This window comes from Triticum urartu, chromosome 6A (assembly GCF_056163025.1).
Source record: "Triticum urartu cultivar PI428250 chromosome 6A, HENAU_Tu73, whole genome shotgun sequence".
In the NCBI taxonomy this organism is placed as follows: domain Eukaryota; kingdom Viridiplantae; phylum Streptophyta; class Magnoliopsida; order Poales; family Poaceae; genus Triticum; species Triticum urartu.
This window is the reverse complement of record NC_141878.1, coordinates 297,488,924-297,561,012: the sequence shown is the minus strand read 5'-3', so window position 1 is coordinate 297,561,012 and position 72,089 is coordinate 297,488,924.

Below are 72,089 nucleotides of genomic sequence, written 5' to 3'. Positions count from 1 at the left end.
ATGTAGCAATCAATGGGACATGGCATAGTGAAGTGATGACATTTTTGCAACCAAACATATGGGAGGAGCAAGTAATCCAAGAATTGGATGCAACACACAAGGCATATATATCATGATGCATGGAATGGTGAAGATGACAAGTCAAAGCAAGATCTCTAACACGTGTGCAATCAAGTGTTCCAAGATGAATAATAAGTCTCATGGGGAAAGCAACACAAGTATTATGATCCATAATATCCATGCTCATGGTTTGGGGGTTCTCAAAAGAGAAGGATATCACCTTGAAATCATGTCCTTGTGCGTCCTTCACAATGCCAAAGTACAAGCAAGTGCGATGTAGAATCGCCGTGGTAGAAGGCGGTTCGCTCTCAAGAGCTCGGATTCTCAACCCACGTGACATGGAAGGTGACACAAGGTCCAAGTATCCTACACATGCACACAACAAAACCAAGATTGTATGCGCATGGTAGATAAACACATCATCCATGATGGTTCTCTTCTCTTGCACATAACCATTAGAAGAACAAGTGGATGAACAATATGATGCAACAATGGCAATATTCATGGCACGAGGTATATGGTGCAAAGAAGGAAGACAAGCATGCTTCACAAAAAATATATCAAAATCTCCAAATATAGGCGAGAATGCTATGGGGGCAATCTCATGAGCAAGATTAGAATCATTGTTGCACTCAATACATGGCAAATTGTCTAACATGAGAGAGGCAACACATGGAGATATATGACAAGAAGCAATAAAAATCATGTCGTGCAAAGCATGTAGATGGTTGTCATCAATCGCGTGAAATGACCAAGTATGAATCAACGGTGATGTAACAAGGGAAGCAATCATAGTAATCAAGCCGTGCACACTAGTGGAGCAAAGATGCAACACACTAGAGTAAATCATGGCAATCATGTCATGTGAACAAATAATAGGAATAGAAAATGCACATCACATATCGCAAGCATGAACACGAAGCAAGATCATAGTATCATCATAGGAATGAGACACAAAGCAAACATGGCAATAACTAGCAATATCTCCACCAAGTTTGCAAATACACATACAAGTATGAGAATCAATCATCATGTGTAATACAAAGCATGGGTCACAAATGCATGGCAAAGGTATAGGAATGAGCATATCATGCAAAGTGAACATGGCAAGATGGGAAAATGATATATAATGGACAATAACCCATAGCCAAGGGAGGGCCATGTAGAAGAAATGTGCGAAGTCTTTGCGCGAAGAGAGCGGTGGGAAAGACAATCCATGTGATCCCAAATCATCATTTCTCTATAGAGCTTGTTTTGTCAACTCGTGGGATTGCGAGGTTAACAAGTATTCATGGGTACCTACGGAAAAGAGACACAAACCAAAGAAATTGTGTGCGTGGTTAATGTACACATCATCCATCATGATGTGTATGTGCACGTGAGAGTTAGCACAAGATAAGCATCGCTCAAAGAAATTTGATGCATGGTATAAGAACAAGTCATCCATCAAATAGTTATTGTGTACAACACGATGGTGATGCAAATTGAGCATACAAGTATAAGGATCATGCAATGGATGGGAGTGATCAAAATCTCCTAAAATGCATGAGGAAACTATGGGGGTCTCCTCATGTGCAATATTTGGAACATCATACGGAGAAAATGGACAACATCCAAAACAATGCATATCCGAAGCTAGGTGGTCATGGCATGGCATATGAGATAAATGATGCAAAGGGAGCATATCAATATCATCACAAGAAAAACAAATGAGAATAACCATGGGCTTGTCATCTATGCCATATGTGCAAACTTGGTTTATTTTAAGGGCATATGCATAGTCACTATGAAGAGATTGCAAATATAACATATAGTTGATCTCATGCATAGCATATGACAAGTCAAGCGGATTATCAAACATGATGTGACCTAGAGAATTGTCACAAGAAATCCTATGTAACATGGCATCAGAATTAATAGACTCCACATGGCAATCATGATATTCATCGTAAATGGGCAAGAAATCATCACATGAGGAAGTCGCCCTAGCATGGAGCATCGAAATACCTGGATCAACATCATGCAAGCAATCAATGTCAAGAATGTCCACTAGTGGGACTAGATCATCACCATCACCTATGTTACCATTTTTATTCCACTCCAATGGTGTAGGTGAGGTGGGAAAGACCAAATGGTGGTCATCTTCATCTTGATGGAACCATGTGGGGGCTACATCATATTCCACCATGGCCATTGTCTTGTCCAAAGGGAGGACGAAGTCGTCGAGGATTAGCGCGTCATCATAAATGGGACCTAGCACCAAATGAGAAGACACAATAGAGGTAGAGGTTAAGTCGTTAGAAATCATAATGGTCTCACATGACCTATCAACTACCTCACTCTCTCTATGTGGTGGTTCACTCACTCCTTCAAAGTAGGTGCACTCAATCTCATGTATGGAGTAGTCACTCATCTCACTCAAGTGGTGGGGGTTGTGGCTCTCCTCACATGGGAATTGGGGTAAGTCGTCATATATGGGGCTAGTGGTGAAGTCACTCTGACTCGCAATATGGTGGCACAAGTCACATAAGTCATGAAACATCGCCGTGGTCGAGGTGAAATACTCAACCATCTCATCGTCGTCCCCATGGATGAAGGCCGAAGATGGCACATCATCACTCTCGCCTCGTAAGATGGAAGCATCATCCTTGGTCGCCACCTTGTCGCTCGCCTCCAAAGCATGGTCCTTGAGGGTCTCCGTAGTCGTACTCGTTGCTGCACCATCTTTAAAAATAGTCATGGTAGACTCGGCATCGTCAATGCCACAAAGAGGGATGGCGGTGGAGTCAAACTTGGGAGCATCGTCTTGGAGCTCGTCGGGATTGGACATCTTGGTGGTACTATCCTCATGCTCGTTGTCGTAGAGCTTGGTCACCGTGAAGTGTGCTTGGGGTGGTGAAGCCTTGGCCTTCATGAGTTCTTGTTCCGCCTTGAGAGCACCAATGTAGTTATCGTCGAGGGACTTGTAGTTCTCAAGGAAGATCGTCTTGGAGATGTCGTTGTGCAATCCTATCATGAAGTGGAACTTCATCGAAATGGGGTCGTCCATGCCGGCTCGTCGCAAGGCAATCTTCATATCCTTGAAGTACGCGTCGATGGACTTGGATCCTTGGGTGGTGTTCTCCAATTGGCATAGAAGTTGTTCCGTGTAGGTTGGAGGAACGAACTTTCATAGCATAGCTCTCTTCATCTTGGGCCAACTCATGTCGTAGGTCTATGAAGGTGCGTGAAGCCACCATGTGGATGCGTAGTCGTGGAAGTTCCTTGTGGAGCACTTCACTTGATATTCGGGAGGAACTTGATGTAGCTTGAGCAAGTCGTCCATCAAACGCTCCCATTCGAGATACTCCTTGGGTTCTAGAGTCCCATAGAAAGGAATCTCATGGTCGGTGTCGAGGTCGTAGTAGCTCGTGGAAGTCGCGGACTTGAGCTTGGGGAGCTTCTCTTGAAGTGCTTGTGGGCGAAGATGATGTATATCCATAGGCGAAGATGCCTTGAAGTCGCTTGGCGAAGATGCCAAGGGAGATGGTGAAGTTGTTGAGCGGTTGTTGGTGTTGAGCTCTTGACGTTCATGTTCTTTTTGGTGATGGTGTCGATGTCGATGTGATCTTGCCAGAGACGTTAGCTTGGAGGCATGTGCTCTTGAGCATCTTCTCGAAGATGTGGAAGACCGCTTGTAGGACTTGGTGAGGGCTTTGATCTGCTCCATTTGATCTTGCATCTTGGAGTTTTTGGATTTGTTAGTCGCATCAAACTCATCATTGTTGTTGTAAACCGAATATGAAATGCCTTGCCTATCCATCACAAGACTCAAGCAAATGTACCTTGGCCGATGTTGAAGATGGATCAATGATCACTCAGTAATGTAACAAGGAAATACCACAATTGGTGCTGATCTTGTCGATTTCTCACACCTACACAAATAAGGCTTATGGTGGAGCTCGGTGAGGATAGTGGCACAAAAATTTAATGCAAAATGTTAGCACAAGTCAATAATGTTGAAAGAGATTCACAATTTTGCAAGTGAAACAAGTAGACCAATAGCAATGAATATCACACGAAAACGCACACACAGATAGATAAATGGGGTCGTGCAACCAAGGATGAGCACAAAATGTGGAATCCATGGAAAATTCTCGTGTTGCACAACTCAAGAGAGACGCTAGCACGATTGCTCAATAGGAAGATACGACACTTGTGCACAACCTATAAGATGCAAAATGTATCAACTTTCTATCCCAAGTATGTTATGTATGATGTTCCGGTGGTATGATCCAAGATGATCAGATAATACAAGCTTATATGCAATGTGGTATGATTCTATGACACTTTCTTACAAGCTTCTTTGCTCTTTATTTTTTGCTTAAAAGCTTATTCTTTTTTTGTATCTGGCCACAATGTGAAATGCACAAACCAGGATAGAAATTAGGTATATACGGGAACAATCTCGTGACATAAGGGATGATATGATACCAATATGATATGGTATGTATGCAATGTATGGTGAAGATCAGTAATGTGCACAAGTAACGTTGCCGGCAATACTCAAGTGGCTAGTCTCGATAGGCAAGTGACGCAAAATGGGCTAGGGGTTATCAATGCACTTGCAAGAGAATTAACAATGGAGGGATACCACGATACCAAGATGATATGGAGGTTACCTTCCTTGGCGATGATGAGTGGCGGTGTTCTTGATGTAAATAGCAAGATGATGTAGACTCATCCCTAAGTATCCGAAACACCTTATGAAACAGAAAAACCGCAAACTCAAAATCTCAAATGTCAAATGGTGGTAGCGGGAATGCGGTGGTGGTTGCGAAAGCTCAATGGTATTGTGGAAATGCAATGATGGGTTTTGTGAGTAGGCAATGCAGAAATGGAGGGTAAGGTAGTCGACTATACACGGTGTTGGAGTTGGAAGCACGGTCCCTAAGTAGCCGAAACACCTTAGGAGACACAACTCACAACACAAGCAAAATTGGGTTACGTTGGGGTGGCGGAAGTGTATAATGGTCAAGTCTATGGGGAAGTTATAGTGGTGGTTGATGAATAAGCAATCGTCCCTAAGTAGACGAAACACCTTAGGAGACTCTAATCACTACTCAAACAACCACTAATGCTATGGGGATCACAAAGGGTTAGGTTGCAGAACTCGGTGGCGGTGTAGCGGATGATGTAGTGGAAGCCCTAGGCAAAGATGCCAAAGTTCACAAAATTTGATGGAGTCAAAAGATGTTGGTGGTATTTTTTTGTAAGGGGGATGTCAAGACCTTCAAAACGAGCTAAAGAACGTCAAAATTAGAGTTTGGATGAATTAGTTATGGTCGAAACAAGAATTAGCCGAAGTCATTTTTACAGGTAGCGGGCGTCCGGAAATGGACGGATGTCCGGTCCCCGGACGTCCGGTCGGGTCAGAAATCCGCTAATTTCAGCTTGGGTTAGGGGTTCCGGTCTTCCGGTAAGGTCGGACATCCGGTGGTTCCTAGGGCTCCGGACGTCCGGTATACTAACGGTCATCCGGTGTATCGGGGTCAACGCGAGATGCGAGTTTTGGGACGCGGTTTTGGGCGGAAATTAATGATTTTGGGGTCAAAATTGAGGAGATTTCATAGATGGGAAGTCGGGAAACTTGGGGAAATGCTAGATCCACACGAAACCAAGCAAATCCATGGATCAAATCCAACAAAACTTCATCACACCAACAAATCACAAAAAAATTTGGGGCTATTTTTGGTGGGGATTTTCGAAATTGGGGAAGAACACAACCAAATCAAGCTAGAAAACAAAGAGGGGTGGCTCCAAAATCATGATCAACGTGGCTCATGATACCAAGATGATATCATGAGACAAGCTGGCTCTTATCCAAGATGATGTAGGGTGGAACCCTAGATGGCCGATCTTTCACGAAAGGAACGGACCCCGCGAAGAACATGAAGAATGTGAGGGGAAACATGAGAGAATCAGTCAAAACAAGAACAATCACACATGTGCTAGATCCTCGAAACGCAAAGAGAGATACAGGATCCAAAGTCAACAAAGTACGATACAAGAGGTAACCGGTTCTTCTCCGTGAGGAGGTCTTGAATCCACGAGGGGATCTTCCCATGAGGGGTCTTGAATCCAAGGTGGATTTTCTCCGTAGAGGCCGCGGTCTGTCTCGTGCAGTAGATCCATATGGATGAGCGAGGCTCTATCTCTAATATGAGCTATACGCTAACCCTGACTAGGAGGAGCTGGAGGAGTATATATAGTGTAGGTCCATGAAGGGGTAAGTGGGAGAGGGATACATGGGCCTCGGGGGAGATAGGTACCAGACGTCCTCTGGGGACCAGTCATCTAGTGGCTCGTGGGCTTCTAGACGTCCGGTAGTCGCTAGACTTCCGCTTACTTTGGCTCGCTCGAGGTGGCACCGGACGTCCGGTAGGTGGCGGTCGTTCGGTTGCCGGTCATCTGGTCATCGGTCGTCTAGTGTCGTCGGTCTTCCGTTGATTTGGCTCGGGTGTAGATGTGCCAGTCGGCCGGTGGGGGCCATACGTCCGCTCGCTGGGAGGGGCCGGTCGTCCTGTGTCGTCCGAACGTCCGCTCACTGGAGCTTCTTCGGTAGCTCTTCTTCTTGTGTCTTCGTTTCCACGCTTCCCGCGCGGATTGTGTAGTTGTACACTTGCACTCGCACTCCTCATCATCGTCCGTAGCATTCCGAAAATACCTATGCATGCACACGAGCAGAGTGTCAAGTAGTATACCATCCTCGAAGGGGGCTAGTGAACACACGTAAAGGAGATGATTCACCTTTGTGTATGTGAAGTGGATGTCGAACGTGTCACCTGCCAAACGGACTCTTGAAATGGTGATGTCCGTAGGATGCTCCGCATCACATTCTCATGCGATGTCCTTCGGAGATTCACTCGGCACAGGCCACCTCACGCATTTCACGGGTCTCTTAGAAGCGCCCCCCCTCGCTAAAAATCTAGGCACAACCCACCTTGAGGTATGGCCTCGTGAGTCCCGCGCTGGCTCACGAGTGCCCATATACATGTCCTCCAGTTTTATCGTGCTACCCACGCATATAAACGGGGTTGTACATGTCTCAGAGTCTCCCCACGAGGGAACTCCCATCCATGCACAAGTGGAAGCCCCATGCTCTGCGCGGGCGGAGGACACGGTCGAGGAGCGACTATGCCCACGCACCAGTGGAAGCGCCATGCTCCGCGCTGGCGGACGACACGGTCGAGGAGCGGCTATGCCCATGCTAAACTGGAAGCACCATGCCCTCCGCAGGTGAATAAACAACTGAGGGCACCCTAGTGGCTGCAACAACCTCAGGATGGCCTGTAGCCTCGTTCTACGGTCCCACCATGTAGTTTTTCCCTATGGGAGGCCCGCGCGAGGGGGTTGGGCATGGGGGCTACGCTCAGGCTAGGCCTGGCGCACACCAGCTCACCAGGTCTCTCGCACATGGTCTTGTCGCGTCCCTCCCAGGCAAAAGCTGGCGAGGAAAGATTAACTCCCACGTTGCTCATGTTTCCTTCATGAAGGCTGTTCGTATGTCAAGGGGGACTCCTGAGCATCGCGACTCAGGGGCCTCACTAGTCATGTAGCCCGTCACCCTTTGGCCTCGTCCTAGTGATCCGGATGCCCCAATGGTGGTTGAGGTATGCGCGAGGCTAGGCCCTTCCAATGCTGAACAATAAGGCAAACATGAAGGAAATCGGCCACGGAAAGGAAATCACAGAGTTCCAGCAAGTTATCACAAAACATAATGTTCCAGAAATTTAAGTAGAAGTTCTCACGCCTCCTCAAGGCATGATAAATGTTGCAGGTTCAAACTAGGAAGAAGCACCACCCTCGCCTTGGCCGCTACCGCCGCTCGCCTTGGTCGCTACTAAATAATCCAATGTGGTGTTTCATCAATATGCAAATCGTTGCATATAGAGCTCCACTTAACTTGTAGTTTTGTTTGCGCACTTTGCCATGCCATGAATCATTAAACCGGACATGCATCATACTTGGTTGTGCATCATGCCATGGTTATGTGATGGTTGTTTACTATGTTGCTTGTTTCTTTCCGGATTGCTTCTCTCGTTAGCTTCGGTTTCGTTCCGGAGTTGTGACGATCCGTTCGACTACGTCTGTTTGTCTTCTTCATGGACTCATTCTTCTTCCTTGTGGGATCTCAGGCAAGATGACCATATCCTCGAAATCACTTCTCTCTTTGCTTGCTAGTTGTTCGTCCTATCGCTATGTCGCGCTATCTAAAATATGTTATATCATGCCTCCCATATTGCCATGTCAAGACTCTAACCCACCATCCTAGCAAACCATTGTTTGGCTATGTTACCACTTTTGCTCAGCCCCTCTTATAGCGTTGCTAGTTGCAGGTGAAGCTGAAGTTTGTTCCATGTTGGAATATCACAATACCTCTTATTTTAATTAATGCATCTATAAACTTGGTAAAGGGAGGAAGGCTCGGCCTTATGCCTGGTGTTTTGTTCCACTCTTGCCGCCCTAGTTTCTGTCATACCAGTGTTATGTTCCTTGATTTTGCATTCCTTACGAAGTTGGGTGTTATGGGAACCCCTTGACAGTTTGCTTTGAATAAAACTCCTCCAGCAAGGCCCAACCTTGGTTTTACATTTTCCTAACAACCTATTACCCTTCCCATGGGTCGGCCAACCCGAGGGTCATATTATTTAACCCCCTTGGGCCAGTGCTTCTATAAGTGTTAGTCCGAACCGAGTAGACTGCGGGGCCACCTTGGGGAAACTTGAGGTTTGGTTTTACTCGTAGGATGTCTGATCCGGTGTTGCCCTGAGAGCGAGATATGAGCAGCTCCTATCGGGATTGTTGGCACATGGGGCGGCTTTGCTGGTCTTGTTTTACCATTGTTAAAATGTCTTGTAACCGGGATTCTGAGACTGATCGGGTCTTCCCAGGAGAAGGAATATCCTTCGTTGACCGTGAGAGCTTGTGATGGGCTAAGTTGGAGCACCCCTGCAGGGTATAAACTTTCGAGAGCCGCGCCCGCGATTACGTGGCAGATGGGAATTTGTTAATATACGGTTGTAGAGAACTTGACACTTAACTTAATTAAAATGCATCAACCGCGTGTGTAACCGTGATGGTCTCTTCTCGGCGGAGTACGGGAAGTGAACACGGTTCTTGGGTTATGTTTGAACGTAAGTAGTTTCAGGATCACTTCTTGATCACTTCTAGATTACGACCGTTGCGTTGCTTCTCTACTCGCTCTTATTTGCGTATGTTAGCCACCATATTTGCTTAGTGCTTGCCGCAGCTCCACCTCACTACCGTATCCTACCCATAAGCTTAAATAGTATTGATCTCGCGGGTGTGAGATTGTTGAGTCCTCGTGACTCACAGATACTTCCAAACAGTTGCAGGTGTCGATGGTACCAGTGCAGGTGATGCAACCGAGCTCAAGTGGGAGCTAGATGAAGATCTTGATCGTTGTGTTGTTTCGTTTCCTATTGATCAGTAGTGGATCCCAGTTGGGATGATTGGGGATCTAGTATTTGGGGTTGTCTTCTCTTATTTTGGTTCCGTAGTTGGACCTTTGATTGTTATTTGTGTGAAGTACCGAATGTAAGCCAACTCTTTATCCCTTTCTTATTCAGTACATGAGATGTGTGAAGATTACCCCTCTTGCGACAAACCTACCATGCGGCTATGCCTCTAAGTCGTGCCTTGACACGTGGGAGATATAGCCGCATTGTGGGTGTTACAGGTGTTCTAGGAACTAGGGTACCCAGACTTGGCTACCCGCATCCCATGGCGTGGCTTCATCGACGGCCTTGTACGACCCATATACTAAACCGTCAAGACAAGACCCTCGCAAGGGTCCAATCCTCACAAGGCGGATGACACAGAGACCTCCGGAGGGAGCGCATATTTCTAAGCAGGTACCCGTCCTCATTAGGTTGTGATGATGCAAGCCATGATGGCTAAGGCCAGGTGGGCGCCAACGGGCATAGAAGAGGCAGTTTCCTCTGTAGTGCTAAGGAGGCAAGCGCAGGCGTGGGTTCCGGAGAAATCTGTTAAAGGTTTTTCGTTCCCGTGCAACAAGAGAAAGACCGCCAGGATGACAGGATGGATGTCGTCGCCGAGCCCACCGCAGTGTCACGACAAGAAGCTTTGCAGGCGAAGACCACCTTTCATCGAGATAAGATGTACTGCTTGTCCCCTTTCAAATTGGCCACTATGGGATCCCTTCTCGCCTACATTTTGGGGGAAGAGGACTGAGGCCATTATAGTATAGGTTAGCCACCAACATAGAGAGGGAGGGGATCCTTTCCACCCTCACTAGAGCAGACCTCACGAGGTGGTTCATCCCTTGAACTAGTTTATCCTTAGCCCCTCTTGAGGCCAATCCACCACAAAGCAGGAGTAGGGTTTTACACCGCAAGGTGGCCCGGACCTGGGTAAACTGTCATGTTCATCTTCTCCCTTGTTCATCAAGCTAGGTTGTGAAGCGACGGGCTGGTAGGCTAGATAGGTCGAGCTCTTCACACATGCCCTAGAGTTCGAACCTTTCTTCGGTCCACGGAGCCCTGAATATGACAAGTCCCTTTACCCCTTCTTCCTTCACAACGTCTTTGCCGGGCTGGTTCCGCCCTTCTCCGAGTACTTCTACGTCATCCTCGAGCACTACAAAATCCGCGCCCTTCACCTTCATCCCAACTCCATTCTCCTCTTGTCCATCTTCGCCATCTACTGCGAGGCATTCAAGGGCATGAGGCCCTTAGTGGCGCTCTTCCGCAAATTCTTCAGCTTGCGGTTCACGGCCCGGACCCAGCGCTCCGCGTGCGTCTCCTTTGTAGATGTGCTCAGCGAAAACACGCTCCTGAAGGCTGTGAAGAAGGTGGAAGGCTTCTGGTAGTGTTGTGTGTTCTTGGACGCTCGTAGCACAGACCCACACCTGGTGCTTCTGGTGGCGCTGCCCAAGCAGTTCCCTAATTGGAGCTCGACAAAGCTCACCGACCCCCGAGCGAAACCCGTCCTTCTGATGGCGCTGCCCAAGGAGTCCCCTGAATGGAGATCCATAAAGCTTACCGACCCCCAAGCGAAGCTGCTAACCGGGGCGATGATCATGAAGGCGTTCCTAGCGCAGCGCCTCGTGCCGCTCCAATCGGATTCGAAGCCCTTGTGGATGTACGAAGGCGCGGGGGACGCTATGAGGCTGCACATCGCCGGCCTAACAGGCGAGGAACTAGAGGTGATGGTGTGGAGAAGAAGAAGACGACTGCCCTTGCAAATGTGTGCTTCACCCTAAAGGCAGTTTCGATGCTTGGCAGTAGCTTTACTGAAAAAGGCTTTCGCCCCGCTTTATATATAAAGCAAACCGCCAAGAGCACACATACACGGACTAGTTCAGAACACACACACCCAAGTCACATAACGAGAAGTACAAAGGTTCTGCTGAGGGCACAGCTCAACAAGGCCAGCGCGTGCCGTCGCGAGCCGGAGGCAGAACCTCCGCAACGGGAGGATGAGCCAGCGGCCACGCTAGTCGGCGACGCACGAACAGGGGGGCGGGGGGACGGGAGGGCAAGGGCAGTCGGCCAGGGGGGTTCGTCTTCCTCGGCGAGGTCCGCCCAACGGATCTGCAGCAACAGCTCGAGGGAGGACGGGATCGGCCAGGAGGCAGGCGTCGCAGGAGGCGGGGAAGCCGGGTGGGGCTCCGCCGAGGAGCCGGCCGGGGAGGGAACGCCGGCCGCGGCGCCCTCCGGGGGCGGGGACGCGTCGCAAGGGTCGCGAGAGCCCGAGACTTCCATCTGGCAGCAGCTTTGGCGGGCGCAGGGGTGCGCTAGGCCGATCTGGCATCGTTTTCGGGTGCACGGGCACCACTGCACCTGGGCGTGTGGGAGCTCCATCCCCACACGGTGCTTCGCTAGCACCACCGGGAGGGCCGGCCAACAGGGACGTGGCGGCTAGTTACATGGAGCCCCCAATAATAGTCGTAGCAGCTTCGGCCATGGACCGGGGGGCAACGGCCCACTCCCCTCCAGGCGGACTCGACTCAGGGTGTGCCGCGGTGCAGCCTCAAGCGGTGCCGACCCCCGGGACTCATCTGGCCAATGCTGTAGTCACCCTAGCCGTGTTGCAGAGGCCAAGTGCGTGGAAGGACCCAGAGCCCCCGGCGCCTCAACTAGATCATGTCGGGATCTTGTCAGTCGCAGTCCCAGCCAACGCATCGACGCCGCTCCACATCAGGTCCTCGCGCTCACGAAGTGCGGCGCCCTGATCAGGCATGGGGCCCTATTCAGTGCTTACGGCGTGCTCCATTGGTTTAGGGAGGACCTCCGATATGCCGACAGATGCGTCATCGGGGAGTGTCTGGGGCTCGCCGCAGCACGGCTCCAGGTTGAGACGACAACCAAGGAGGCCTGGAGCCAGGCCGAGGCCGCCACCGCATAGAGCAGGGAAGAAGCTACCAACACAAGAGCGGCTCATGACTATGCATTTGCTGAAGCAGCGGTGGCCGCCAAACATTGTGGCAACGCGGAGGCCAACCTGAGGGTGCTTCAAGAGGAATAGGCCACGTGCACACAGCAACTCTAGCAGCTGGAGGATGACCTCAAGGCTCACGAGGCAAAGCTTGCAGACCATGACTCATCACTGAGGAAGGTGGGCGTCGAACAGGCCACGGACCACGAGTGCCTAGGCAAGCTACAGCAGGAGGTGGCCGAAGCCCAAGAGCCCTACGCCAAGCATGTCTCTGAGGTAAAAGCTCAGCTGGACACCAGGGAGAAGAAGATCCTTGCCGCCGCCAATACGCAGGCGGCAGTGGACCATGTCGCCTTCTCTTCCCTCGGGTTGAGGGCTCACCAATGGCTAAAGTCCATCTGCAGGGAAGGATTCAAAGCTCCACTCACGAAACCCGAAGACGGCTATGCAAAGATCTCCTCCATGCTCGTTGTGGAGCTCAAAGGCACCACTCAAAAGGTGGACGTCATCCTGGAGGAGGAATTTCGCGATGTCTTCTTAGTGGCAGTGCGCGCCTCTTCAGCCACATTTATCTCCGTGACCCTAGCTTTGACTTCGGCATGGTGATAGTCCCTGTCCCTCACAAGTCCCATAGCGTCACGATGGAAACCGTGGAGGGCTATGTGGCCATGGTGCTCGGGAAGTTCACCTGTGACATCGATGGCGGATCTACTAAGGCCGACGCGGGCAGTGGCAATGACGGCGATGGCCCTTCTTCCTAGAGTTTTATACTGCAACAACTGATCATGCCTCGTGGGGGCGTAACACTTTGTTTGAATTTGTGAGCACTTGATGCTTGTAATAACTGTTTGAACTCCATAGTTTCCATCTGGTGCTTGCTTTCATTTCTGCTTGCCTTTGCGCTCTACATCGGCAGGGCACAGAACTGCACATAGCTCGGCCACTATTGGAATGTCAGGTCGCGATACTTGGACAAAGCCAAGGGGCGAGGGGATACGGGACTTGTGATGCTCCCGAGTCGCGATGCTCAGCGGTCCCCCTTGACGCACAAGTGGCCTGCATGAAGGAAATCTGGGCGACGACAAGGTTAACCTAGGGCCCTTCCTACCTTTCTCTTGTCAACCTTCACCTGGGGGTTACGCGAGGAGACGGGACACCAAGGACCTTCATGGGATGACGTGCGCGGGAGCAGGCCCGCGAGCCTGAGCCCGGATCTTTGGGTTTCTCAAGGCTGCTGGGACTGACCCGAGCACATGCACCGTGTCCAGCTCCCGCTCACGTGAAGCCCAAGGAAAGGCTACGAGCAGTGTCGCTGGAGAGTCGAGCGGCCATCCTCGGGTTAACACTGCCCGTTGGGCGCCCTCTGTTGTTTATCCACTAGCGCGAAGCATGGGGCTTCCACTGGGCATGGGCATGGACAAATTGCGACCATAACCGCCAGCGCTGAGCATGGGGCTTCCACTGGTGTGGGTAGGAGCTCTGTACTAGAGTCTTTGGGGTGTGTACAGCCATGTTTCGTTCGTACGCGTGGCTAGCATGGAAGAACTTTGAGGAGGTGTTTTTAGATGCTTGTGAGCTAGCGCGGGGCTCATAAGGTCCTACCTTAGGCGGGTTGCGCCTAGCTTTGGCATAGTCGCGCTCTTGTGTCACCACTACAAAAAAGACACATCCGTGGCATTTTGGGCCCAACGAAATTTAATCTATCATCCTTATGACACTTCTATGATGATAATTGTGACAATACCCGGTATCATCATAGATGTGGTGGGATCCTACTTCTATGAAAAAATATCATGATAGAAAATGGGCTTTTCGTCCTGGGTGGGCCGGAGACGCACCTGCGTGACATTCTTTGGGTCGTCCTATCACACCCTAGCAAGTTCATGCATTAGAGTGTTTGCATCATGTTTTTTTCCCAGAAAGATGAAATGGGGATAACAGAAACCCCAGCACCCCCCTTAAACCAACTACGGTTTACTAAAATTGGTTTCAATGAACCCAAAATGCCCTTCACAAAATGTTCTTCATTTCTGGATTGGACTAAAACCCCTGGCAAAAATGGTGCACTCTTTTCTAGGACATTCTAGATTTTTTGAATCAAATCATAAGTATTTGAATTTGGACATTTAAATGCTATAAAATATTTTAAATGCTCAAATAATTCTGGAAATAAGTGTGGGCTGTTGGAAATAATCTAAACAGAGCCTATGATTATTTTCAAGATTTTTGTAAGTGCCTAACTATTTTTAATAAAGCCACAAACTTACAGAAAAAATAGAAAAAGAAAAACAAAGCAAGCAGAGGCTTACGTGGCGCCCACCTGGCAAGCCCACCTGCCGGCCCAGCCCAGCCACCGCTCCAGCGAGCTGCTTGGCTTGGCCAGGCAGGCAGGCAGGTGCTCGACGCCGGCACCTGTGCGCGCCACGCAGCTGCCCGCCGCCCTGCTTCCTCCCCTCGCAGTGCTGCTGCCCTGGTTCGGTCACACACCTCTCCCACGAGCATGCAGACACACCTCTCTCTCCCCAGCTCCTCTCCCTCGCTCGCTCGCACCATGGCCGACACTGCCGTGCCCGCGTCACCGTGCTAACCGCGTCCACCGATGTCCCCGTTGTCAGATTTCGGGTGCCGGCAGACCCTTAAGGTTCGAACTCTGGGGTGCGCGCGAAGAATATGTGTTCTACCTCTCTGTCTCGCAAGGACCTAAACTACTGAAAGAACTGCGCAAGAGACACAAGGTTTATACTGGTTCGGGCCACCGTTGTGGTGTAATACCCTACTCCAGTGTGTGGTGGGTGGATTGCCTCTTGGGGCTGATGATGATGAACAATACAAGGAATAACAGCCTCGCGAGGGTCTGCTCTTGGCTGGGCCAATGAACTGCTGGGAGGAGATCAGCCACCTTTCTCTCTCTCTCTCTATGCTTCCAACTTCTCTATCGAGCCTCCCCTTCCTTTTTTCCAACCCCGTTGCTCTGTGGGCGGCTGGTCCTATTTATAGAGGCCCTGGTCCTCTTCCCAAATATTGAGCGGGAAGGGAGCCAACAATGGCAGGCTAATTTGAAGGGGGACAGCAAGTATCAGCTATCCTGACAAAAGTAGTCTTCGCCTGCACAAAGCTCTGGTGATGACGCCGTCTTGGGCTCCACGGTGACCTCCGTCTCGTAGTCCTCCTGGTCTTGGTCTCATTGCACCGAAATGGAAACCTTTGCCTGATGCCTCGGTACTCCGCGGCTGCGCTTGCTCCCTTTGCACCAAAGAGGAAAGGAGGACGCTGCACGGGCTAGCACCCGCCTGGCGCCCTGAGTCGTCATGGCTTGCGTCACGGGCACCTCGCGAGGTACCCCGCCTTGATTTCTCCGCCTCCTCATGAGCCAGCCTGACGAGGCCGCGCCTGAGCAAGCTCCACGTCATGCGCCCCGCGAGGCTTGGCCCCTCGCGAGGGTCTTGAGTCTTGTGTTGGTGAAGATGGGCCGTGGCGGGCCTCCTTTGAGCCACGCCGCAGGCCGCAGGCAGGCAAGTCTGGGGACCCCCGTTCCCAGAACGCCGACAGTAGCCCCCGGGCCCAAGGCGCGCCCGGACTTGGCCGTGCAGGGAGGCGGAAGGGCAAGTGCGAAGCGCCACGGGCCCTAACAGCCTGTGGCCTTGGGCGCCGCGTGGCGGTTGATTGGACGTGGGCATCTCCACTTCCCCATGGCGCCTCGGTAACTGCACGGATTGGACAAGTACCTGCATGCAAAGCGGGTCATAATTACCTGTGATCGTGGGGGCCGTTGGTTGGCCATTGAGGGCTGGGAGGCCAAGCTCAAGAAGCGCCGCGACCGCCTGGGTGCGCTGGGGAAGGAGTTGGAGGTGACGAAGGTCGAGCTGGACAGCAGGGCCCAGGTTCTTGCCGAGGATCGCATGGCCTTCGCAGATATGGAGAAGAAGGCTCGTGCTTCGCTGAAGATGCTCTACGCCAGTGGCCTGGAGAGCCCGCTGGCCGGCGCCGAGGACGGCCCCGCCAAGCTGCTTCCCTTCCTGGTTCGTGCTCTTGAGGATGTCACCCTTGGCCTTGGCCCCACGGCCGAGGCCGAGGCGCGTGTCCTGTCTTCTGCTACGCTGACGCGAGTCTTCACCCACATCTACCTTCGCGACCCCAGCGCCGACCTCGACAGCCTGTTGGAGCCAGTAAGCGGTGAGGGTGCTGCCGCCGCTGCCGAGGCCATGAAGGGTCGCGCGGAGGCTCTGCTGGGGAAGTTCCGGGCCTTCAGTACCAAGTCGAAGCAGGCTGCTGCCGGTCCTGCTGCTCCATGAGGCGGGGCCAGCCGCGCTGCTCTACCACCGCCGAGTGACTCCGCTACTGCTCCTACCCTGCTTTTAATTCCTGCACATGCATCATGCCTCGGGGAGGCGTTTAAACTCGCGTTTGGTATTGAGACGACAGTATGGACTGTAATATTTGCTTTTAAATTCCTTGAATTTTATGCTTTTCTTCCCTACTTGCTTGTGTTCTACGCCGGCAGAGCCCGGCCCCGCGCGTGCCTCACCCAGCATTAGCCCCGACCGAAAACCAGGACGGGACCAAAGGAGTGAGGGGCTACGGAGACAGTTAGGCTCCTGAGTCGCGATGCTCAGGAGTCCCCCTTGCGCACGAACAACAAGTAGGGAGGTGTGATGTAGGTGGATCTTCTGTTTTACGTCTGCAGAGCCCGACTCTACGCGTACCTCACCCAGCATTAGCCCCGACCGGAAACCAGGACGGGACCAAAGGAGTGAGGGGCTACGGAGCCAGTTAGGCTCGTGAGTCGCGATGCTCAGGAGTCCCCCTTGACGTGCAAACAGCAAGTGATGAGGTGAGATGCAAGTGGGGCCACCGTTCTACGTCTGCAGAGCCCGACTCCGCGCGTACCTCACCCAGCATTAGCCCCGACCGGAAACCAGGACGGGACCAAAGGAGTCAGGGGCTACGGAGCTAGTTAGGCTCCTGAGTCGCGATGCTCAAGAGTCCCCCTTGACGCGCATACAACAAGTGATGAGGTGAGATGCAAGTGGGGCCACATCAATTGTTTATCACCAGCGCGGAGCATAGCGCTTCCGCATGTGTACGGGCATCGCCGCTCCTCGGCAGTGTCGTCAGCCAGCGCGGAGCATGGTGCTTCCACTGGTACGTGGGAGGGGGCTCCCCTCCGGGAGGAGCCCCCGGGGCATGTACAGCCCCGCCCTGACGCGTGGCCGGCACGGTAGGGCTAGGTGAGGTGTATCTAGGCACCCGTGAGCCAGCGCGGGACTCACGGGGCCCTACCTCTAGGCGGGTTGCACCTGGCACTGGGCCTTATCTTGTGTTGTGTTCCTGCAAATTTGGTTAGATGCCGACACTCTACGTCCTCGGGTCCCGGCCCTCGAGCATGTCTCAGCCGTCGCTGGTATGCCAGGTCGCGATGCCGTGGACATGCCCAGAGGGTGAGGGCTGGAGAGCCAGTAAGAGCCCTGAGTCGCGATGCTCAGGTACCCCCCCTTTAATGTGCAAGTGGTCGACATGGAGAAGAAGAGGTGCCGTGGACAGGCATCAGTAATCAAGCATGACGGGCGAATGCATAGCCGGAAATAAACGCAAGGGAGATACATGCCGCTGGGCCTGGCCCAAGCGACTTGGGGATGATGCAGCCCGAGGGGCGCCCCCAACAAAGCAAGCTAACGACATGAAATAAAAGGGATACATACCGCAGGGACGGACCCATGCGGCCTGGGAAGATGCAGCCCTGGGAGGGCACTCCCAGCTTGAAATGAAACTTGTAAGATATCACCTGAAGGTGTTGAGGGCAAAGGGGTGTTGGTGCAGCAGACTCGGCGGGCTGCGGAAGCCGATCCTCACGAGCCCCCAGGCCCAGGGGGCTCGGGTGGCTCCGGAGGCACTGGTAGCTCTTCGCGAATCATCTCTATCTCTGCCAAGGCTGCGGATCGCCTGTCTTCTTGAGCCTCCATGATGCCCCTCATGAGGCTCTGGCGCGTTGCAGCCGCGCTCGGCAAGCCGTAAGGCATGCGACCGTAGCTGTGGGGCGGACCCCCACAGCACCCCACTCGCGAGGGCCAGAGGCGCTCCATCGTACCGACTTGGTTGAGCCCTGGTACGTCGATGCAGATGTGCAGCCTACCATCCTCGCCTGGTTGGAGAGCCACAGCCGGTAGACGGCGGCAACCCCTCATGATTCTTGATTCCTGTAGTTCATGAATGGCCTTGTCAACGAACTCCTGCGGGTCTGACCTTCCTTGCCTTGCTCCTTCTTGAGGGAAATGTGCTTCGTAACAAGCCTCCATGTGGTGCCCAAGCGCCTCCCTCGTGACCTTGGCCAGGTCGGTGGCCCTCCCGGGGAGAGCCCCCGAGCCCTGCCTGAGGAGGGCGCCGGGCGCGCTTTCCTATGCGATGGAAGGAGGTTCCCCCTGGGCAGATGTGGGCCCTGAGAGGCCCGCCTCCCAAGGGGCTGGTCCGGACGATGTCTTCTTCTTCTTGGGGGTGGTCTCGGGAAGCCTCCTGCTTCGGCGATCTAGGTCTTCCAGTGATGCGGCCTGAAAGGCTCGCTCCAGGGAACACACTGCATCCTTCTCTTCACAGGACACCGTGATGACTCCGCCACTCCCTGGCATCTTGAGCCATGGTGAGTTACGGCCATGAACTTGGCCAGCGCTCCCAGTTCTGGCCTTGCCTGTCATGTATTTGCCTCCATGCATCATGTCTAAATTTTTATGAAACTTTGAAATGGGGGCTGATAAACCCTAGAAGCAAATGAAATTCAACTAGGGTCCAAATAAATTCATTTTCACTGAACCCAAAATGCCCTTCTAAAATGTTCATCATCTTTGCCTTGGTCCAGAACCCCTGACAAAAATGGTGCACATTTTACTAGGACAACAGAGGGTCACTGAATTAAATCATATAATACTTGCATTTGGGCATTTAAATGCTATAGAATATTTCAAATGCCCTAATATTCATGAACTAAAATGTTTGCTGTAGGATATATCCCCAACAGTGGTCATGAGCAGTTTCATGAATTTTGGGATTGTTTCAATATTTTAAATAAAGCCACAAAGTTGTAGAATAATAGAAAATAGGAAATAATAAAAAGAGAGGAACCTACCTGGCAAAGCCACCTGGCCTGGTACTATAGTGGCCCAGCTCCTCCAGTCGGCCCAGCCCACCTGGCTAGTGCCAGTCGTCTTCAACCTCTGCCAGTAGGCAGAGGCGAAGGCGGGCACGATGCGCGCTGAGGCTGCCACCTGCTCCCTGCCTGCCTCACGCCGCTGAGGCTCTCTCCCAGCGCCACGGAGACGGCCACAGACCCCCCCCCTCTTTCTCTGGGTCTCTCTCCCTCTCGTTCCTCCTCATGAACGAGCCGGCCATGAGCACACCGCCGCCGTTCGCCGTACCCAAGGCCACCGACCACCCCTCGCCCTGCCGCTGAGCCTAGGAGCTCCGCCGCGTCTGCCTTGCCCTCTCCACCGAGATACGCGACGCCCGGAGGCCCTGCTTCGTCGCCACCGTCGTCGTCTTCACCGACGGGCACCGATGATCGCCGGCTCCGATTCGGCGCGTCCAGAGCTTCCCCGACTTCCCATCTTCCTCGCTAGCCCCCCCCCCCCCGTGAGCTCTCCTACATTCCCCCCTCTCCGTTTTTCCCCTCGAGCGCTATAGCCATCGCCTCACCTGCAACCGAACACCGGCGCCGCCCCGAGCTCGTCTCCAGCGAGCTCTGGCCGTCCCTGCTGCCACTAGTTGCCGTGCTAGATGCGGGTGAGCTCCAGCTCCCCGTAGCTACCCTCGGCTGCTTGTTTGGGCGTCGGGTGAGTGAACCCGAGCCCCTCCGTCGCGGCCTATGGTCGCCGGCGTTTAGCCGTCGGTTAAATGCGTCGTTAGGCACAAATTACCCACCTTAATTACCCCCCTGACCCACTTACATACGGGCCCCACCCGTTAATTAACCACAGGGATATTCCCTGTTTAATTTAAGCTAATGGCCGTGGCCCCACCAGTCTATTTGACCTTGCCACCTCAGCGTTGACAGACCCCACTAGTCAGCCTCTGCTGCTGCCACTATTACACTGACATGCGGGACCCACTAGTCAAGGTTGACCTGGGTCAGCGCTGCTGACCTGCTGACGCAGGCATGACGCAGTGCTGATGCAGTAATAGACTTTTGGGTTTTAAATAAATCAGGAAATTCCAGAAATAGCCAAAACTTCTAAAAATCATAGAAAATCAACCGTAACTCCAAATGAAATAATTTATATATGAAAAATTATCAGAAAAATCCAATTTTTCCATCTGTACCAGTTTCATGCATGTTAGAACACTTTAACCTTGCTGTTTAGGTGAAACAAGTTATTGCACTAATATGACTTCATAAAATGGGTTTGCATTTGAATCTTTGGTTCAAATGGACTCATTTCAATATGTTCTAGCTTGCATTAGCCCAAAACACATTCATGTTGCCATGTCATAGCATGCATCATATTGTTGCATATCGTCATGTGTTAATTGTGTTCTTTCTCAGTTGTCGTTGTTTGTTCCCTCTTAGTAGACGATGTTTCCGATGACGTGATCGATGACACCGATGAAGAGTTATATTATCTTCAGAAGTGCCAGGCAAGCAAAACCCCCTTGTTCATTCCGATACAATCCCACTCTCTCGCTCCTGCTCTCTTTTACTGCATTAGGATAACAGCGATTCAACTGTTACATGCTGCGGTAGTTGAACCCCTTTCCTCTGCATGACCTGTCATTGCCACAGTAAATAGATGAAACCCACTAGCATGAGTAGGAGTTGTTTGAGCCTTGATGTGCCTACTCATTCATGCTTGTTGTCATGCCTGCTACTGCTTAGAGTTGAGTCAGGTCTGATTCATCGGGAATGAATTGGAACATGGTGAACATGTCCTACCGTTGAGAGCTAAGTGTGTGAACACGATTTGGTAAAGGTAGCGGTGAGAGGCCATGTAGGAGTACATGGTGGATTGTCTCATTGTAGCCATTCTCAGGAACTGAGTTCCGTGTTTGTGATCCATGAACAGTTACTACCACACATTGGGTTCCGGTAACTCGGCCCTTCTCAGCTTATTAATCAACTCGATCTCTTTCCAAGAGTTGCAACTAGTTTCTGGTGTTTGTAGGTAGTGTTAGTAGTCTACCAAGTGGCACCCGGTACTGGTGGGCTTGGGACAGGCTAGGCACAGTGGCACGGTGTACCAAGTGGCACCCGGATGGTGGGCTTGGGAACCCTGCACACATCGTTTGGGGCCGTGAGTGACACCCCAGCCGGATCTCCTTGCGGATGGAACCCGAATAGGCGATAAACCTGGACTAGAGACTTGTTGGTTAGTCAGGTCGTGGCCGACTCCCTCGCCCGGCTTCCGCTTGAAGGTTGCCGAGGTACATGACGTGTACAGGGCGATAAGTGGCGAGAGCGTGTGTGAAGAAGTACACCCCTGCAGGGTTATCATTATCTATTCGAATAGCCGGATTCCTCGGATATGGAAACTTGGACCCCTTGCATAGTTCATAGAAAAGTGAAAGTCGATACTCTAAAATGCGCAAGATAAGTGTGAGTGCTATGGTTGGCGTTCTCGCAGGGAGACGGGAGCGGATCCATAGTGGTGTATTGATATGGTGAATTTGTGGACTCGTGTGCGCCACCTCAAAAGAGTTACTCGCAGTCGTGGTATAGGATAGCCACTGAGTCAAAGCTGGCTTGCTGCAGTCAAACTCCACCACCCCTTTATTGATACCGATGCATATGTAGCTAGTTCTGATGTAAGTCTTGCTGGGTACATTTCTAATCACGTTTGCTTATTTTATGTTTTATAGAGAGACTTCAGTCTCGCTATTAGTTCCGCGTGGACTTCGACGTTTAGCTTGTTAACTCAGCTACGATCTTGTACCCTTGGGAGGGTCTTGTAGATAGTCAGGCTCCTCAGCCTACTTCATTTTTACTTGTCTGTATTCAGACAAGTTAAGCTTTCTCATGTGTTTTGGCTTGTATGCTCTGAATGTTGGGTCATGAGACCCATGTTTGTAATATCTCGCTCCTCGGAGCCTAATGAATAAGTACTTGAGTCGTAGAGTTATGTTGTGATGCCATGTTGTATTTACACATATCGAGCATATTGTGTGTATGAATGAAATGCTTGGTATGTGTGGGATCCGACAACCTAGTTGTCTATCCTTGGTAGCCTCTCTTATGAGGAAATGCAGTCTTGTGCTTCCATGAGCCATAGTAGTCCGCTACAGCCCGGTTCACCGGAGTCCTGCTAGCCGAGCACTACTGCTCCGGAGCACTTGACTGGCCGGCATGTGATTCACTTTGTTCCTGTGTCTGTCCATTCGGGTAAATGTCACGCGGTGAAATCCGGAGTCCTGCCTAGCCTGCTACAGCCCGGGTTCCCGGAGTCCTGTTAGCCCAGTGCTACAGCCCGGATTCACACGCTGCTGACCGACATGCTCGATGTTGATTCATGTATGCCTGTCCCCGTAAGTTAGTGCCACTTTGGGTTCATTACTAGTCATGTCGGCCCGGGTTCTCTGTCATATGGATGCTAGCGACACTATCATATACATGAGCCAAAAGATGCGAACGGTCCCGGGCCATGGTAAGGCGACACCTGTGGGAATACCGTGCGTGAGGCCGCAAAGTGATATGAGGTGTTACAGGCTAGATCGGTGTGACTTAGAATCGGGGTCTTGATAGCTTTGGTATCAGAGCCTGACTGCCTGTAGGTTTACCAAGCCAAACTGGTCAAATCGTGTCTAGAAATGCTTTAGTTATATAAGGGAATTGATTGTGGATTGGAACGTAAGGCTCTTTTTACTCCTTATCCTCATGACCTTCTGATCTGAGTCATCTTATCTTTCCTACGGGGTTAAGAACTAGGCTTTTCTTCTATCTCTCAGGATGACGTGTTACTAAACCGTAGTTGCCTAGGATTGTTGAGTTCAAGCCTCAGTTCAGTTCCTACTACTTCCATATGTTCATAGTTGGTCTCAGAACCTTGATTTTGTGATGTTGAGTGGTTATGCCACCATTTTGCAGGATGTCTCAAATCATTTTGAGCATTTACAGCCGTTATGCTGTCCGAGTCATCGCAGGTTTTTAGATAGTCTGATGCACTTGCAATCATTCCTCCATGTTCCTGATGTCCATTTGGGCCAGATTAATCACGCTAATCGGTCTGTTGAGGTACTCCGTTGCCTTGACATGTATGTTGGAGTTAGTATTATGAGCCTAGGTGTCCTCGAGAATTTAGCAATGCTTTCGTATCCCCAGTGTGATGATTCTGGCCATCATTCTTGAAAGCATCTTGTGATGTTATTTAGTTAGTAGGTATTATACTCCTGGGTTCTGAACCCGAGATTCCCCTACTTCATGTTGATAGTGTCTACTCGTTCCTTTAGGATATAAGTAACCTTTGCGATAGTCTTCGAGGTCCATGGTATTTCCTTCTTCCAAATACCATGAACCATTAAGGCAGAAGTTCTTTGAACCAAAAGATTACCATTAGAGTACTCCTGAGGAGTTCTCCATTCATAATTGTGATTCTGCCAGCTCTACCTTTCTGCATGGGTTATCCGGAAGAAATATGTTGAACTCGTTTGACATACTAATCTATGCATCCACAACTCAGAAAGTTATATGTTCCTTTGAGTTATCCCCCTTCAGTTATATTCCGACCTTTCATCTATCAATTGATAGTCAAGAGTATGTGAGCATTTGTTCATCGGTGCCTATTATTCTTGTGGTCCGTCGAGCCGTTCTATTTCAGAATGACTAGGAGAAACAAACTCCAGTACCTCATCCATATCCAGGATTGGGTCAAAGTAGTTGTATTTCAGAGATCAAAATGCCAATCCAGCTTTTGCTCTGTTCTACCTTGGAATGTTACCATCTTTATGTCAGAAATGTCATGAGAATTGCACCGCCTCCTATGAACTATTGACGTAGTGATACTTCTCTCCATCATTATTCATTTCTCGGTCCCATGTTGTTGTAACCGGAATGCCGACAAGTGAATCGTGATGTGTGAAATCAATACTCCGAGCAACTCGTTGCTTGGTAGTAAATGGACAATATTCTCATTTTTAGCGTGTTGGTTATTGAACAACCATTCTAAGATTGTGCTACCTAGACCATTTTCCTGGTGTACCCTTCGATCTTGAGCTAGGATTGAATCCCTTGCTTATTTGACCATATCATCTTGCCCTGAAAAGCAAGATTGTTCTCGAGCTTAGTAACATATCGGTGGTCCGTGATTTTCCGAATATCTTCTCGGAAGTGTTATCAGGTTGTCACCTGACCGCTATGTTGAGTTCGTGATCAAGTTGGTTTGTTGTAGCCACGCCTTTTCTCCAAGAACCTGTGATGGATACCCCTGAGGTAGTTGGTTAAGCTAAACAACAACTTGGAGAGTTAGAAGATAAGAGCTTGTCCGACCTAGTTCATGTTAAGGGATAGCTTTGTGTGTGTGTGTCGAAGAAGGATGATATCTTCATCAATTGGTCCTCGTGATCAGTTGTTGGATCTATTGTCTTGTCCAAACTTTGATTTGAGTGTGGGCTATCCTCAAATCAAATTAGAACCAACGATGTTCATAATGTTGTCTTACTCGTGTTTGATCCCTCGGGCATACACCATTACATCCTTTGGTCTGACCAATGCTATCACCGTGTTCACCTAATTACGGAACTCCATCTATATGGCAATCTGGATGAATTGTTGTTGAGCCCATCGACAACATCCTTATCTTCTCCATGATTATGTTGAACATCCAGCTAGTGTTGGAAATTTGTGAGCAATGCTTTTGTGATCCGTTCATGAAGCATATGTCCGGATGAAAGAAGTGACTTTCTCTAAGTTCACGTTCATTAGGTGTAAGTTGCCGCCATGAATTTGAGAAAGGATTGTTTTGTTTCCCTTGGAATCATCCCAAATCAGTCATGCATACGTGCGAAGTATTCAATGGTTTGGTAGATTACTTACCTCCACTCCATATGTGTTCCTAGCACACCAAGCCACTGATTGATTTGTTCAAGGAGAAGAAGTTCCTTTTTAAGAGCTAACCCGAGCTTAATTAAGGACTTCGTTATCCGCAATGATGGTTCCCCACCTGAACTCGGTAGTGTTTCATTGTAAGACTACTACGTGGTCATGCTTGTGTGGGACAGCGTGTTCACATGTTTGTAGCAGAACCAGCTCATGTTTTGGAGCTTACCACCGTAGTCCATTTCCCGAGAATCCTGCAACGTCATCTCGTCGACTTGTGTTGCAAACTTTCATTTTTCTCTCTAGACTTGATGAGTCTGGAATATCCTGACACCAACCAGATCTGAATCTCCGGCAGATGTGATGGTTGGAACGTTTTCCAAGAACTATAAAATTGGTCTCTCTATAACCGGTAAAGTGGATGTCATGGCCAACACACCCAGCCAAAAGACCTATTATTGTAGTATCTTGATTGGGGAAGTGGCCACCTCCCCATAAGGATTTCATAGGTTTTACTCGAGAAGTTGTTCTTTATGGATCCTTTGTATTCCGAAGTCCCACCACTACTTGATGGCTATGTTGATGCTTTAAGCATGACGGTAGTAACTAGTACATCAAGGAGAACATTAGAAGCGGAGTGCTAAATGTCTCTCGGTCGATCATCCAGATTTCGTTTCCTTGGCCTCGCTAAGGTGAAATCTGAGAAAGGGTTGTCTTTCTATGCATCTGCATTGTCCATCTCTATTCGTCAAGGTAGTAAGATGTGTTGCCGGGATCCTCGATACGGATGTTGGTAGAACCTTGATGAATATGGAAATGCGCAAGCAAAATCGTCCATTGCATTGTCTTCAACCAGGTAGTCCACATCATTCATTCTAGTTCGAGTATGCCATTTCTTCGAGCTCCTTCACACGATCGATTATGATTACCTCAGGCTGGAATAAAGAGTTTCAATGATCTATGGATCAAAAGTGATTCTTTTTGCCACTTAAGGTAATAATTCTACGAGTCACCTCCCCCAAGGTGTCCCGTTATGGAATCATGGCAATATTTTCATCGCTATCTTGAAGCCATGCAACATCTTCCTCAGCATAGAGTTTTGCGTACCCAATTGAACCTTGTCATCTACTTCTTCCATTGCTCCTGGTGTGTGTTTTATGTATCAACTCAAGAGGTGTTCTTACGTCTCACTCCATGAGTTGATTCTGAGCGCTCGACCTTTGAGGAGATCGATTCCTGTAGAGTTTCTTCTGTCGTCATCGTGTTGGATGAAGATCTCGAAAGCAAAGACGTTAAGATCAGTCTAGAGCAACGAATCAATATCTTCGATGAGGCCAGTTGGATCGTGAAGATTGTGCTAGTTTGCGCCCCCCCCTTTCATCTTACCCTACACTTGAATCTCGGGACGAGATTCTTGTTTAGTAGGGGTGAGCTGTCACAGCCCCAGTTCTGGCCTTGCCTGTCTTGCATTAGCCTCCATGCATCATGTCTAAATTTTTATGAAACCTTGAAATGGGGGCTGATAAACCCTAGCAGCAAATGAAATTCAACTAGGGTCCAAATAAATTCATTTTCACTGAACCCAAAATGCCCTTCTAAAATGTTCATCATCTCTGCCTTGGTCCAGAACCCCTGACAAAAATGGTGCACATTTTACTAGGACAACAGAGGGTCACTGAATTAAATCATATAATACTTGCATTTGGGCATTTAAATGCTATTGAATATTTCAAATGCCCAAATATTCATGAACTGAAATGTTTGCTGTAGGATATATCCCCAACAGTGGTCATGAGCAGTTTCATGAATTTTGGGATTGTTTCAATATTTTAAATAAAGCCACAAAGTTGCAGAATAATAGAAAATAGGAAATAATAAAAAGAGAGGAACCTACCTGGCAAAGCCACCTCGCCTGGTACTGTAGTGGCCCAGCTCCTCCAGCCGGCCCAGCCCACCTGGCTAGTGCCAGTCGTCTTCAACCTCTGCCAGTAGGCAGAGGCGAAGGCGGGCATGGCGCGCGCTGAGGCTGCCACCTCATCCTTGCCTGCCTCACACCCCTGAGGCTCTCTCCCAGCGCCACGGAGACGGCCACGGACCCCCCTCTTTCTCTGGGTCTCTCTCCCTCTCATTCCTCCTCATGACCGAGCCGGCCATGAGCACACCGCGGCCGTTCACCGTACCCAAGGCCACCGACCACCCCTCGCCCTGCCGCTGAGCCTAGGAGCTCCGCCGCGTCTGCCTTGCCCTCTCCACCGAGATACGCGATGCCCGGAGGACCTGCTTCGTCGCCACCGTTGTCGTCTTCACCGACGGGCACCGAAGATCGCCGGCTCCGATTCGGCGTGTCCAGAGCTTCCCCGACTTCGCCGTCTTCCCCGCTAGCCCCCCCGTGAGCTCTCCTACGTTCCCCCCTCTCTGTTTTTCCCCTCGAGCGCTGTAGCCATCGCCTCACCTGCAACCGAACGCCGGCGCCGCCCCGAGCTCGTCTCCGGCGAGCTCTGGCCGTCCCTGCTGCCACCAATGCCGTGCTAGATGCGGGTGAGCTCCAGCTCCCCGTAGCTGCCCTCGGCTGCTCGTTTGGGCGCCGGGGGAGCGAACCCGAGCCCCTCCGCCGCGGCCTGTGGTCGCCGGCGTTTAGCCATCGGTTAAACGCGTCGTTAGGCACTAATTACACACCTTAATTACCCCCCTCACCCACTTACAGACGGGCCCCACCCGTTAATTAACCACAGGGTTATTCCCTATTTAATTTAAGCTAATGGCCGTGGCCCCACCAGTCTGTTTGACCTTGCCACCTCAGCGTTGACCGACCCCACTAGTCAGCCTCTGCTGCCGCCACTATTACACTGACATGCGGGACCCACTAGTCAAGGTTGACCTGGGTCAGCGCTGCTGACCTGCTGACGCAGGCATGACGCAGTGCTGATGCAGTAATAGACTTTTGGGTTTTAAATAAATCAGGAAATTCCAGAAATAGCCAAAACTTCTAAAAATCATAGAAAATCAACCGTAACTCCAAATGAAATAATTTATATATGAAAAATTATCAGAAAAATCCAATTTTTCCATCTGTACCAGTTTCATGCATGTTAGAACACTTTAACCTTGCTGTTTAGGTGAAACAAGTTATTGCACTAATATGACTTCATAAAATGGGTTTGCATTTGAATCTTTGGTTCAAATGGACTCATTTCAATATGTTCTAGCTTGCATTAGCCCAAAACACATTCATGTTGCCATGTCATAGCATGCATCATATTGTTGCATATCGTCATGTGTTAATTGTGTTCTTTCTCAGTTGTCGTTGTTTGTTCCCTCTTAGTAGACGATGTTTCCGATGACGTGATCGATGACACCGATGAAGAGTTATATTATCTTCAGAAGTGCCAGGCAAGCAAAACCCCCTTGTTCATTCCGATACAATCCCACTCTCTCGCTCCTGCTCTCTTTTACTGCATTAGGACAACAGCGATTCAACTGTTACATGCTGCGGTAGTTGAACCCCTTTCCTCTGCATGACCTGTCATTGCCACAGTAAATAGATGAAACCCACTAGCATGAGTAGGAGTTGTTTGAGCCTTGATGTGCCTACTCATTCATGCTTGTTGTCATGCCTGCTACTGCTTAGAGTTGAGTCAGGTCTGATTCATCGGGAATGAATTGGAACATGGTGAACATGTCCTACCGTTGAGAGCTAAGTGTGTGAACACGATTTGGTAAAGGTAGCGGTGAGAGGCCATGTAGGAGTACATGGTGGATTGTCTCATTGTAGCCATTCTCAGGAACTGAGTTCCGTGTTTGTGATCCATGAACAGTTACTACCACACATTGGGTTCCGGTAACTCGGCCCTTCTCAGCTTATTAATCAACTCGATCTCTTTCCAAGAGTTGCAACTAGTTTCTGGTGTTTGTAGGTAGTGTTAGTAGTCTACCAAGTGGCACCCGGTACTGGTGGGCTTGGGACAGGCTAGGCACAGTGGCACGGTGTACCAAGTGGCACCCGGATGGTGGGCTTGGGAACCCTGCACACATCGTTTGGGGCCGTGAGTGACACCCCAGCCGGATCTCCTTGCGGATGGAACCCGAATAGGCGATAAACCTGGACTAGAGACTTGTTGGTTAGTCAGGTCGTGGCCGACTCCCTCGCCCGGCTTCCGCTTGAAGGTTGCCGAGGTACATGACGTGTACAGGGCGATAAGTGGCGAGAGCGTGTGTGAAGAAGTACACCCCTGCAGGGTTATCATTATCTATTCGAATAGCCGGATTCCTCGGATATGGAAACTTGGACCCCTTGCATAGTTCATAGAAAAGTGAAAGTCGATACTCTAAAATGCGCAAGATAAGTGTGAGTGCTATGGTTGGCGTTCTCGCAGGGAGACGGGAGCGGATCCATAGTGGTGTATTGATATGGTGAATTTGTGGACTCGTGTGCGCCACCTCAAAAGAGTTACTCGCAGTCGTGGTATAGGATAGCCACTGAGTCAAAGCTGGCTTGCTGCAGTCAAACTCCACCACCCCTTTATTGATACCGATGCATATGTAGCTAGTTCTGATGTAAGTCTTGCTGGGTACATTTCTAATCACGTTTGCTTATTTTATGTTTTATAGAGAGACTTCAGTCTCGCTATTAGTTCCGCGTGGACTTCGACGTTTAGCTTGTTAACTCAGCTACGATCTTGTACCCTTGGGAGGGTCTTGTAGATAGTCAGGCTCCTCAGCCTACTTCATTTTTACTTGTCTGTATTCAGACAAGTTAAGCTTCCTCATGTGTTTTGGCTTGTATGCTCTGAATGTTGGGTCATGAGACCCATGTTTGTAATATCTCGCTCCTCGGAGCCTAATGAATAAGTACTTGAGTCGTAGAGTTATGTTGTGATGCCATGTTGTATTTACACATATCGAGCATATTGTGTGTATGAATGAAATGCTTGGTATGTGTGGGATCCGACAACCTAGTTGTCTATCCTTGGTAGCCTCTCTTATGAGGAAATGCAGTCTTGTGCTTCCATGAGCCATAGTAGTCCGCTACAGCCCGGTTCACCGGAGTCCTGCTAGCCGAGCACTACTGCTCCGGAGCACTTGACTGGCCGGCATGTGATTCACTTTGTTCCTGTGTCTGTCCCTTCGGGTAAATGTCACACGGTGAAATCCGGAGTCCTGCCTAGCCTGCTACAGCCCGGGTTCCCGGAGTCCTGTTAGCCCAGTGCTACAGCCCGGATTCACACGCTGCTGACCGACATGCTCGATGTTGATTCATGTATGCCTGTCCCCGTAAGTTAGTGCCACTTTGGGTTCATTACTAGTCATGTCGGCCCGGGTTCTCTGTCATATGGATGCTAGCGACACTATCATATACATGAGCCAAAAGATGCGAACGGTCCCGGGCCATGGTAAGGCGACACCTGTGGGAATACCGTGCGTGAGGCCGCAAAGTGATATGAGGTGTTACAGGCTAGATCGGTGTGACTTAGAATCGGGGTCTTGATAGCTTTGGTATCAGAGCCTGACTGCCTGTAGGTTTACCAAGCCAAACTGGTCAAATCGTGTCTAGAAATGCTTTAGTTATATAAGGGAATTGATTGTGGATTGGAACGTAAGGCTCTTTTTACTCCTTATCCTCATGACCTTCTGATCTGAGTCATCTTATCTTTCCTACGGGGTTAAGAACTAGGCTTTTCTTCTATCTCTCAGGATGACGTGTTACTAAACCGTAGTTGCCTAGGATTGTTGAGTTCAAGCCTCAGTTCAGTTCCTACTACTTCCATATGCTCATAGTTGGTCTCAGAACCTTGATTTTGTGATGTTGAGTGGTTATGCCACCATTTTGCAGGATGTCTCAAATCATTTTGAGCATTTACAGCCGTTATGCTGTCCGAGTCATCGCAGGTTTTTAGATAGTCTGATGCACTTGCAATCATTCCTCCATGTTCCTGATGTCCATTTGGGCCAGATTAATCACGCTAATCGGTCTGTTGAGGTACTCCGTTGCCTTGACATGTATGTTGGAGTTAGTATTATGAGCCTAGGTGTCCTCGAGAATTTAGCAATGCTTTCGTATCCCCAGTGTGATGATTCTGGCCATCATTCTTGAAAGCATCTTGTGATGTTATTTAGTTAGTAGGTATTATACTCCTGGGTTCTGAACCCGAGATTCCCCTACTTCATGTTGATAGTGTCTACTCGTTCCTTTAGGATATAAGTAACCTTTGCGATAGTCTTCGAGGTCCATGGTATTTCCTTCTTCCAAATACCATGAACCATTAAGGCAGAAGTTCTTTGAACCAAAAGATTACCATTAGAGTACTCCTGAGGAGTTCTCCATTCATAATTGTGATTCTGCCAGCTCTACCTTTCTGCATGGGTTATCCGGAAGAAATATGTTGAACTCGTTTGACATACTAATCTATGCATCCACAACTCAGAAAGTTATATGTTCCTTTGAGTTATCCCCCTTCAGTTATATTCCGACCTTTCATCTATCAATTGATAGTCAAGAGTATGTGAGCATTTGTTCATCGGTGCCTATTATTCTTGTGGTCCGTCGAGCCGTTCTATTTCAGAATGACTAGGAGAAACAAACTCCAGTACCTCATCCATATCCAGGATTGGGTCAAAGTAGTTGTATTTCAGAGATCAAAATGCCAATCCAGCTTTTGCTCTGTTCTACCTTGGAATGTTACCATCTTTATGTCAGAAATGTCATGAGAATTGCACCGCCTCCTATGAACTATTGACGTAGTGATACTTCTCTCCATCATTATTCATTTCTCGGTCCCATGTTGTTGTAACCGGAATGCCGACAAGTGAATCGTGATGTGTGAAATCAATACTCCGAGCAACTCGTTGCTTGGTAGTAAATGGACAATATTCTCATTTTTAGCGTGTTGGTTATTGAACTACCATTCTAAGATTGTGCTACCTAGACCATTTTCCTGGTGTACCCTTCGATCTTGAGCTAGGATTGAATCCCTTGCTTATTTGACCATATCATCTTGCCGTGAAAAGCAAGATTGTTCTCGAGCTTAGTAACATATCGGTGGTCCGTGATTTTCCAAATATCTTCTCGGAAGTGTTACCAGGTTGTCACCTGACCGCTATGTTGAGTTCGTGATCAAGTTGGTTTCTTGTAGCCACGCCTTTTCTCCAAGAACCTGTGATGGATACCCCTGAGGTAGTTGGTTAAGCTAAACAACAACTTGGAGAGTTAGAAGATAAGAGCTTGTCCGACCTAGTTCATGTTAAGGGATAGCTTTGTGTGTGTGTGTCGAAGAAGGATGATATCTTCATCAATTGGTCCTCGTGATCAGTTGTTGGATCTATTGTCTTGTCCAAACTTTGATTTGAGTGTGGGCTATCCTCAAATCAAATCAGAACCAACGATGTTCATAATGTTGTCTTACTCGTGTTTGATCCCTCGAGCATACACCATTACATCCTTTGGTCTGACCAATGCTATCACCGTGTTCACCTAATTACGGAACTCCATCTATATGGCAATCTGGATGAATTGTTGTTGAGCCCATCGACAACATCCTTATCTTCTCCATGATTATGTTGAACATCCAGCTAGTGTTGGAAATTTGTGAGCAATGCTTTTGTGATCCGTTCATGAAGCATATGTCCGGATGAAAGAAGTGACTTTCTCTAAGTTCACGTTCATTAGGTGTAAGTTGCCGCCATGAATTTGAGAAAGGATTGTTTTGTTTCCCTTGGAATCATCCCAAATCAGTCATGCATACGTGCGAAGTATTCAATGGTTTGGTAGATTAATTACCTCCACTCCATATGTGTTCCTAGCACACCAAGCCACTGATTGATTTGTTCAAGGAGAAGAAGTTCCTTTTTAAGAGCTAACCCGGGCTTAATTAAGGACTTCGTTATCCGCAATGATGGTTCCCCACCTGAACTCGGTAGTGTTTCATTGTAAGACTACTACGTGGTCATGCTTGTCTGGGACAGCGTGTTCACATGTTTGTAGCAGAACCAGCTCATGTTTTGGAGCTTACCACCGTAGTCCATTTCCCGAGAATCCTGCAACGTCATCTCGTCGACTTGTGTTGCAAACTTTCATTTTTCTCTCTAGACTTGATGAGTCTGGAATATCCTGACACCAACCAGATCTGAATCTCAGGCAGATATGATGGTTGGAACATTTTCCAAGAACTATAAAATTGGTCTCTCTATAACCGGTAAAGTGGATGTCATGGCCAACACACCCAGCCGGAAGACCTATTATTGTAGTATCTTGATTGGGGAAGTTGGCCACCTCCCCATAAGGATTTCATAGGTTTTACTCCAGAAGTTGTTCTTTATGGATCCTTTGTATTCCGAAGTCCCACCACTACTTGATGGCTATGTTGATTCTTTAAGCATGACGGTAGTAACCAGTACATCAAGGAGAACATTAGAAGCGGAGTGCTAAATGTCTCTCGGTCGATCATCCAGATTTCGTTTCCTTGGCCTCACTAAGGTGAAATCTGAGAAAGGGTTGTCTTTCTATGCATCTGCATTGTCCATCTCTATTCGTCAAGGTAGTAAGATGTGTTGCCGGGATCCTCGATACGGATGTTGGTAGAACCTTGATGAATATGGAAATGCGCAAGCAAAATCGTCCATTGCATTGTCTTCAACCAGGTAGTCCACATCATTCATTCTAGTTCGAGTATGCCATTTCTTCGAGCTCCTTCACACGATCGATTATGATTACCTCAGGCTGGAATAAAGAGTTTCAATGATCTATGGATCAAAAGTGATTCTTTTTGCCGCTTAAGGTAATAATTCTACGAGTCACCTCCCCCAAGGTGTCCCGTTATGGAATCATGGCAATATTTTCATCGCTATCTTGAAGCCATGCAACATCTTCCTCAGCATAGAGTTTTGCGTACCCAATTGAACCTTGTCATCTACTTCTTCCATTGCTCCTGGTGTGTGTTTTATGTATCAACTCAAGAGGTGTTCTTACGTCTCACTCCATGAGTTGATTCTGAGCGCTCGACCTTCGAGGAGATCGATTCCTGTAGAGTTTCTTCTGTCGTCATCGTGTTGGATGAAGATCTCGAAAGCAAAGACGTCAAGATCAGTCTAGAGCAACGAATCAATATCTTCGATGAGGCCAGTTGGATCGTGAAGATTGTGCTAGTTTGCGCCCCCCCTTTCATCTTACCCTACACTTGAATCTTGGGACGAGATTCTTGTTTAGTAGGGGTGAGCTGTCACAGCCCCAGTTCTGGCCTTGCCTGTCTTGCATTAGCCTCCATGCATCATGTCTTAATTTTTATGAAACCTTGAAATGGGGGCTGATAAACCCTAGCAGCAAATGAAATTCAACTAGGGTCCAAATAAATTCATTTTCACTGAACCCAAAATGCCCTTCTAAAATGTTCATCATCTCTGCCTTGGTCTAGAACCCCTGACAAAAATGGTGCACATTTTACTAGGACAACAGAGGGTCACTGAATTAAATCATATAATACTTGCATTTGGGCATTTAAATGCTATAGAATATTTCAAATGCCCAAATATTCATGAACTGAAATGTTTGCTGTAGGATATATCCCCAACAGTGGTCATGAGCAATTTCATGAATTTTGGGATTGTTTCAATATTTTAAATAAAGCCACAAAGTTGCAGAATAATAGAAAATAGGAAATAATAAAAAGAGAGGAACCTACCTGGCAAAGCCACCTGGCCTGGTACTGTAGTTGCCCAGCTCCTCCAGTCGGCCCAGCCCACCTGGCTAGTGCCAGTTGTCTTCAACCTCTGCCAGTAGGCAGAGGCGAAGGCGGGCACGGCGCACGCTGAGGCTGCCACCTCATCCTTGCCTGCCTCACACCCCTGAGGCTCTCTCCCAGCGCCACGGAGACGGCCACGGACCCCCCTCTTTCTCTGGGTCTCTCTCCCTCTCATTCCTCCTCATGACCGAGCTGGCCATGAGCACACCGCGGCCGTTCACCGTACCCAAGGCCACCGACCACCCCTCGCCCTGCCGCTGAGCCTAGGAGCTCCGCCGCGTCTGCCTTGCCCTCTCCACCGAGATACGTGATGCCCGGAGGCCCTGCTTCGTCGCCACCGTTGTCGTCTTCACCGACGGGCACCGAAGATCGCCGGCTCCGATTCGGCGTGTCCAGAGCTTCCCCGACTTCGCCGTCTTCCCCGCTAGCCCCCCCGTGAGCTCTCCTACGTTTTCCCCTCTCTGTTTTTCGCCTCGAGCGCTGTAGCCATCGCCTCACCTGCAACCGAATGCCGGCGCCGCCCCGAGCTCGTCTCCGGCGAGCTCTGGCCGTCCCTGCTACCACCACTTGCCGTGCTAGATGCGGGTGAGCTCCAGCTCCCCGTAGCTGCCCTCGGCTGCTCGTTTGGGCGCCGGGGGAGCGAACCCGAGCCCCTCCGCCGTGGCCTGTGGTCGCCAGCGTTTAGCCGTCAGTTAAACGCGTCGTTAGGCACTAATTACCCACCTTAATTACCCCCCTGACCCACTTACAGACGGGCCCCACCCGTTAATTAACCACAGGGTTATTCCCTATTTAATTTAAGCTAATGGCCGTGGCCCCACCAGTCTGTTTGACCTTGCCACCTCAGCGTTGACCGACCCCACTAGTCAGCCTCTGCTGCTGCCACTGTTACACTGACATGCGGGACCCACTTGTCAAGGTTGACCTGGGTCAGCGCTGCTGACCTGCTGACGCAGGCATGTCACAGTGGTGATGCAGTAATTGACTTTTGGGTTTTAAATAAATCAGGAAATTCCAGAAATAGCCAAAACTTCTAAAAATCATAGAAAATCAACCGTAACTCCAAATGAAATAATTTATATATGAAAAATTATCAGAAAAATCCAATTTTTCCATCTGTACCAGTTTCATACATGGTTGAACACTTTAACCTTGCTGTTTAGGTGAAACAAGTTATTGCACTAATATGACTTCATAAAATGGGTTTGCATTTGAATCTTTGGTTCAAATGGACTCATTTCAATATGTTCTAGCTTGCATTAGCCCAAAACACATTCATGTTGCCATGTCATAGCATGCATCATATTATTGCATATCTTCATGTGTTAATTGTGTTCTTTCTCAGTTGTCGTTGTTTGTTCCCTCTTAGTAGACGATGTTTCCGATGACGTGTTCGATGACACCGATGAAGAGTTATATTATCTTCAGAAGTGCCAGGAAAGCAAAACCCCCTTGTTCATTCCGATACAATCCCACTCTCTCGCTCCTGCTCTCTTTTACTGCATTAGGACAACAGCGATTCAACTGTTACATGCTGCGGTAGTTGAACCCCTTTCCTCTGCATGACCTGTCATTGCCACAGTAAATAGATGAAACCCACTAGCATGAGTAGGAGTTGTTTGAGCCTTGATGTGCCTACTCATTCATGCTTGTTGTCATGCCTGCTACTGCTTAGAGTTGAGTCAGGTCTGATTCATCGGGAATGAATTGGAACATGGTGAACATGTCCTACCGTTAAGAGCTAAGTGTGTGAACACGATTTGGTAAAGGTAGCGGTGAGAGGACATGTAGGAGTACATGGTGGGTTGTCTCATTGCAGCCGTTCTTAGGAACTGAGTTCTGTGTTTGTGATCCATGAACAGTTACTACCACACATTTGGTTCCTGTAACTCGGCCCCTCTCAGCTTATAAATCAACTTGATCTTTGTCTAGGAGTTGCAACTAGTTTCTGGTGTTTGTAGGTAGTGTTAGTAGTCTACCAAGTGGCACCCGGTACAGGTGGGCTTGGGACAGACTAGGCACAGTGGCACGGTGTACCAAGTGGCACCCGGATGGTGGGCTTGGGAACCCTGCACACATCGTTTGGGGCCGTGAGTGACACCCCAGCCGGATCTCCTTGCGGATGGAACCCGAATAGGCGATAAACCTGGACTAGAGACTTGTTGGTTAGTCAGGTCGTGGCCGACTCCCTCGCCCGGCTTCCGCTTGAAGGTTGCCGAGGTACATGACGTGTACAGGGCGATAAGTGGCGAGAGCGTGTGTGAAGAAGTACACCCCTGCAGGGTTATCATTATCTATTCGAATAGCCGGATTCCTCGGATATGGAAACTTGGACCCCTTGCATAGTTCATAGAAAAGTGAAAGTGGATACTCTAAAATGCGCAAGATAAGTGTGAGTGCTATGGTTGGCGTTCTCGCAGGGAGACGGGAGCGGATCCATAGTGGTGTCTTGATATGGTGAATTTGTGGACTCGTGTGCGCCACCTCAAAAGAGTTACTCGCAGTCGTGGTATAGGATAGCCACTGAGTCAAAGCTCGCTTGCTGCAGTCAAACTCCACCACCCCTTTATTGATACCGATGCATATGTAGCTAGTTCTGATGTAAGTCTTGCTGGGTACATTTTCTAATCACGTTTGCTTATTTTATGTTTTTGCAGAGAGACTTCAGTCTCGCTATTAGTTCCGCGTGGACTTCGACGTTTAGCTTGTTACCTCAGCTACGATCTTGTACCCTTGGGAGGGTCTTGTAGATAGTCAGGCTCCTCAGCCTTCTTCATTTTTAGTTGTCTGTACTCAGAAAAGTTAAGCTTCCGCATGTGTTTTGGCTTGTATGCTCTGAATGTTGGGTCATGAGACCCATGTTTCTAATATCTCGCTCCTCAGAGCCTAATGAATAAATACTTGAGTCGTAGAGTTATGTTGTGATGCCATGTCGTATTCACACATATCGAGCATATTGTGTGTATGATTGAAATGCTTGGATTTGTGGGATCCGACAACCTAGTTGTTTATCCTTGGTAGCCTCTCTTATGGGGAAATGTAGTCTTCTGCTTCCATGAGCCATAGTAGTCCGCTACAGCCCGGTTCACCGGAGTCCTGCTAGCCGAGCACTACTTCTCCGGAGCACTTGACTGGCCGGCATGTGATTCCCTTCGTTCCTGTGTCTGTCCCTTCGGGGAAATGTCACGCGGTGACATCCGGAGTCCTGCCTAGCCTGCTACAGCCCGGGTTCCCGGAGTCCTGTTAGCCCAGTGCTACAGCCCGGATTCACACGCTACTGACCGACATGCTCGATGTTGATTCATGTATGCCTGTCCTCGTAAGTTAGTGCCGCTTTGGGTTCACAACTAGTCATGTCGGCCCGGGTGCTCTATCATATGGATGCTAGCGACACTATCATATACGTGAGCCAAAAGGCGCGAACGGTACCGGGCCATGGTAAGGCGACACCCGTGGGAATACCGTGCGTGAGGCCGCAAAGTGATATGAGGTGTTACCGGCTAGATCGACGTGACTTGGAATCGGGGTCCTGACAGCTTTGGTATCATAGCCTGACTGCCTGTAGGATTACCAAGCCATACTGGTCGAAGTTTAGTCTAGAAATGCTTTAGTTATATAAGGGAATTGATTGTGGAAGGGAACGTAAGGCTCTTTTTACTCCTTTACCTTATGCCCTTCTGATCTGAGTCATCCTCTTCTTTTCTACGGGGTTAAGAACTAGGATTCTCTTCTATCTCTCAGGATGACGAGTTACTATGATAGAGGCTTATAGGATTGATGGATTAAGCCTCAGTTCATTTCCTACTACTTCCGTGTGTTCATAGTTGGTCTCGAAACCTTGATTTTGTGCTTCTGAGTGGTTATGCCACCATTTTGCAGGATGCCTCAAATCTTTTGAGCATTTACAGTCGTTATGCTGTCTGAGTCATTCCACGTCTCTACATAGTCTGATGCAATTGCAAATCCTTTCTTTCCGTTCCCGATGTCCTTTTGGGCTAGATTAAGCACACTACACAGTCTGTGAGGTACTCCGTTGCCTCGGCGTATATGTTGGAGTTGTTATTATGACACTAGGGTATCTTAGAGTTCGTAAGCTAGCCATGTTTGGTGTTCCCAGTGTGATGATTCTGGCCACTTTTCTTGAAAGCATCCCGTGATGTTACTTAGTAGTAGGTATTTTACTCCTGGGTTTTGAACCCGAGATTCACCTACTTACCTCATGTCGATAGTGTTTGCTAGTTCCTTTAGGATATTAGTAACCTTTGCATTAGTCCTCGAGGTCCGTGGTAGTTCCTTCTTCCAAATACTACGAACTGCTTATGGCAGAAGTTCTTTGAACCAAAAGATCACAACCAGAGTGCTCTTGATGAGTTCTCCATTCTGCATTGTGAATCTTCCACTCCTACCCTTCTGCATGGGTTGTCCAGAAGAAATTTTGAGCTTTGCTCGACATACTAATCTATGCATCAACAACTCAGAAAATTATATGTTCCCTGAGTTGTTCCTCTTCAGTTGTATCCCGACCATCCTCTATCAGTTGATAGCAAAGAGTATGTGTGCATTTGTGTTCATCAATGCCCTTTTATTCTTGTGGTCCGTCAAGCCATTCTATTCCGGAATGACTAGGAGAAACAAACTCCAGTATCTCATCCATATCCAGGATTGGGTCAAAGTAGTTGTGTTCTGTTCTGCAGATCAAATGCCAATCCAGCTTTTGCTCTGTTCTATCCTGGAGTATTACCCCCTTTATGTCAGGATTGTCATGAGAATTGCACCATCTCTTATGCACTCTTGACGCAGTGATACTTCTCGCCATCATCATTCTCTCCTCGGTTCCGTGTTGTTGCAACTAGGATACCGACAAGTGAATTGTGATGTGTGAAATCCATACTCCTAGCTACCGTGTTGCTTGGTAGTTAATGGACGATAATCCCATTCTTAGTGTGTTGGTTATTGAATCACCATCCTAGGACTGATCGTGCTACCTAGTCCTTATTTCTGGTGCACTCCTCAATCAATGAGTGAGGATTATTCCATTCCTTGCTTATCTGATCATATTGTCTTGCTCTGAAAAGCAAGATTGTTCTCGAGCTTAGTAACATATCGGTGGTTCGTGATTTTCCGGATATCTTCTCGGAAGTTTTACCAGGTTGTCACCTGACCGCTATGTTGAGTTCGTGATCAAGTTGGTTTCTTGTAAACCACCCCTTCTCCAAGAATCTGTGTTGGATACCCCTGAGCTAGTTGGTTAAGCTAAACAACAACTTGGAGAGTTGGAAGATAAAAGGCTTTGCCGAATTTGGTTCTTTCTGAAGGGATATCTTTGTGTTTGTGCGTGTGTTGAAGAAAGATGATATCTTCACCAATTGGTCCTCGTGATCAGTTGTTGGATCTATTGTCTTGTCAAAACTTTGACTGGAGTATGGGCTATCGTCAAGTCAAATCAGAACCAATGATGTTCGTAATGTTGTCTTACTCATGTTTGATCCCTTGAGCATACACCATTACATCCTTGGTCTGACCAATGTTAGCACCATGTTCACATGATGGTGGAAGTCCAGTGATATGGAAATTCTGATGAGTTGCTGTTGAGCCCATCAGCAGCATCTTGTCTCCTCCATGATTCAAGTTGAACATTGAGCTAGTGTTGGAACTTTTGCAATCATTGCCTTCATGTTCCGCTCATGAGGTATATGTTTGGGTGAAAGAAGTGACTTTCTCTAAGTTCACGTGCATTAGGTGTAAGTTGCCGCCATGAATTTGATAAAGGATTGTTTTGTTTCCCTTGGAATCATCCCAAATCAGTCATGCATATGTGCGAAGTATTCTATGGTTTGGTAGATTAATTACCTCCACTCCATATGTGTTCCTAGCACACTAAGCCACTGATTGACCTGTTCCAGGAAAAGGAGTTGTTGTGCTATCCTAGGTCATTCACAAGATTTCGATATCCTCAATGATGGTTCCCCACCAGAACTCGGTAGTGTTTTATTATAAGACTACTATGTGGTCATACTTGTCTGGGAGCTTGTTGTAGCAGAACCAGCTCATGTTTTGGAGCTTGCTATCGCAGTTCATTCCCCGAGAATCTCGCAACGTCATCTCGTCGATTTGTGTTGCAAAATTCATTTTTCTTTCTAGACTTGATGAGTCTGGAATATCCTGACACCAACCAGATCTGAATCTCAGGCAGACATGATGGTTGGAACATTCCCAAAATTTGCATTTTGTTCCCAGCTTGCATCCCATCGTGCCAATTTTCCATGGGATGCCCTTCTCAGCAGTTACTGTCCAGGATCATCTTCAACAGTGGTCCTGTCATGGGTCCCATCCATTTCCGGTGATAAGAAAAAGTCATCCATTGCGTTGTCTTCAACAAGGTAGTCCACATCATCCATTCTGGCATGGGTATGCCATTCGTTCGAATTCGTTCACACGATCATTTGTGATTGCCTTAGGCTGGTATAAAGAATTTCAATGATCTTTGTATCAAAAGTAATTCTTTTTTCCACTTAAGGGAATACTTCTGCGAGTCACCTTCCATAAGATGTCTCGTTATGGTATCATGGCAACTCAACTCCTCGCTACATTGACAACTGTTCACCACCTTCTTAGGTGTGGAATTGTTGCCTATCTAGTGAACCTTTGTCATGTGTTTCACTCCATCCCTCTGGACGTATGCTTCGTGTCTCAGCTCGAGAGTTGTTTCAGCATCTCGCTCCATGAGTTGATCTTGAGTTGTTCAACCTTCGATAAGATCGATCCCTCTAGAGTTTTCTCTTTCCTCTCATTGTCATGTTAGTTGGAGTTCTCGGGGCAAGACATCGAGACAATGATGGTGATCGAATCAATGCTCTAAAAGCAGTGCAAGTTGGATCGAGAAGCTTGTGTTAGCTTTGTGTTCCCTCTGTCTTCTTACCCCACGTCTTGAACCGGGACCGTTTGCGCCTTTTGGCTCACGTATATGATAGTGTCGCTAGCATCCATATGATAGAGAACCCGGGCCGACATGACTAGTCGTGAACCCAAAGCGGCACTAACTTACGAGGACAGGCATACATGAATCAACATCGAGCATGTCGGTCAGCAGCGTGTGAATCCGGGCTGTAGCACTTGGCTAACAGGACTCCGGGAACCCGGGCTGTAGCAGGCTAGGCAGGACTCCGGATGTCACCGCGTGACATTTCCCCGAAGGGACAGACACAGGAACGAAGTGAATCACATGCCGGCCAGTCAAGTGCTCCGGAGCAGTAGTGCTCGGCTAGCAGGACTCCGGTGAACCGGGCTGTAGCGGACTACTATGGCTCATGGAAGCACAAGACTACATTTCCCCATAAGAGAGGCTACCAAGGATAAACAACTAGGTTGTCGGATCCCACACATACCAAGCATTTCAATCATACAGGCAATATGCTCGATATGTGTGAATACAACATGGCATCACAACATAACTCTACGACTCAAGTATTTATTCATTAGGCTCCGAGGAGCGAGATATTAGAAACATGGATCTCATGACCCAACATTCAGAGCATACAAGCCAAAACACATGCGGAAGCTTAACTTGTCTGAGTACAGACAACTAAAAATGAAGAAGGCTGAGGAGCCTGACTATCTACCAGACCCTCCCAAGGGTACAAGATTGTAGCTGAGGTATCAAGCTAAACGTCGAAGTCCACACGGATCTACTAGCGAGACTGACGTCTCTCTGCAAAACATAAAATAAGCAAACGTGAGTACAAATGTACCCAGCAAGACCTATATCAGGACTATCTACATATGCATTGGTAACAATAAAGGGGGGTGCTGGAGTTTAACTACAGCAGGCCGGCTTTGACTCAGTGGCTAACCTGAACTACGACTGCAAGCAACTCTTTGAGGTGGCGCACACGAGTCCACATATTCACCATATCAATACGCCACTATGGATCCGCTCCCGTCTCCCTACGAGAAGGCCATCCATAGCACTCACGCTTATCTTGCGAGTTTTAGAGTATCCACTTTCACTTGTCTATGAACTATGCAAGGGGTCCAAGTTTCCATATCCGAGGAATCCGGCTATTCGAATAGATAATGATAACCCTGCAGGGGTGTACTTCTTCACACACGCTCTCGCCACTAATTGCCCTGTACACATCATGTACCTCGGCAACCTTCAAGCGAAAGCCGGGCGAGGGAGTCGGCCATGACCTGACTAACCAACAAGTCTCTAGTCCAGGTTTATCGCCTATGCGGGTTCCATCCGCAAGGAGATCCGGCCGGGGTGTCGCTCACGGCCCCAAACGATGTGTGCAGGGTTCCCAAGCCCACCATCCGGGTGCCACTTGGTACACCGTGCCACTGTGCCTAGTCTGTCCCAAGCCCACCTGTACCGGGTGCCACTTGGTAGACTACTAACACTACCTACAAACACCAGAAACTAGTTGCAACTCCTGGACAGAGATCGAGTTGATTAATAAGCCGAGAGGGGCCGAGTTACCGGAACCCAATGTGTGGTAGTAACTGTTCATGGATCACAAACACAGGACTCAGTTCCTATGGACGGCTGCAATGAGACAACCCACCATGTACTCCTATATGGCCTCTCACCGCTACCTTTACCAAATCGTGTTCACACACTTAGCTCTCAACGTAGGACATGTTCACCACGTTCCAATTCATTCCCGATGAATTAGACTGGACTCAACTCTAAGCAGTAGCAGGAATGACAACAAGCATGAATGAGTAGGCACATTAGGGCTCAAACAATTCCTACTCATGCTAGTGGGTTTCATCTATTTAAAGTGGCAACGACAGGTCATGCAGAGGAAAGGGGTTCAGCTACCGCAGCATGTAAAAGTTGAATCGGTGTTGTCCTAATGCAGTAAAAGAGAGCAGGAGCGAGAGAGTGGGATTGTATTGGAATGAACAAGGGGGTTTTGCTTGCCTGGCACTTCTGAAGATAACATTGAGTCTTCATCAGTGTCAACGATCACATCGTTGGAGCAGCGTCTACCGAGAGGGGACAATTACCGGCAAACAAGGACGAGCACAATCAATGCAATGCACAATATGATGCATGATCATGGCATGACAATATGTTGTGATTTGAGCTAATGCAACTAGTAACAATTTAAATGAAGTTGGTTTGAACACTAGGTTCAAATTCAAATTCAAACTATGAATTCAAATGGTGCATTATCATGTTTTGGACTAAACAGTGAGGTTAAGTTGTTCAAACATGCATTAAAATGCCATATTCCGATTCCTTGGATTTTTCTGATAATTTTTCATATATAATTTATTTAATTTGGAGCCATAGATAATTTTCTATGATTTTTAGAAGTTTTGGCAATTTCTGGAATTTCCTAATTTATTTAAAACCCAAAAGTCAATTACTGCATCAGCACTGCGTCATGCCTGCATCAGCAGGTCAGCAGCGCTGACCCAGGTCAACCTTGACCAGTGGGTCCCGCATGTCAGTGTAACAGTGGCAGCAGCAGAGGCTGACTAGTGGGGTCGGTCAACGCTGAGGTGGCAAGGTCAAACAGACCGGTGGGGCCACGGCCATTAGCTTAAATTAAACAGGGAATAACCCTATGGTTAATTAACGGGTGGGGCCCGTCTGTAAGTGGGTCAGGGGTGTAATTAAGGTGGGTAATTAGTGCCTAACGACGCGTTTAACCGACGGCTAAACGCCGGCGACCACAGGCCGCGGCGGAGGGGCTCGGGTTCGCCCCCTAGCGCCCAAACAAGCAGCCGAGGGCAGCTACGGGGAGCTGGAGCTCACCCGCATCTAGCGCGACAAGTGGTGGTAGCAGGGACGGCCGGAGCTCGCTGGAGACGAGCTCGGGGCGGCGCCGACATTCGGTTGCAGGTGAGGCGATGGCTACAGCGCTCGAGGGGAAAACGGAGAGGGGGGAACGTAGGAGAGCTCACCGGGGGGGGCTAGCGAGGAAGACGGCGAAGTCGGGGAAGCTCTGGACGCGCCAAATCGGGGCCGGCAATCTTCGGTGCCCGTCGGTGAATAAGACGACGGTATCGACGAAGCAGGGCCTCCAGGCGTCGCGTATCTCGGTGGAGAGGGCAAGGCAGACGCGGCGGAGCGCCTAGGCTCAGCGGCAGGGCGAGGGTGGTCGGTGGCCTTGGGTACGGCGAACGGCGGCGGTGTGCTCATGGCCGGCTCGGTCATGAGGAGGAACGAGAGGGAGAGAGACCCAGAGAAAGAGGGGGGGTCCGTGGCCGTCTCCGTGGCGCTGGGAGAGAGCCTCAGGAGCGTGAGGCAGGCAGGGAGGAGGTGGCAGCCTCAGCGCGCGCCGTGCCCGCTTTCGCCTCTGCCTACTGGCAGAGGTTGAAGACGACTGGCACTAGCCAGGTGGGCTGGGCCGGCTGGAGGAGCTGGGCCACTACAATACCAGGCCAGGTGCCTTTGCCAGGTAGGTTCCTCTCTTTTAATTATTTCCTATTTTCTATTATTCTACAACTTTGTGGCTTTATTTAAAATATTGAAACAATCCCAAAATTCATGAAACTGCTCATGACCACTGTTGGGGATATATCCTACAGCAAACATTTCAATTCATGAATATTTGGGCATTTGAAATATTCTATATTATTTAAATGCCCAAATGCAAGTATTATATGATTTAATTTAGTGACCCTCTATTGTCCTAGTAAAATGTGCACCATTTTTGTCGGGGGTTCTGGACCAAGGCAAAGATGATGAACATTTTAGAAGGGCATTTTGGGTTCAGTGAAAATGAATTTATTTGGACCCTAGTTGAATTTCATTTGCTGCTAGGGTTTATCAGCCCCCATTTCAAAGTTTCATAAAAATTTAGACATGATGCATGGAGGCTAATGCAAGACAGGCAAGGCCAGAACTGGGGCTGTGACAGCTCACCCCCACTAAACCAGAATCTCGTCCCGAGATTCAAGACGTGGGGTAAGAAGACAGAGGGAACACAAAGCTAACACAAGCTTCTCGATCCAACTTGCACTGCTTTTAGAGCATTGATTCGATCACCATCATTGTCTCGATGTCTTGCCCCGAGAACTCCAACTAACATGACAATGAGAGGAAAGAGAAAACTCTAGAGGGATCGATCTTATCGAAGGTTGAACAACTCAAGATCAACTCATGGAGCGAGATGCTGAAACAACTCTCGAGCTGAGACACGAAGCATACGTCCAGAGGGATGGAGTGAAACACATGACAAAGGTTCACTAGATAGGCAACAATTCCACACCTAAGAAGGTGGTGAACAGTTGTCAATGTAGCGAGGAGTTGAGTTGCCATGATACCATAACGAGACATCTTATGGAAGGTGACTCGCAGAAGTATTCCCTTAAGTGGAAAAAAGAATTACTTTTGATACAAAGATCATTGAAATTCTTTATACCAGCCTAAGGCAATCACAAATGATCGTGTGAACGAATTCGAACGAATGGCATACCCATGCCAGAATGGATGATGTGGACTACCTTGTTGAAGACAACGCAATGGATGACTTTTTCTTATCACCGGAAATGGATGGGACCCATGACAGGACCACTGTTGAAGATGATCCTGGACAGTAACTGCTGAGAAGGGCATCCCATGGAAAATTGGCACGATGGGATGCAAGCTGGGAACAAAATGCAAATTTTGGGAATGTTCCAACCATCATGTCTGCCTGAGATTCAGATCTGGTTGGTGTCAGGATATTCCAGACTCATCAAGTCTAGAAAGAAAAATGAATTTTGCAACACAAATCGACGAGATGACGTTGCGAGATTCTCGGGGAATGAACTGCGATAGCAAGCTCCAAAACATGAGCTGGTTCTGCTACAACATGTGAACACGTTGTCCCAGACAAGTATGACCACATAGTAGTCTTATAATAAAACACTACCGAGTTCTGGTGGGGAACCATCATTGAGGATATCGAAATCTTGTGAATGACCTAGGATAGCACAACAACTCCTTTTGCTGGAACAGGTCAATCAGTGGCTTAGTGTGCTAGGAACACATATGGAGTGGAGGTAATTAATCTACCAAACCATAGAATACTTCGCACATATGCATGACTGATTTGGGATGATTCCAAGGGAAACAAAACAATCCTTTATCAAATTCATGGCGGCAACCTACACCTAATGCACGTGAACTTAGAGAAAGTCACTTCTTTCACCCAAACATATACCTCATGAGCGGAACGCGAAGGCAATGATTGCAAAAGTTCCAACACTAGCTCAATGTTCAACATGAATCATGGAGGAGACAAGATGCTGCTGATGGGCTCAACAGCAACTCATCAGAATTTCCATATCACTGGACTTCCACCATCATGTGAACATGGTGCTAACATTGGTCAGACCAAGGATGTAATGGTGTATGCTCGAGGGATCAAACATGAGTAAGACAACATTACGAACATCATTGGTTCTGATTTGACTTGACGATAGCCCATACTCCAGTCAAAGTTTTGACAAGACAATAGATCCAACAACTGATCACGAGGACCAAATGGTGAAGATATCATCTTTCTTCAACACACGCACAAACACAAAGATATCCCTTCAGAAAGAACCAAATTCGGCAAAGCCTTTTATCTTCCAACTCTCCAAGTTGTTGTTTAGCTTAACCAACTAGCTCAGGGGTATCCAACACAGATTCTTGGAGAAGGGGTGGTTTACAAGAAACCAACTTGATCACGAACTCAACATAGCGGTCAGGTGACAACCTGGTAACACTTCCGAGAAGATATCCGGAAAATCACGAACCACCGATATGTTACTAAGCTCGAGAACAATCTTGCTTTTCAGAGCAAGATAATATGATCAGATAAGCAAGGAATGGAATAATCCTCACTCATTGATTGAGGAGTGCACCAGAAATAAGGACTAGGTAGCACGATCAGTCCTAGGATGGTGATTCAATAACCAACACACTAAGAATGGGATTATCGTCCATTAACTACCAAGCAACACGGTAGCTAGGAGTATGGATTTCACACATCACAATTCACTTGTCGGTATCCTAGTTGCAACAACACGGAACCGAGGAGAGAATGATGATGGCGAGAAGTATCACTGCGTCAAGAGTGCATAAGAGATGGTGCAATTCTCATGAAAATCCTGACATAAAGGGGGTAATACTCCAGGATAGAACAGAGCAAAAGCTGGATTGGCATTTGATCTGCAGAACAGAACACAACTACTTTGACCCAATCCTGGATATGGATGAGATACTGGAGTTTGTTTCTCCTTGTCATTCCAGAATAGAATGGCTTGACGGACCGCAAGAATAAAAGGGCATTGATGAACACAAATGCACACATACTCTTTGCTATCAACTGATAGAGGATGGTCGGGATACAACTGAAGAGGAACAACTCAGGAAACATATAATTTTCTGAGTTGTGGATGCATAGATTAGTATGTCGAGCAAAGCTCAACATTTCTTCTGGACAACCCATGCAGAAGGGTAGGAGTGGAAGATTCACAATGCAGAATGGAGAACTCATCAAGAGCACTCTGGTTGTGATCTTTTGGTTCAAAGAACTTCTGCCATAAGCGGTTCGTAGTATTTGGAAGAAGGAACTACCACAGACCTCCAGGACTAATGCAAAGGTTACTAATATCCTAAAGGAACTAGCAAACACTATCGACATGAGGTAAGTAGGGTGAATCTCGGGTTCAAAACCCAGGAGTAAAATACCTACTACTAAGTAACATCATGGGATGCTTTCAAGAAAAGTGGCCAGAATCATCACACTGGGAACACCAAACATGGCTAGCTTACGAACTCTAAGATACCCTAGTGTCATAATAACAACTCCAACATATACGCCGAGGCAACGGAGTACGTCACAGACCGTGTAGTGTGCTTAATCTGGCCCAAAAGGACATCGGGAATGGAAAGAAAGGATTTGCAATTGCATCAGACTATGTAGAGACCTGGGATGACTCGGACAACATAACGACTGTAAATGCTCAAAAGATTTGAGGCATCCTGCAAAATGGTGGCATAACCACTCAGAAGCACAAAATCAAGGTTTCGAGACCAACTATGAACACACGGAAGTAGTAGGAACTGAACTAAGGCTTAATCCATCAATCCTATAAGCCTCTATCATAGTAACTCGTCATCCTGAGAGATAGAAGAGAATCCTAGTGCTTAACCCCGTAGAAAAGAAGAGGATGACTCAGATCAGAAGGGCATAAGGTAAAGGAGTAAAAAGAGCCTTACGTTCTCCTCCACAATCAATTCCCTTATATAACTAAAGCATTTCTAGACTCAACTTCGACAAGTATGGCTTGGTAATCCTATAGGCAGTTAGGCTATGATACCAAAGCTGTCAGGACCCCGATTCCAAGTCACGAAGATCTAGCCGGTAACACCTCATATCACTTTGTGGCCTCACGCACGGTATTCCCACGGGTGTCGCCTTACCATGGCCCGGGACCGTTTGCGTCTTTTGGCTCACGTATATGATAGTGTCGCGAGCATCCATATGACAGAGAACCCGGGCCTACATGGGTAGTCGTGAACCCAAAGCGGCACTAACCTATGGGGACAGGCATACATGAATCACATCGAGCATGTCGGTCAGCAGCATGTAAATCCGGGCTGTAGCACTGGGCTAACAGGACTCCGGGAACCCGGGCTGTAGCAGGCTAGGCAGGACTCCGGATGTCACCGCGTGATATTTCCCCGAAGGGACAGACACAGGAACGAAGTGAAACACATGCCGGCCAGTCAAGTGTCCTGAGCAGTAGTGCTGGGCTAGCAGGACTCCGGTGAACCGGGCTGTAGCAAACTACTATGGCTCATGGAAGCACAAGACTACTTTTCCCCATAAGAGAGACTGCCAAGGAAAAACAACTAGTTTGTCGGATCCCACACATACCAAGCATTTCAATCATACAGACAATATGCTCGATATGTGTAAATACAACATGGCATCACAACATAACTCTACAACTCAAGTATTTATTCACTAGGCTCCGAGGAGCGAGATATTACAAACATGGGTCTCATGACCCAACATCCAGAGCATACAAGTCAAAGCACATGCAGAAGCTTAACTTGTCTGAGTACAGACAACTAAAAATGAAGAAGGCTGAGGAGCCTGACTATATACCAGACCCTCCCAAGGGTACAAGATCGTAGCTGAGGTATCAAGCTAAACGTCGAAGTCCACACGGATCTAGTAGCGAGACTGACGTCTCTCTGCAAAACATAAAATAAGCAAACGTGAGTACAAATGTACCCAGCAAGACCTATATCAGGACTATCTACATATGCATTGGTAACAATAAAGGGGGGGTGCTGGAGTTTAACTGCAGCAGGCCGGCTTTGACTCAGTGGCTAACCTGAACTACGACTGCAAGCAACTCTTTGAGGTGGCGCACACGAGTCCACATATTCACCATATCAATACGCCACTATGGATCCGCTCCCGTCTCCCTACGAGAAGGCCATCCATAGCACTCACGCTTATCTTGCGAGTTTTAGAGTATCCACTTTCACTTGTCTATGAACTATGCAAGGGGTCCAAGTTTCCATATCTGAGGAATCCGGCTATTCGAATAGATAATGATAACCCTGCAGGGGTGTACTTCTTCACACACGCTCTCGCCACTTATTGCCCTGTACACGTCATGTACCTCGGCAACCTTCAAGCGGAAGCTGGGCGAGGGAGTCGGCCATGACCTAACTAACCAACAAGTGTCTAGTCCAGGTTTATCGCCTATTCGGGTTCCATCCGCAAGGAGATCCGGCCGGGGTGTCGCTCATGGCCCCAAACGATGTGTGCAGGGTTCCCAAGCCCACCATCCGGGTGCCACTTGGTACACCGTGCCACTGTGCCTAGTCTGTTCCAAGCCCACCTGTACCGGGTGCCACTTGGTAGACTACTAACACTACCTACAAACACCAGAAACTAGTTGCAACTCCTGGACAGAGATCGAGTTGATTAATAAGCCGAGAGGGGCCGAGTTACCGGAACCCAATGTGCGGTAGTAACTGTTCATGGATCACAAACACAGGACTCAGTTCCTGAGGACGGCTGCAATGAGACAACCCACCATGTACTCCTACATGGCCTCTCACCGCTACCTTTACCAAATCGTGTTCACACACTTAGCTCTCAACGGTAGGACATGTTCACCACGTTCCAATTCATTCCCGATGAATCAGACCGGACTCAACTCTAAGCAGTAGCAGGCATGACAACAAGCATGAATGAGTAGGCACATCAGGGCTCAAACAATTCCTACTCATGCTAGTGGGTTTCATCTATTTACTGTGGCAATGACAGGTCATGCAGAGGAAAGGGGTTCAGCTATCGCAGCATGTAACAGTTGAATCGGTGTTGTCCTAATGCAGTAAAAGAGAGCAGGAGCGAGAGAGTGGGATTGTATTGGAATGAACAAGGGGGTTTTGCTTTCCTGGCAGTTCTGAAGATAACATTGAGTCTTCATCAGTGTCAACGATCACAGCGTCGGAGCAGCGTCTACCGAGAGGGGACAATTACCGGCAAACAAGGAAGAGAACAATCAATGCAATGCACAATATGATGCATGATCATGGCATGACAATATGTTGTGATTTGAGCTAATGCAACTAGTAACAAGTTATATGAAGTTGGTTTGAACACTAGGTTCAAATTCAAATTCAAACTATGAATTCAAATGGTGCATTATCATGTTTTGGACTAAACAGTGAGATTAAGTTGTTCAAACATGCATGAAAATGCCATATTCAGATTCCTTGGATTTTTCTGATAATTTTTCATATATAATTTATTTCATTTGGAGCTATAGATAATTTTCTATGATTTTTAGAAGTTTTGGCTATTTCTGAAATTTCCTGATTTATTTAAAACCCAAAAGTCAATTACTACATCAGCACTGCGTCATGCCTGCATCAGCAGGTCAGCAGCGCTGACCCAGGTCAACCTTGACCAGTGGGTCCCGCATATCAGTGTAACAGTGGCAGCAGCAGAGGCTGACTAGTGGGGTCGGTCAACGCTGAGGTGGCAAGGTCAAACAGACCGGTGGGGCCACGGCCATTAGCTTAAATTAAACAGGGAATAACCCTGTGGTTAATTAACGGGTGGGGCCCATCAGCGGCAGGGCGAGGGGTGGTCGGTGGCCTTGGGTACGGCGAACGGCGGCGGTGTGCTCATGGCATTCTCGGTCATGAGGAGGAATGAGAGGGAGAGAGACTCAGAGAAAGAGGGGGGTCCGTGGCCGTCTTCGTGGCGCTGGGAGAGAGCCTCAGGGGCGTGAGGCAGGTAGGGAGGAGGTGGCAGCCTCAGCGTGCGCCGTGCCCGCCTTCGCCTCTGCCTACTGGCAGAGGTTGAAGACGACTGGCACTAGCCAGGTGGGCTGGGCCGGCTGGAGGAGCTGGGCCACTACAGTACCAGGCCAGGTGGCTTTGCCAGGTAGGTTCCTCCCTTTTTATTATTTCCTATTTTCTATTATTCTGCAACTTTGTGGCTTTATTTAAAATATTGAAACAATCCCAAAATTCATGAAACTGCTCATGACCACTGTTGGGGATATATCCTACAGCAAACATTTCAGTTCATGAATATTTGGGCATTTGAAATATTCTATAGCATTCAAATGCCCCAATGCAAGTATTATATGATTTAATTCAGTGACCCTCTGTTGTCCTAGTAAAATGTGCACCATTTTTGTCAGGGGTTCTGGACCAAGGCAAAGATGATGAACATTTTAGAAGGGCATTTTGGGTTCAGTGAAAATGAATTTATTTGGACCCTGGTTGAATTTCATTTGCTGCTAGGGTTTATCAGCCCCCATTTCAAAGTTTCATAAAAATTTAGACATGATGCATGGAGGCTAATGCAAGACAGGCAAGCCAGAACTGGGGCTGTGACAGCTGGGTACCCGAGGATGGCGTTGTACGGCAGGCGGATGTGGGCGACGTCGAAGTCGATGACCTCGGTGCGGTAGTTGTTGCGTGCCCCGAAGGTGACAGGGAGGCGGACCTGCCCAATCGGGACCGTGGAGCCGTCGGTGACTCCGAAGAAGGGCTTGGTTGGCTGAAGCTGGTCGTGGGGCACTTGGAGATTGTTGAACGTTTCCACGGACAGGACGTTGAGCCTTGCCCGACCGTCGATGAGGGTCCTGGTGACCAGTACATTGCTGATGACTGGGGAGCAAAGCATCGGGAGGACCCTGGCTGTGGCCGCGCACTTGAGCTGATCCGCTGAGCTGAATGTGATGGAGCAGGCCGACCACCTGAGAGGGCACGTTGCTTCAAGCCTGGGGAGGACTGCATTCACTTCGCGGGAAAACTGCTTGAAGATGCGTTGTGATGCTGGGGCTTGAGATCCGCCCAGGATGCAGGCGATTGCGCGTGGCTCCTGGAAGCCCCTAGCCCCTTCGTCTCGATGGCGGTCCTCGTTTCTCCTTGGCTGAGGCGGCAGTGGAGGGAGGCCTGCGTTGCCCTGTGGGCGATCCTCACGAGGCTGATCCCTCCAGTCCCCCTCGTGAGGCAGGTCTCGCTAGCGATCCTCGCGAGGTTGATCGCGCCACCCTTGGCGCGGGCCGCGGTCTTCCCAGCGTCCTGCATTTCTTCCTCCTCCTCGGCCGTAGCCCCGATCGACGCATTCGGGACGACGGCCGATCCTTCCTTCTCGCACGGCACGGAGTTCTTGGCATTCGTTGCTATTGTGGGTGTGGAGGTCATGGTACACACAGTACCTACCGCCCCTGGAGGACTCGGGCAGATCTTTGCCCCGCTTGGTGTCTGGTTCTGCCGCGAGCACGGCAGCCCCCTTGCGCTTCACGTCCTTGGCCTTGGGCTTCTTCTCTTCTGGGTCTGCGGCAGGCTGCTCGAGGAGGGAGAGGCATCCCTCCTCAGCCCTGGCGCACTTGGTCGCCAAGTTGAACAGCTCTAGGGAAGTGCACAGGTCTTCATGCATCGCCAGCTCCTCCTTCATCTTGACGTCGCGCACACCATCGGAGAAGGCCGAGATGATGGCCTCCTCGGACACCTTGGGGATCTTGAGGCGCGCGTTGTTGAAGCGCTGGATGTACTTTTGCAGGGTCTCTCCGGGTTGTTGCTTGATGCGGCGCATGTCGCTCACGGCGGGTGGCCGGTCGCGAGTACCTTGGAAGTTGGCGATGAAGCGGGTGCGCATCTGGTCCCAGGAAGAGATCGTGCCTGGAGCCAGATTCAGGAGCCAGGTGCGAGCTCCTTCCTTGAGCGCCATGTGGAACCAGTTCGCCATGACCTTCTCGTCCCCGCTGGCAGCTTCGATGCCCAGCTCATAGAGCTGGAGGAACTCTGCAGGGTCAGTCGTGCCGTCGTAACGAGGAGGCAGGTCTGGCTTGAACTTTCCGGGCCACGCGACGCTACGCAGCTCGGTGGTGTAGGCACGGCAGCCTGCGGTGGCCACGAAAGGCTTCGGCTGGTGGAGAGCTCGGTCTTGAGGGTCCCCACGTGCTGCAGCTAGGAGCAGCGCGGGGTCTTGGCATGCCGGAGCCGGAGCAAGGTCGCGGCGTGCCGGAGCAGGGAGCGCCCGGGCACCTCCTTGCGGGCGAGGGACTTCTTGGCAGCTCCGTTCTTGCTGCGCTGGCACCTGACGGAGAGGGTTCCGCCCAAGGGCCACGCGCCTTGGGGCCATGGCGTCTTGTTGGAGAGGAGGCGGTTGGTACGCCCCCGGAGCTTCGTTGCCCGCGTGGGGCGGGGTGCGGCGCAGCGGAACAGACGGCGCGGGAGAGCCCCCCGCGGCACGGATGAGCTCGGCGATGCGGTCGAGCCACTCTTCGTAGACGTCGTCGACGGGACGGTAGCGCAGGAGCTCGTTTGCCGCGATGAGCGCAGCTCGAGCCTCCAAGGGTGCGCAGAGCACGCGGGACGAAGAACCAGCTGGTGTGAGTGATGGAGTAGCGGTGCGGCCGTCTTGCCACATGGATGGATGCTGAGACGACGCTTGCTGCTCGCCCCCCACTGGGCCGGTGGCGGCGTTGATGGCAGGTGACGGGGAACGATGAGGACGTCCGCCGACGGGCGCCGTCTGGGGGACGCGGGAAGCAATGGCGGCCCGGCGCTTGGCGCGGGCCTGACGAGCGTCGGACATGGACGCGACGGTCGGAGGAGAACGGTGCGGTGGAAGACGAACTCCGATGCACCCCTACCTGGTGTGCCAAATGTCGGATTTCGGGTTCCGGCAGACCCTTAAGGTTCGAACTCTGGGGTGCGCGTGAAGATTACGTCTTCTACCTCTCTGTCTCGCAAGGACCTAAACTACTGAAAGAACTGCGCAAGAGACACAAGGTTTATACTGGTTCGGGCCACCGTTGTGGTGTAATACCCTACTCCAGTGTGTGGTGCGTGGATTGCCTCTTGGGGCTGATGATGATGAACAATACAAGGAAGAACAGCCTCGCGAGGGTCTGCTCTTGGCTGGGGCTGATGATGATGAACTGCTGGGAGGACCTCAGCCACCTTTCTCTCTCTCTCTCTCTATGCTTCCAACTTCACTATCGAGCCTCCCCTTCCTTTTTTCCAACCCCGTTGCTCTGTGGGCGGCTGGTCCTATTTATAGAGGCCCTGGTCCTCTTCCCAAATATTGAGTGGGAAGGGAGCCAACAATGGCGGGCTAATTTGAAGGGGGACAGCAAGTATCAGCTATCCTGACAAAAGTAGTCTTCGCCTGCACAAAGCTCTGGTGATGACGCCGTCTTGGGCTCCACGGTGACCTCCGTCTCGTAGTCCTCCTGGTCTTGGTCTCGTTGAACCGAAATGGCAACCTTTGCCTGATGCCTCGGTACTCCGTGGCTGCGCTTTCTGCCTTTGCACCAAAGAGGAAAGGAGGACGCTGCGCGGGCTGGCACCCGCCTGGCGCCCTGAGTCGTCATGGCTTGCGTCACGGGCACCTCGCGAGGTACCCCGCCTTGATTTCTCCGCCTCCTCGTGATCCAGCCTGACGAGGCCGCGCCTGAGGAAGCTCCACGTCGTCCGCCCCGCGAGGCTTGGCCCCTCGCGAGGATCTTGAGTCTTGTGTTGGTGAAGATGGTCCGTGCCGGGCCCCCTTTGAGCCACGCCGCAGGCCGCAGGTAGGCAAGTCTGGGGACCCCCGTTCCTAGAACGCCGACACCCGTGCCGCGTCACCGTGTCCATGAACTCCGCCGTTGTCGACTACGTCGAGTAGGCCGAGCCCCAAGCACTCGCCCTCTCTGGAGTCGCCGCTGACCCTGTCTCCCCCAACTCCGGCCGCCAAGATCGCCATCGTCGCCCCGCTCAGCTTCGGCCTTTCCCGAGCCCGCTTCGACACTTTCTGCAATCGCCGTGAGCCCAGATGCGTCCTCCCCCTCTCCACTAACTCCCTCCTGCACCGTGTGCACCGCACCACGCTCACCCGAGCACCTGCCAGCGCCGAGCTCGTCGCCGACGTGACTCCGGCCACCCACCGGCCACACCATTGCGACTAACACACTCACCGCACTCACAGGAGCCCGTAGCACCACTCCACGTGCCTCGCCGTGCCCCGTAGCCTCGGTTTTGACCTCGCCCGAACTCCGGCGACCGCCAAGGTCGTCGCCGGCGATGTTTCCGGCCACCCCAGCTCCACCCACTGCCACCAAACGCTGCGGCTTGCTCCCAACAACGCATAGATGCTCTTCGCCGCCCTTTTGGTCGCCGGAACGCGTAGATGCACTTTCACCGCCGTGTCTGGCCTCGCCGGTGGCTAAATGCCGGCGGGTTTGACCCGTTGACTTTGACTAGGTGGGCCCAGGTTGACTCCCCTGAGTCTATGACAAGTGGGCCCCCCTCTGCTAATTAACCCAGGGTTAGAACTAACTAATTTTAGTTAGTTTAGGTCACTGACATGCGGGCCCAGGCCCCACTGACAGTTTAGTTAGTGTTAACCTAACCCTGTTAATTACTTGTTTCACTGACGTGTGGGTCCCAGCCGTCAGGTTTGACCTGGGCTGGCGCCTTTGACTCGCTGACGTCGCAGTGATGCAGTGCTGACGCAGTTATTTAATTTCTGGATTTATTCTTATATAGGAAATTCCAGAAAATAGCCAAAACTTCTAAAAATCATAGAAATTCAACCATAGCTCCAAATCAAACAAATTATATATGAAAAATGATCAAAAAAATTCAATCTTTCCATCTGTAATGGTTTCATGCATGAAAAAACAATTTAACCCTGTTGTTTAGGTGAAACAAGCTAATTATATAAGAACTGAGATCTGTATGCGTGATTTAAGATTCAACTACTACCACACATTGGGCCTTGAAACATGACCCCGCTCGACTTACTGACCCCTCTCGTCCTCTGTCCAGGAGTTGCAACTAGTTTCTGGTGTTTGTAGGTTATGTGTTGGCGGCCGTGTGTAGCGCTGACCCTAGGGGTGGGCTATGATGCGGTAGGTACACCGTGGCACGGTGTACCGAGTCGCCCGTTTGGTGTCTCGGGAACCCTGCACACATCGTTTGGGGCCGTTGAGGACACCCCGGCCGGATTTCCTTGCGGATGGAACCCGAATAGGCGATAAACCTGGACTAGAGACTTGTGCGGTTAGTCAGGTCGTGGTCTACACCCACGTCGGCTTTCGCTTGAAGTCTGTCGAGCACATGTCATGTGCAGACGCTAAGTGGTGGAAACATGTGTGACGAAGTACACCCCTGCAGGGTATAAAACTATTCGAATAGCCGCGTCCGTGGTAAAGGACTACTTGGTTGCCTATACAGTTCATAGACAAGTTAATGGTTACTACTAAAAGACTTAAGATAAGTGTGAGTACCGAGGATGGCCCTCTCGTAGGATGACGAGGGAGGATCCCCGGTGGAGTATTGTGTTGGTGATTAGTGGACTCATGTGCGAAAACTATTTTACTAGTGGTGTCTCGTAGGATAGCTTAGCCAAGAGTCAAAGCTGGCTTGCTGCAATAACTCCACCACCTCCTTGAGAATGAGCATGTATAGTAGGTTCTGTTGTAAGACATGATGAGTACCTTTGTACTCATGTTTGCTTTAATTACTGTTTTCAGACAACAACACCGCCCCCTCCGATAGGTTTTATGTAGACCTCGACGTCGATGAGTGACTTGCCACCCAGGTGGTGATCCTGGCCATGGAGGGCCTTATGTAGATAGACAGGCTTCGAGAAGCCTTCTTTCGTTCTAGTGTCTGTACTCAAACTATTTGCTTCCGCATGTGCTTGTATGCTTGTATGACTGAGTGTCGGGTCATGTGACCCCTACCTATATGAACATGTTATGTATGGCTCTCTAGAGCCTTTAAATAAAGTACTTGAGTTGTAGAGTTTTGTTGTGATGCCATGTTGTATTTGCGCATATCGAGCATATTGTGTGTATGATTGAAATGCTTGGTATGTGTGGGATCCGACAATCTAGTTGTTTATCCTTGGCTGCCTCTCTTATGGGGAAATGTAGTCTAGTGCTCCTTGAGCCATAGTAGTCCGCTACAGCCCGGTTCACCGGTGTCCTGCTAGCCCAGCACTACTGCTCAGGACACTTGACTGGCCGGCATGTGTTTCACTTCGTTCCTATGTCTGTCCCTTCGGGGAAATGCCACGCAGTGACTTCCGGAGTCCTGCCTAGCCTGCTACAGCCCGGGTTACCCGGAGTCCTGCTAGCCTAGTGCTACAGCCCGGATTCACAAGCTGATGACCGACATGTTCGATGTGATTCATGTATGCCTGTCCCCATAGGTCTGTGCCGCTTTGGGTTCACGACTAGCCATGTCGGCCCGGGTTCTCTGTGATATGGATGCTAGCGACACTATCATATACGTGAGCCAAAAGGTGCAAACGGTCCCGGGCCAAGGTAAGGCGACACCCATGGGGATACCGTGCGTGTAGCTGCAATGTGATATGAGGTGTTACCGGCTAGATCGATGTGACTTGGAATCGGGGTCCTGACAGCGTTGGCATCAGAGCCGGACTGCCTGTAGGTTCGTTGAGCCAAACTAGTCGATGTCGAGTCTAGAAATGCTTTAGTTATATGTAGGGGAATTGATTGTGGGAGGGAACGTAAGTCTCTTTTACTCCTTTACTTTATGCCCTCTGATCTGAGTCATTCTCTTCTCATTCTATGTGGGTTAAGGACTACGCTCTCTCTTTCTATCAGGTTCACGTGTTACTAATCCGTAGTAGCTTATAGGATTATTGTTACAAGCCTCAGTACAGTTTCTACTAATTTTAATATGTTGCCAGTTGAATCGAAACCTTGATATGATGTTGTTGAGTGGTATTGCAAACTGTTGTGGATGTCTCAAATCTTTTTCTGAGCATTTACAGCCGTTATGCTGTCCGATTTCCCCTAGAAAATTCTGATGCCTTTGCATTATTCTGTGCTTTCAGATGGCCACCCGTTCCCAGTACCAAGTGGTTCGTCTGACCCGGTTGATAGATGTGCCCGGCCACACGGCCATGTTGGTTCGAGTGATGGTCGAGTCAGGCTATCGGTGGTATCCGGAATATACCGTCAAGGAGCAGTTCAGAGACTTCAACTAGAGCCAGTACCTTTGTACCGTCAAGATATATCCCTCTTATCCTGGAGCCACTGAGCCCCTTCACTGTTCCTATGGACTTGGGGTCACTCTTGAGATGTCTGTGCAGGATGCAGCCTATTCAATGATGACTATCATTCGAGCCAGGACTGCCTTGCTTCAGAAAATCGATTTTCGCTACATGCCAGCCTCACTTCCTGGAGCATAGGGGTACTATCAGGCTTTGTACTATGACTCTACACATGAGGAGTCACTACTCCGCACCACTGCCAAGATGCTCGAGGATAAGGACCGCGAAAATCAGGCCTTCCGTATGGAGCTTTTCAACTCTCGTGCTGATCACTGGGCCACTTTTGACTCGGTTTGCACATGCTGTACAGGCAGGATACATGGACCTGAGGGACCTGTACCCTGTGCGGTCTGGACTGCCAGATTGTATGGAGTGGCGCGATGTAGGAGGCATCACCCCTCCTCGTGGTCCCCGTCTGCCACCGCCCGTGGGACCAAGGCCACATCCAAGCCCCTATGGTCCGCAGGCTCCGCAGGACCGTCTGTTCCCAGATGATCATGTTCCACTTACAGGCTTTGGTGGTGACTTTTATGAGGATTACTATGGAGCCGTCTGAGCTAGTAGTAGTTTCACTAGTACTGTAATAGATGTATTCTCCACAGTCCTGCGTGACCGTGGGATACGACTTGGTGTGTATCACGCTCCGGAGGTGTAGAAAAATAATGTATAGGAGCTTGGAATGCCTCCGATGAGATGTAATATCTTTCACCGTAGTTGTACTCTAGCCTGGGCTTGTACTAAACTATGTACGGTGTGTATGACCAATGGTATATATATGGCAGTTTCTATATTACCATGTCGTGCAATGAACATCTTAGCATTCCATGTTATCCATTACATTCTGCACTTCCTTGCTAAATTTGTGCCATCCTTGTCTAAACCGTTGTCTTGTTTTTCCTAGGATGGTCAACACCCGCAGCAACCCTGCTGCCCCGGAGCAGGGAGAAGCCAGTGCAGCTAGGGGTGAAAATCTTCCTCACCCGCCTTCTCTGGCCGAAGTTATGCTGGAGGCGGAAAGAAACAAGCGTGTGACTAACCGCTTGCTGGAGCGGATTGAGCAGAACACTGCACGCCATCAGCAAAATGACTTGGTGTCAATCAATGACTTCATCAAGTTGTACCCACCAAAGTTTAATCATTCCGTCGAGCCCCTCGACGCGGATGACTGGCTCCGCAGGATCACACACAAGCTACGTTCTGCCAACCTAGCCAAAGCTGATAAGGTTACCTATGCTGCCTATCACCTCGAAGGCACTACTAGCCTTTGGTGGGAAAACTTTGAGGCTATGCGCCCGGTCGGCCAAATCACTACTTGGGCTGAATTCAGTGAGGCTTTCTGTGAGCATCACATCCCGGAATATCTCATAGATCGGAAGAGGGAAGAGTTCTGCAATTTCACCCAAGGAAGACTGACTGTGGATGCATATAGTCGTGAATTTGGGAATCTGGCACGATATGCTCCTGAAGAGATATCCACCGACGCTAAGAAGCAGGCAAGGTTCCACAAGGGACTTAGCCCCGAGCTTCACCACGATCTTCGTCTGCACGAGTGCACCTCCTTTCAGAAGTTGGTCAATAAAGCCATCAGTGCTGAGACAGGACAGTCTGACTAAGACGCTTCACGCAAGCACTCTCGTGATTTTGGTTCTTCATCCGGCTCTGGATCTCAGAAACGCCGGGTGTGGATCCCAAGCACGGCACTGCCACCCAGGTTCATTCTGAGGCCATCTTTTGAGGCGCCTCGCCCCAACCAGCAGTTTGCACCGTCTAAGCCCTATGGTGGCCCCGCTGCTAATGCTGCTCCACGCCCCAATGTTGTGACATGTTTCAAGTGTGGAGAGCCGGGTCACTATAGTCGAGAGTGTCCCCAGAACAACAACCCCAATCAGTCTGGAAAGTCCGTTGTCCGTGGTAAGCCAGCGGGAAAGACCTTCTACGCCAAGCCAGCCACCACTGCATGTGGCCATGTCAACTATGTCTCAGCTGAGGAGGCTCATGAGGATCCTAATGTCGTCCTTGGTACGCTCCTTGTTAATTGCCATCCGGCATCTGTTCTTTTCGATACTGGAGCATCTCATTCATTCATATCTGAGAACTATGCTCGATTGCATAACACGACATTCTGTGACATGCCCACTTCCATGGTAATTCAAACTCCGGGTTCCAAATGGAAAACTTCTAGAGTAAGCCATGGGAATGAAATTCTAGTCGATAGAATTGTCTTCCTTGCATCCTTAATAGCTCTCAAGTCCTCGGAAATAAACATCATCTTGGGTATGGACTGGATGTCAGCTCATTATGCTACAATTGATTGCGCCACTAGAACCATTCAACTTACTCACACATCGGGCAAGACAGTCAATGTCTTAACTCGAGTGGCCAGGCGCCAACTTTACTCCCTAAATGCCAACCCCCTTCCAGACCTTGAAGATATTCTGGTAGTCCGGGACTTCCTGGATGTCTTTCCAGAAGAACTGCAAGGTGTTCCACCTGACAGGGATGTCGAGTTTGTGATAGACCTTGTTCCAGGAACCGTTCCAATTTCTTGGAGACACTATAAGATGGCAACCTTAGAACTAGCCGAGCTTAAGAACCAACTCGATGAGTCCTTGAAAAAGGGTTTCATCCTTCCTAGTTCCTCTCCTTGGGCTTGCCCCGTCCTCTTCGTCAAGAAGAAGGATGGAACGGATCGGATGGTTGTAGATTACCGACCTGTCAACTTGGTCACTATCAAGAACAAGTATCCGCTCCCCAGGATCAATGATCTGTATGATCAGCTCGCTGGATCCTCAGTCTTTTCCAAGATGGATTTGAGGTTGGGCTACCATCAAATCAAAATCAGAAACGGGAACATTCCAAAACGGCCTTTGTTACTCGTTATGGCCAATACGAGTACACCGTTATGTCCTTCGGTTTAACCAATGCCCCAGCCACCTTCTCTCGGTTAATGAACTCGGTCTTCATGGAGTATTTGGATAAATTCGTCGTAGTATACCTCGATGACATACTCATCTACTCCAAGAATGAAGAGGAACATGCTGAACATCTAAGGCTGGTATTGACGAAACTTCGAGAACATTGCCTTTATGCCAAATTCTCCAAGTGTGAATTCTGGTTGCCAGAAGTGACCTATCTAGGCCATGTAATCTCTGGTAAGGGTATTGCTGTCAATCCCGAGTGAGTTCAAGCCGTCCTTGATTGGACTCCACCTGAAATGATCAAGCAAGTTCGGAGCTTCCTTGGCTTAGCGAGTTATTGCCAACGCTTCGTCGAGAATTTCTCCAAGGTTGCTAAACCTCTAACTGAACTCCTCAAGAAAGATAAAAAGTTCGAGTGGACCCCACAGTGCGAGTTCAGCTTTTAGGAACTGAAAAGACACCCGACGTCTGCTCCCGTACTGGTACCACCCAATTTCTCCAAGGACTTTATTATCTATTGCGACGCCTCGCGACAAGTACTAGGTTGCATACTCATGCAAGATCGTCAGGTAATTGCCTATGCTTCACGGCAATTACACCCCCATGAGGAAAACTATCCCACACATGATCTAGAGCTTGCAGCTGTAGTCCATGCACTCAAAACTTGGCAACATTACCTTCTCGGTAATCGTTGCGAGATCTTCACCGATCACCAAAGTTTGAAATATATCTTCACCCAACCGGATTTGAATCTCAGGCAAAGACGTTGGGTCGAGTTGGTCTTGGATTACGACTTTGGAATAACTTACACCCCGGGCAAAGCCAATGTCATGGCTGATGCGCTAAGTCGTAAATCCTATTGTAACAACCTAATGTTACAACAAAGTCAACCACTTCTCCATGAGGAATTTCGTAAGCTTAATCTTCACATTGTTCCTCGAGGATTCCTATCCAGCCTGGTGGCGAAGCCTAACCATACGGATCAAATCATAGCTGCCTAGAAGCGTGATAAGGACATATCCCGAATTAAGGAAAACATTGCTAGCGGAGTTGCTAAATGTTTTTCCATGGATGAGCAGGTGTTGTCTTCTTCGAGAACCGCTTGGTGGTTCCCAAGAAACAATGTCTACGCCAGTTGATTATTAAGGAAGCTCATGAGTCCCCTCTCACCATTCATCCCGGTAGTACTAAAATGTATCAAGACCTACGCCAGAGGTTTTGGTGGACTAGGATGAAGAGATAAATTGCTCAGTACATTGCTAGTTGCGACGTCTGTCGTCCTTTTAAAGAAGAGCATCAACGGCCTGCTAGCACCCTTCAACCTTTGGCTATTCCTAAGTGGAAATGGGATAAAATCAGTATTGATTTCATTACTGGGTTTCCTAGGACCAAGAGAGGGAATAATGCTATCTTCGTCGTGATCGATCGTCTTTCCAAAGTAGCCCATTTCCTACCTGTTCATGAGAGTATCACCGCTAGCCAGCTAGCTGATTTATACATCTCCCGAATAGTGTCTCTTCATGGTGTCCCATTGGAAATTAACTCAGACCGTGGGAGTCTCTTCACCTCTTGATTTTGGGAAAGTTTCCAAAATGCTATGGGAACTCGTCTCTCTTTTAGCACCGCCTTCCACCCCCAATCAAGTGGTCAAGTAGAGCGAGTAAATCAAATTCTGGAAGATATGCTCCGAGCTTCTGTTATCTCATTTGGAATGGATTGGGAGAAATGCCTTCCATTCGCGGAGTTTGCTTATAACAATAGTTATCAAGCTAGCTTGGGTAAAGCTCCTTTCGAAGTTCTCTATGGACGAAAATGTCGAACGCCTCTTAACTAGTCAGAAACCTGGGAAAGACAACTCTTTGGCCCGGATATGATTCAGGAAGCAGAAGAGCAGGTTCACGTTATTCGTGAGAAATTGAAAACAGCCCAATCTCGTCAAAAGAGCCAATATGATCGTAAACATAAGCTCATGACTTATGAAGTTGGCGAGAAGGCTTACCTTCGGGTTACTCCATTAAAGGGAACCTATCGTTTCGGTATCAAAGGCAAATTGGCTCCTCGTTACATTGGACCATTTCACATTCCTGCCAAACGAGAAGTTGCCTACCAATTGGAACTACCTCCGCATCTTTCTAGAGTTCACGATGTCTTCCACGTTTCTCAACTCAGGCATTGCTTCACGGATCCTATTCGTGGAGTGGACCACGAAACGCTTGATCTACAAGATAACCTCTCATATCGGGAATATCCCGTTCGTATCCTTGATCAAGCCGAGCGTACCACTCGACACCATAACATCAAGTTTCTCAAGGTTCAATGGTCACACCATTCCGAAAAGGAAGCCACTTGGGAAAGGGAGGATCGTCTTCGACTCGAGTACCCCACCTTCTTCCCAACAGATCCTAAATCTCGGGACGAGATTCTTTTGAGTGGGGGTGAGTTGTCACACCCTAGCAAGTTCATGCATTAGAGTGTTTGCATCATGTGTTTTTTCTCCCAGAAAGATGAAATGGGGATAATAGAACCCCCAGCACCCCCTTAAACCAACTAGGGTTTACTAAAATTGGTTTCAATGAACCCAAAATGCCCTTCAAAAAATGTTCATCATTTCTGGATTGGGCTAAAACCCCTGGCAAAAATGGTGCACTCTTTTCTAGGACATTCTGGATTTTTTGAATCAAATCATAAGTATTTGACTTTGGACATTTAAATGCTATAAAATATTTTAAATGATCAAATAATTCTAGAAATAAGTGTGGGCTGTTGGAAATAATCTAAACAGACCCTATGATTATTTTCAAGATTTTTGTAAGTGCCTAACTATTTTTAATAAAGCCACAAACTTACAGAAAAAAATAGAAAAAGAAAAACAAAGCAAGCAGAGGCTTACCTGGCGCCCACCTGGCAAGCCCACCTGCCGGCCCAACCCAGCCACCGCTCCAGCGAGCTGCTTGGCTTGGCCAGGCAGGCAGGTAGGTGCTCGACGCCGGCGCCTGCGCACGCCACGCAGCTGCCCGTCGCCCTGCTTCCTCCCCTCGCAGTGCTGCTGCCCTGGTTCGGTCACACACCTCTCCCCCAAGCTCGCAGACACGCCTCTCTCTCCCCAGCTCCTCTCCCTCGCTCTCCCGCACCATGGCTAAAGCTGCCGCGCCCGCGCCACCGTGCTAACCGTGTCCGCCGACGTCCCCGTGCCGCGTCACCCTGTCCACGAACTCCGCCGTCGTCGACTATGTCGAGCAGGCCGAGCCCCGAGCGCTCGCCCGCTCTGGAATCGCTGCTGACCCCGTGTCCCCCAACTCCGGCCGCCGAGATCGCCTCTCCACTAACTCCCTCCTGCACCGTGTGCACCGCACCATGCTCACCCGAGCACCCGTCGCCGCCGAGCTCGTCGCCGACGTGACTCCGGCCACCCACCAGCCACACCATTGCGACTAACGCACTCACCGCACACGCAGGATCCCGTAGCACCACTCCACGAGCCTCGCCGTGCCCCATAGCCTTGGTTTCGACCTTGCCCGAACTCCGGTGACCGCCAAGGTCGTCGCCGACGACATTTCCGGCCACCCCAGCTCCACCCACTGCCACCAAACGCTGCGGCTTGCTCCCAACAACGCATATATGCTCTTCGCCGCCCTTTTGGTCGCCGGAACGCGTAGATGCACTTCCACCACCATGTCTGGCCTCGCCGGCGGCTAAACGCCGGCGGGTTTGACCCGTTGACTTTAACTAGGTGAGCCCAGGTTGACTCCCCTGAGTCTATGACAAGTCGCCCCCCCTCTGCTAATTAACCTAGGGTTAGAACTAACTAATTTTAGTTAGTTTAGGTCACTGACATGCGGGCCCAGGCCCCACTGACAGTTTAGTTAGTGTTAACCTAACCCTCTTAATTAGTTGTTTCAATGATGTGTGGGTCCCAGCCGTCAGGTTTGACCTGGGCTGGCGCCTTTGACTTGCTGACGTCACAGTGACGCAGTGCTGACGCAGTTATTTAATTTCTGGATTTATTCTTATATAGGAAATTCCAGAAAATAGCCATAACTTCTAAAAATTATAGAAATTCAACCATAGCTCCAAATCAAACAAATTATATATGAAAAATGATCAGAAAAATTCAATCTTTCCATCTGTAATGGTTTCATGCATGAGAAAGCACTTTAACCCTGCTGCTTAGGTGAAACAAGCTAATACACTTTTTATGCATAAGAACTTAAGCTTCCATTTGAATCCTTGATTCAAATGGACCCATTTCAACTTGTTTCACATTGCATTAGGCAGGACACCTCATTTTGCCATGTCATAGCATGCATCATATTGTTGCATATTGCCATGTGTTGATTATATTCTGTGGTGTCGTTCGTCGTAGGTTCTACCTCCGAGGATATCTTCGAGTATCCAGCTGAAGGGTAGTACCCTACTACCACTCGATCAGGCAAGCAGCCCCATTGATCATATCGATACAATCCTATGTTCTCGCCTCTGCTCTCATTTACTGCATTAGGACAACAACGTTTCAAACTGTTGTGTGCTATGTAGTTGAACCCTTATCCTCTACAAGACCTGTCATTGCCACAGTAACTAGATGAAACCCACTAGCATGTTTAGGAGTTGATTGAGCCATGTATGTGTTTTCCTACCTTGCTATGCCTGCTATGCTTAGAGTTGTGTCAGGTCTAGTTCATCTGGGTGATGGGCTAGAGTGAAATGATTATGTCGGTAATGTGAGGGATGTGTTGAACATGTTTTGGTAAAGGTATCGATGAGAGGCCACGTAGGAGTACATGGTGGGTTGTTTCATTGAGGTCGTCCATAAGAACTGAGATCTGTATGCGTGATTTAAGATTCAGCTACTACCACACATTGGGCCCTGAAAAATGACCCTGCTCGACTTACTGACCCCTCTCGTCCTCTGTCCAGGAGTTGCAACTAGTTTCTGGTGTTTGTAGGTTATGTGTTGGCGGCCGTGCGTAGCGCTGACCCTAGGGGTGGGCTATGATGCGGTAGATACACAATGGCACAGTGTACCGAGTCGCCCGTTCGGTGTCTCGGGAACCCTGCACACATCGTTTGGGGCCGTTGAGGACACCCCGGCCGGATTTCCTTGCGGATGGAACCCGAATAGGCGATAAACCTGGACTAGAGACTTGTGCGTTTAGTTAGGTCGTGGTCTACACCCATGTCGGCTTTCGCTTGAAGTTTGCCGAGCACATGTCGTGTGCAGACACTAAGTGGTGGAAACATGTGTGACGAAGTACACCCCTGCAAGGTATAAAACTATTCGAATAGTCGCATCCGTGGTAAAGGACTACTTGGTTGCCTATACAGTTCATAGACAAGTTAATGGTTACTACTAAAAGACTCAACATAAGTGTGAGTACCGAGGATGGCCCTCTCGTAGGATGACGAGGGAGGATCCCCGGTGGAGTATTGTGTTGGTGATTAGTGGACTCGTGTGCGAAAACTATTTTACTAGTGGTGTCTCGTAGGATAGCTGAGCCAAGAGTCAAAGCTGGCTTGCTGCAATAACTCCACCACCTCCTTGAGAATGAGCATGTATAGTAGGTTCTGTTGTAAGACTTGCTGAGTACCTTTGTACTCATGTTTGCTTTAACTACTATTTTCAGATGACAACACCGCCCCCTCCGATGGGTTTTATGTAGACCTCGACGTCGATGAGTGACTTGCCACCCAGGTGGTGATCCTGGCCATGGAGGGCCTTATGTAGATAGACAGGCTTCGAGAAGCCTTCTTTCTTTCTAGTGTCTGTACTCAGACTATTTGCTTCCGCATGTGCTTGTATGCTTGTATGACTGAGTGTCGGGTCATGTGACCCCTACCTGTATGAACATGTTATGTATGGCTCTCTAGAGCCTTTAAATAAAGTACTTGAGTTGTAGAGTTTTGTTGTTATGCCATGTTGTATTTGCGCATATCGAGCATATTGTGTGTATGATTGAAATGCTTGATATGTGTGGGATCTGACAATCTAGTTGTTTATTCTTGGCAGCCTCTATTATGGGGAAATGTAGTCTAGTGCTCCTTGAGCCATAGTAGTCCGCTACAACCCGGTTCACCAGAGTCCTGCTAGCCCAGCACTACTGCTCAGGACACTTGAGTGGCTGACATGTGTTTCACTTCGTTCCTATGTCTGTCCCTTCGGGGAAATGTCACGCGGTGACTTCCGGAGTCCTGCCTAGCCTGCTACACCCCGGGTTACCCGGAGTCCTTTTAGCCCAGTGCTACAGCCCGGATTCACACGCTGATGACCGACATGTTCGATGTGATTCATGTATGCCTGTCCCCATAGGTCTGTGCCGCTTTGGGTTCACGACTAGCCATGTCGGCCCGGGTTCTCTGTCATATGGATGCTAGCGACACTATCATATACGTGAGCCAAAAGGCGCAAACAGTCCCGGGCCAAGGTAAGGCGACACCCGTGGGGATACCGTGCGTGAAACCGCAATGTGATATGAGGTGTTACCGGCTAGATCGATGTGACTTGGAATCAGGGTCCTGACACGTCCATGATGGAAAAAATCGTGGTAGAAGCAAGAGCGAGGAAAATTTTTGGGAGTTCCCGGTTAGGGTCGGTGGTCGGAGCTGAGCGATGCATGTAGGTTTGCGCATTTCACAACCCAAGCGAGGCGTTGGGCTCTAACTGAACCCGAGCGGTTGCATTGGCTACGTTACTGAACCCCGATCGATCACTTGCTATTAACTGAACCCGAGTGATTCGTTCGCTACTGCTGCTAACTGAAGCCGATCGAAGCTGCCTCTTGATAAATAGTTCCTTATGGGGGTTGGATGAATAGTTGTCGTTGGGGGTTGGATGAACAGGATCCCGTGGCAGTAGAGGCCGTTGCCGCTGGATGAACAGGACCTCGATCGAGGAGGTGGGTGTGGAGGAACAGTAGGCGGTGGAGGGCTGGTTGAATAGTAGTCGGTGAAGGCTAGATGAACAGGACCTCGTGGAAGGCTGGATGAACTGTAGCCGATGGAGGCTGGATGAAAAGGACTCCACGGATGAACAGTAGCTGGTGGAAGCTGAAAGAAGTTGACAGTGGTTGAACAGTAGCAGGTGGAAGCTAGAGGAAGTCGACGGTGGATGAACAATAGCCCCTCCTGATAAACAGAACCCCGTTTGGATCGTAGCGCTCCAAAGCAGTTCGGTTTCCTCCATTTTCCAGTATGCCACACCCCTCCCAATCAACAACACCCCATTTCGACCGTAGGCACTCGAACAGAAGTCTGTTTCCTCCGTTTTGCGTACACCAGACCCTTCCTGATGAACAGGACCCGTATCGATCGTACGCGATTGAACAGAAGGTTTATACGTCTCCAAAGTATTCATGCCCTGTTTACAACAATTTTATATGGTTTTGGTATGATTTGCATGGAACTAATCCAGACTGACGCTGTTTTCAATAGAACCACCATGGTGTTGTTTTTTGTGCAGAAATGGAAGTTCTACAAATGCGCTGAAACTTCTTGACGATTTTTTCGAACAAAAGAGACCCACGAAGCTTCGTGGAAGGACCATAAGGTGAAGGAGTAGGCCACAAGACAACGGGCGTGCCAGGAGGCATAGGCGCGCCCCGGTGGCTTGTGCTCACCTCGAGGCCCATCTTCGCATGAAACCGACGCCAAAAAATCCTATAAATTGAGAAACCATCAGATAGAATCCTAGATTAGAAGTTCCGCCACCGCAAGCCTCTGTAGCCATGAAAAAAAACATCTAGACCCCGTTCCGACACCATGCCGAAGGGGGAAATCATCACCGGTGGCCATCTTCATTATCTCGGTGGCCAGCATGATAAGGAGGGAGTAGTCCACCCTCGGGGCTGAGGGTTTGTACCAGTCGCTATGTGTTTAATCTCTCTCTCTCTCTCTCGTGTTCTTGAGATGTCACGGTCTTGATGTATCATGGGCTTTGTTAATATAGTCGGATCATATTGTGTTTCCCCCTCTCTATCTTGTTGTGAATTGAGTTTTCCCTTTGATATTTCGTTTTATCGGATTGAATACTTTATGGATTTGAGAGCACTTCATGTATGTCTTGCTATGAATACCCACGGTGACAATGGGGTATCATATTGATTCACATGATATGTGTTTTGGCACACAACTCGCAAATTCCCGAGGTGACATTGGGGTAATCCATGCATAGGGGTTGATGCATGTTCTCGTTTTTTGTTTCTCCGCTAGAAATATTGAGGCACTCTTTGAGGTTATTTGTGTTGGATTGAGTATTATGAATCTGAATTTGCTTTGGTGTTATTTTAGTACGAACTCTTGATAGATCGGTCGGAAAGAATAACTTAGTGTTATTTTAGTAGGAACTCTTGATAGATCGATCGGAAAGAATAACTTGGTGTTATTTTAGTACGAACTTTTGGATAGATCGGTCAGAAAGAATAGCTACAAACAATTTCTTCTTATGTTCTCCGCTAGATAGGAACTTTGGAGTGATTCTTCATCCCACTTTGAGGGATGGTTATATGATCCAATTATATTAACATTGTTGAGAGATTGCAGTAGCGAAAGTATGGACCCTAGGCCTCATTTTCAAGCATTGCAATACTGTTTGTGCTACGTTTTATTAATTGCTACCTTGCTGTTTTTTATTGTTCCTATTACAAAAATCAATATCTACTATCATTACTATGCTTGTATCACCATCTCTTTGCCGAACTAGTGCACCTATACAAATTACCATTGTATTTGGTGTCACTGGAACAACGACGTGATATATAAACAATTTTTAACCCCTTTCCGCGACGGCATTTGGAACCATCGCAAAGTGATTGTGGGCGATAAGGGAGTCCTTCCCACACGACACAAAAACCTTCGGCGATAGGCCCTCCTGGCTCACAGGCTGGGGCAAAATTAGCTCGTGTGCAATCTGGCGGGGCATCAAAACCGAATTATTTCCGTTCGTATGTATATACCACAAGGTGAATCCCAGAAAATCATTTCCGTTCATATGTATATCACACACATATTTTTGTGTGGAAACATTTGTGCAATGTGGCCTAACGCAACAGCTCTCTGCCGGAAGCCATGTGTGATTGTTAGTTGATCGAACACGCCTACTTTCTAAAAACTGTGCGGGTTGTTTGAGTTCATTGCCCACAGTGCTGTCTGAGTAACCGTCTGCAATATAAAACCCCAATAAGCAGGGTAATTAGCCTATTATTGACAATCTATGTACTAATCAAATTGATATTTCTTATAAAACACACCAGATATTTCATATCCGTATAACAGCAACCAGGATTTCATAATCGAATTAGATTAGATAGCTTTGGCACTCAGTTACGCCATTACACAATAGCACCATGTTTCACATGCAACA